General features: G+C 51.3%; 1 protein-coding gene across 1 annotated transcript; it reads right to left on the minus strand.

Moving 5' to 3' along the window:
* Positions 1-12,830: 12,830 nt before the first annotated feature.
* Positions 12,831-34,691, minus strand: DHODH (dihydroorotate dehydrogenase (quinone)). Its single transcript, XM_075325162.1, is given in 10 exon segments — positions 12,831-13,170; positions 14,977-15,136; positions 15,217-15,370; positions 15,453-15,566; positions 16,626-16,813; positions 17,058-17,140; positions 17,919-18,118; positions 19,232-19,288; positions 19,290-19,445; positions 34,670-34,691. Coding segments are annotated over 10 exon segments (1,218 nt in total). The 5' UTR covers position 34,691; the 3' UTR covers positions 12,831-13,085.
* Between the last annotated feature and the right edge of the window lie 37,182 nt (positions 34,692-71,873).

The raw sequence follows: 71,873 nt of genomic DNA on the forward strand, positions 1-71,873 counted from the left end.
TATATTAAATTATTATAGCGCCATCAATTCCATGGCACTTTACATGTGAAAGGGGTTTTAATTGATTAGCTATTTAATGTAATATATAACATGCATTAAATAAATATTTTATATATATTTTATATCAATTTAATATGTTTAGATATTTAAATATATATTAAGGAATTAAAAATCTATTAAAAATTGTAAATATAATATAAATATATAATATATAAAATTATTATAGCGCCATCAATTCCATGGCACTTTACATGTGAAAGGGGTTTTAATTTATTAGCTATTTAATGTAATATATAACATGCATTAAATAAATATTTTATATATATTTTATATCAATTTAATATGTTTAGATATTTAAATATATATTAAGGAATTAAAAATCTATTAAAAATTGTAAATATAATATAAATATATAATATATTAAATTATTATAACGTCATCAATTCCATGGCACTTTACATGTGAAAGGGGTTTTAATTTATTAGCTATTTAATGTAATATATAACATGCATTAAATAAATATTTTATATATATTTTATATCAATTTAATATGTTTAGATATTTAAATATATATTAAGGAATTAAAAATCTATTAAAAATTGTAAATATAATATAAATATATAATATATTAAATTATGTAGAATATATATTAAGTGTATATTTAGTATCTTATTATTTATTTCATATATATTTAATTTAGAGTTTGAGATCCTCTTTATACTCTAAAGCACAAATCTAATATTAATATTTAAAAAAAAAAAAATCAAGCACTTTTACATCCACACATTTTTTTTTTCCTAAGGACAAATTGTAGAATTTTTATAAAATATTTGCATATTTAATTTATTAGCTATTTAATGTAATATATAACGCGTTAAATATGTTATATATATTTTATATCAATTTAATATGTTTAGATATTTAAATATATATTAAGGAATTAAAAATCTATTAAAAATTGCAAATATAATATAAATATATAATATATTAAATTATGTATAATATATATTAAGTGTATATTTAGTATCTTATTATTTATTTCATATATATTTAATTTAGAGTTTGAGATCCTCTTTATACTCTAAAGCACAAATCTAATATTAATATTTAAAAAAAAAAAATCAAGCACTTTTACATCCACACATTTTTTTTTCCTAAGGACAAATTGTAGAATTTATATAAAATATTTGCATATTTAATTTATTAGCTATTTAATGTAATATATAACATGCATTAAATAAATATTTTAGATCAATTTAATATGTTTAGATATTTAAATATATATTAAGGAATTAAAAATCTATTAAAAATTGTAAATATAATATAAATATATAATATATTAAATTATGTATAATATATATTAAGTGTATATTTAGTATCTTATTATTTATTTCCTATATATTTAATTTAGAGTTTGAGATCCTCTTTATACTCTAAAGCACAAATCTAATATTAATATTTTAAAAAAAAAAATCAAGCACTTTTACATCCACACATTTTTTTTTCCTAAGGACAAATTGTAGAATTTTTATAAAATATTTGCATGAAGTTTTTGATTATGAACGATATAAAAATTTTTTTATTGTGTTCTTTGTTTTATCTTTTTTTTATGTAGCGGCTCTGCATGTAAAATGTATATATATCTATTAGAGGTGTAGTCCACTTTTGGGGACGTTTTTAGTTTAAACTAGCTGTAGTACCCGGCGTTGCCCAGAATACTAACTGTCTCTCTGTCTCTCTCCCAGTCTCTGTCCATCTGTCTCTTTCCCTGTCTGTCTTTGTCTGTCTCTGTATCAGTCTCTGTCTATCTCTGTGTCTCTGTCTGTCTCCCTCTATTTCTGCGTCTGTCTCTCTATATCTGTGTCTGTCTCTCTCTCTCTCTGTGTCTGCCTGTCTCTTTCCCCGTCTGTCTCTTTCCTCGTTTTACTCTTTCCCTATCTGACTTTCCAGGTCTGTCTCTTTCCCCGTCTGTCTCTATCTCGTTCCCCATCTCTTTCCCTGTCTGTCTCTTTCCCCGTTTGTCTCTTTCCAGGTCTGTCTCTTTCCAGGTCTGTCTCTTTCCCTGTCTGTCATTGTCCATCTCTCTGTCTCTTTTGCTGTCTGTCTCTTTTCCTGTTTGTATGTCTCTATCTGTCTCTTTGCTTGTCTGTCTCCATGTCTCTGTCTCTTTCCCCGTCTGTTTCTTTCCCTGTCTGTCTGTTTCCCCATCTCTTTCCCTGTCTGTATTTCTGTCTGTCTCTTTTGCTGTCTCTTTCCCTGTCTGCCTATGTCTGTCTGTCTCTTTCCCTGTCTTTCTCTTTTCCCGTCTGGCTCTTTCTCCATCTGTCTCTTTCCCCATCTGTCTTTTTCCAGGTCTGTCTCTTTCCTTGTTTGTCTCCATCTCTCTGTCTCTTTCCCTGTCTGTGTCTGTCTCTTTTGCTGTCTGTCTCTTTCCCTGTTTGCCTGTGTCTGTCTGTCTCTTTCCCTGTCTGTCTCTTTCCCCGTCTCTCTCTTTCTCCATCTGTCTTTGTCTCTTTCCTTGTCTGTCTCTTTCCCCGTCTCTTTTCCTGTTTGTCATTGTCTGTCTCTCTGTCTGTCTCTTTTCCTCTCTGCCTGTCTCTTTCACCCTTTGGCTCTTTCCCTATCTTCCTCTGTCTGTCTCTTTCGCCATGTGTCTTTCTGTCTGTCTCTTTCCCTGTCTGTCTGGCTTTTTTTTCCTATCTGTCTCTGTCTGTCTGTTTCTTTCCCTGTGTGCCTCTTTCTCTGTCTGTCTCTCAGTCTGTTTTTGTCTCTATTAGTCTCTCCACCGATATCATATTACCTCACACATAAGCTTTTATACTATAAATGTCCTTTGTTCCTATGGCAACCAATCACAGCTGCGATTAATAACCTGTAGTTCCCAGCTCCATTCACTTTAATGGAGGCAGGGTTTTTAGAGAGTAACTGTAAAGCACGGGGTTACATTTTTTTCTCAAAACATAGTCTATGACATTCCCTGAGTCACATGAGGTGTCTTTACAAAATTTTGTGATTGTAAATGCGACGGTATGGATTCCTTTAGCGGACACACACACACACACACACACACACACACACACACACACACACACTCAGCTTGATATATTAGATTATTTTTTTAATATATTATATTTTTTTTAATTTATATTATATTATTTTTTTCCTGTCGCCACGATAGCGCCACCAGAGAGATAGGTCCGCCCCTCATTTGGACAGGAAACCCAGTAAAATAAAAGGGCGGCACCTCTCCACCTCTTGTTTCCTGTCCAAGAATGGGAGACCCAGAAGTGCTGACACAGTGAAGGACGGCTTAGGGTTGGGGTCCTTGGATTTTTTAATACCAGGGGCCTCAGCCCCCCTTTTTTCCATTTATTTCTTTTTTGGAGCCTCAGGGTGTGTCTTGCTCTACTGTCTTCTGTACTTTCCGGGGCAATTGATACGCCGGTCTCTCCTGCTGGGTCTGTGTCCTGCTAGGGTGAAAGCTCCTGCAGTTGATACGCAAGCCTAGCATGGTACCGGGCCTGTGTTCTGCGGGGGTGAGAGCCCCGGCAGCGGAATACGCCGGACAAAACATGCTACCGGGTTGTGTCTTGCTAGGGACCTCAGGACCTTATGGGTTTTCCAGCAGTTGAATACACCGAACAAAACATGCTACCGGATCTGTGTCCTGCTCAGGACCTTATGGGTCTTCCGGCAGTTGTATACGCCGGTTTACAGCCGAAAACAGAGGTCCCGGGTCTGTATCCTACAGGTCACTCCCGGTAGTAGATACGCTGGTTCTCTGAGCCAGGTCTGTGTCCCGTAGAGAGCCGGTGCGGTTGTGGTTGACACGCCGGTCTCTTACCAGAAGATCCTGGCTGTGATGCCTGGGGTGGAAGACGCGGGGTGTCCTCGGCAGCGCTGCTGAGTTCCGGGTTCCTGACAGGATGTGTCGTCAGACCGGAAGCTATCTCTGCACATGCGCAGGGACTGGCAAGATGGCGCTACACACTGCTACTGCACTCATGGTGACAGCATTTTGTTAAGTCCATTCCTTGCATTTTAGGAGGACTCTTTTTCAGTATCTAAAGTTTAAGGAACCCTGGAGGGAAAGTAAAGCTTTGTTTGTTTCTACGGTTCAAGAAGGGACTTTCAGCATCAAAGGGGTCTATTGCTAGATGGGTCAAGGAGGCTATTAGAGATGCGTATGCAGCTCAAGGCCAGTACCACAGGGTGTTTCGGCGTACTCTGACTCGACCTCCTGGGCTGAACGTGCGTATATGCTTCTGGATTAATTTGAGGGGCAGCACTTTGTCTTCTCCGACCACCTTTTTTAAGCACTACCAGTTAGATCTGTCTGCCATGTCTGATATGACTTTCGGTAGAAGGGTTCAACAGGCTGTGGTCCCTCCCTAATGGGGTTATCTTTCAAATCTCTCTGGTGGCGCTGGGAAAAATCAGGATTACTTACCGGCAATTGTTTTTTCCAGAGCCACGACAGCGCCACTGCTTCCCACCCCCTTTTTTCCTTTTCACTCACGTTTTTTGACTTCCACGATTAGTGGGTGTGATCCTTGGTGTTGGATTAACTTTGTTTGTTTTCTAGTACTACTCCTCTCCTGTGCTCTGTAACCTAACTGATGCGGTGGAGAGGTGCTGCCCTTTTATTTTAGTGGGTTTCCTGTCCAAATGAGGGGCAAACCGATCTCTCTGGTGGCGCTGTTGTGGCTCTGTAAAAAACCATTACAGGTATGAAATCCTGACTTTTTATATATTATATATATATATATATATATATATATATATATATATATATATATATATATATTTCCCTGACGCCTCATTGGGGGACACAGGACCATGGGTGTTATGCTGCCTATCCATAGGAGGACACTAAGTAGATGCAAAAGCATAGCTCCTCCTCTGCAGTATACACCCCCTGGCCGGGCCAGGCAACCTCAGTTTTAGCTTAGTGTCTGTAGGAGGCACATCCTTTCAAGGTTTTGTTATTTTTTGAGGGCGAGTTTCCTTTTGGGACCGATCTCCCAATACCATCAACAGGCGGGAACGCGGAGCGCTGCCTCCACGTACCCCCTCCTGCGACGCTGGATCCTGGGCTGCCTTTTACTGGACGACGGGTCCCACAAACACCGATTTTCCAGAGCCCAGGGCAGAGGCACAATTCCTCAGCCCCTCTTTGCAGGCTCTGAGTTGAACATGGCACCTGTGTGGCCGGACACAGCAAGCTGACTCTGCTATTTCCACTGCCTGGACTGAAGCAGTGTTAAGGTGAGATCCCCCCTGACTGGTTTCCCAGACAAAGGGAGAAAATACAGTGCATGGAAGGCTCCCAGGACTACTGAATTCACAGTATTTATATGAGAAAGTCCTTGCTGATTGCAAGGAGGAGAGCCCCAGGGATCCTGAACACACAGTGTAAATTTTTCTCTAGCTGCGTGCTGGCTGGAGGAGGGGGAAGTCCCTCGCTGTTTGCAGAAAATCCTGCACAGAAAATTTACCAGTGGCGGGGGGAGGGCCCAGAGCTCAGAAACTCACACTGTTTATTTGTTCTGTTTATTTGCTCTAGCTGCGTGCTCTGATTGCAGAAAATGCGGCAGAGATAACCACCGGTGACAAGCTGTGTGCTGACTGGAGGGAGGGGGAGAAAAACTGTCACAGAAGCTCCCTTCCCACCGTTTTTTGCTACTGACAGCAGGGGGGCACACTGACTTCTTCTTGGCGCTCTTTTAGCGCTAAGCCCTGCCCCCCCCGTAGGCCGTGATAAGCCCCGCCCCCCCCAGGAAAGCGTGCAAAGTTCTCCACAGAGCTTACTCCTTCCTGAGGACACAGGGCCATCGGCTGATTCTGGTGAGGTACCTGCTTCACTTGTAGCTCTGCTGAGCATTGCTTCCCCTCCTGGCATACTCCTATTAGGAACATGCAGAATTCTAAGGGTCCTAAGAGATTATTCAGCCTGCACTGCCTGCTACGCTAAGCTACCTCTTCTCTCTGTGAGTCCTGTGCCCCTATAGCCCCCTAAAACCCGCCCGCCACCACCGCCGAAACCGTCAGCCCAGAGTGTAGGGCTCCCAGCACCGGAATGGGCACAGTTTCTGTCCCAATCCATGGAAAAACTGTCACAGAACCTAGTTCTGGCTATACAATGTCGTCTTCCACATCCTTCTGGGTCCCTGGACGGAACACAGCCTGAGGATACCCCTATGGAGGATCCTTCTGAGGTAATCCGAGCACATGCTTCACCGGTTGCAGGGATGAGGAAAAGAGCACACGGCCGGGTGTCTCCAGCACTCTCTCATGGCCCCCATGACTCTCCCTCGGAAGCACACAGGGCAGGCTCTCCCACACGCTCCACGGCTTCTGAAGAGCTGGAGGAGGGAGAATGCTGTTTGTACCAGGAGGATTCCTTGGTTTCATCCTCCCCAGATGATCAAACTGCAATAGACTCCCTTATAGCAGCAGTTAACCAAACTCTGCATGTGGAGGATCCCCCATCCACTACCACTGACCATGCAGTCCCCTTTAAGAGGGCAAGGAAACCCCAAAAAGTTTTTCGCTGATAACCCAGAGTTTCAGGATATCCTCACAAAGCAAAGGGAGAAGCCTGACAGGCGCTTCGGTAACCGAAAACTCATGGAGACCCGGTACCCTTTTGCCTCACCTGCCCCTAAGGGCTGGGCCGATCCGCCCTCGGTCGACCCCCCGGTCTCCCGCCTTGCCACAAAGACGCTCCTGTCTTTACCCGATGGTTCCTCCATCAAGGACCCGACAGACAGACAGTAGGAGCACCTTGCCCGCTCTGCTTTTGAGGCTGCGGGTTCCTCTCTCTCGCCCTCCTTTGCCTCTGTGTGGGTCGCAAAGGCGATCTCGGTCTGGGCAGAATCCCTTAACACTTCGCTTGAGGAATCCCAGTTCACTCATACCTTCACAGAGGTAACAGCTCAAATTGCCGCTGCGGCGGAGTACCTCATGCAGGCCTCCATGGACGCTGCTACCTGCGCAGCGTTTGCCGCCTCAAATACCATAGCCATCCGTAGAGCTCTCTGACTCAGACAATGGCGAGCGGACTCTGCCTCCAAGAAGTCTCTCACGGGCCTTCCCTTTTTTTCCAGACCGATGGTTTGGCGAACATCTGGACAAGCTCATTTCTGACGCCACGGGAGGAAAGAGTACCTCCCTCCCTCAGCTGAAGTCCAGGACGACCTTCACCAGACGTCCACAGTCCTCGTTCCACTCCTTCGGAACTCATTGGTTGTTCGATATCCCGTGCTGTGCCAGCCACCAGCCGCGGACTACGCAGGGACCGACCTTCTCAGCTCTCCCCGAAACCCTCTTCGTCATGGCAGCCTAGACCGAAACAGTCCAGGACTAGGAAGACTCGTCCACGACGTTTTCCCCCCTCATGACTCCTTCGGCGCCCCGGAAGACACACCCATTGTAGGAGGTCGACTGCGGCTCTTTCAACACATCTGGGCTGCCGCCTCAGATGACAAATGGGTGCGAGACCTTGTGTCTTTTGGTTACCAGGACCCGACCCCCGAGTCGGTTCTTTCTCTCAAACCCCCCAAAGACTCGAAAACGACGCAAAGCTTTTTTCTCAGCAATTCACTCGCTCCAAACAGCAGGAGTGATAATACCTGTCCCGGACGACGAGACGTTTTTATTCCAACCTCGTTGTGGTCCCCAAAAAGGATGGGTCAGTTCGACCCATCCTGGACCTCAAACACCTGAACAAACATGTGCACGTACGGAGATTCAGAATGGAGTCCCTAAGGTCCATTATTGCATCCATGGTTGAAGGGGAATTCCTCGCCTCCATAGACATCAAGGACGCGTATCTGCACATACCCATCGCCCAGATCACCAAAAGTTCCTCCGCTTCGCAGTTCAGGACTCCCACTTTCAATTCGTAGCTCTACCCTTCGGCCTTGCCACCGCACCAAGGGTCTTCACCAAAGTCATGGCGGCCGCCATGAGCATCCTTCACGCCAGGGGAGTAATCGTTCTCCCTTACTTGGACGACCTCCTCATCAAGGCCCCCTCCTTCCGCGACTGCTCAACCAGCATACAGATCACCTGTGGACACCCTATCCCGCTTAGGGTGGCTAGTGAATCTAGACAAATCATCCCTGATCCCATCACGATACATCACCTTCCTGGGCATGTCCCTGGACACCCGTCGGGGCTTGATCTATCTCCCCCTGGACAAGGCGATCGCACTTCAACGAGCGGTACGCTGCCTTCTACGTCCTCCGTCTCGCTCCATTCGATTCAGCATGAAGGTGCTCGGCAGGATGGTTGCGGCTATGGAAGCAGTACCCTTTGCTCAACTGCACCTCCACCCACTGCAGCTAGCCCTTCTAGCGGCCTGGGACAAGAGCCCCTTCTCCCCGGACAGACATCTTCACCTGATGCCTTCAGTCAGGTACGCACTCCGCTGGTGGCTTCGGTCCTCATCCCTATCGAAGGGGAGATCTTTTCTCCCAGTGAGCTGGCTGGTCCTGACCACAGACGCCAGCCTCCTAGGCTGGGGAGCAGTGTACCGGCACCACACTGCTCAAGGACGTTGGACGCTCCAGGAGTCTTCCCTACCCATAAACATCTTGGAAATCTGCGCGATCTTCCTCGCACTCAGGGCGTTTTGCCCTTTGCTAGCAGGTCATCAGATTCGAGTCCAATCGGACAATGCGACAGCTGTAGCCTACATCAATCGGCAGGGGGACAACTGAAACAAGGCAGCTTATCTCGAGGCCCACAGGATCCTCAGCTGGGCCAAATCGACAGGGTCAGTGATATCAGCGGTACACATACCGGGAGTAAGGAACTGCGCAGCAGACTTCTAAGTCGCCAAGGCCTGGCCGCCGGAGAGTGGTCTCTCCACCCAGAAGTGTTCCTACACATCTGCACTCGCTGGGGTACACCAGACGTGGAGCTAATGGCCTCAAGGTTGGACGCAAAGGTACCCGCGTTCATAGCCAGGTCACGCGATCCGCAGTCAATCGGCGCGGATGCTCTAGTCTGCTCCTGGCACCACTTCCGCCTGCCTTACATATTTCCACCTCTACCCCTGCTGCCGCGGGTAATCAGGAAAATCAAGGCAGAGGGAGTCCCGGTGATACTGATAGCACCGGACTGGCCCAGGCGCGCCTGGTACGCCGAATTAGTACAATTGCTCACAGATGTGCCGTGGCGCCTTCCAGACATTCCAGACTTACTGACCCAAGGGCCCATTTCCCATCAGAACTCCAGAGCCCTGAAGCTGACGGCATGGCCATTGAGACCTGGGTATTAACAAGAGCAGGATTTTCCCCCGCGGTTATCTCCACCATGATCAGCGCCCGAAAGCCTGCTTCATCCCGCATTTACCACCGTACGTGGAAAATCTTCCTTTCATGGTGCAGGGAAACTAACGTCCAGGCTATGCCTTTGGCTATCCCCAGAATTCTCGATTTTCTGCGGGTTGGCTCTCAGTTCCCTTAAAGGGCAGGTCTCAGCGCTCTCAATCTTCTACCAATGCCTCCTGGCTCAAAAAACGCAGGTCAAGACCTTCCTCCAGGGCGTTTCCCATCTAGTTCCCCCATACAAACGGCCGCTCGACCCATGGGACCTCAATCTCGTTCTGGACGGTTTCCAGAGGTCCCCCTTTCAACCTCTCAAGGAATCCTCCCTTGCCCTTCTGTCCTGGAAGGTAACGTTCCTGGTGGCAATTACGTCCATCAGACGGTTTTTGGAGCTAGCGGTACTCTCTTGCCGTGAGCCTTTTCCGATTTTTCACCAGGACAAGGTGGTTCTGCGCCCCCTTCCGTTTTTTCTTCCAAAGGTTCCTACCCAGTTTCATTTGAACGAGGACATTGTTCTGCCTTCCTTTTGTCCACACCCAGTTCATAGGGTGGAAAGGTCTCTGCATTCGTTAGACCTCATCAGAGCTCTCAGATATTACATATCCAGGACAGCCCCCTTTAGGAAAACGGACTCTTTGTTCGTCATTCCTGAGGGGCCTAAGAAGGAACAGGCAGCTTCAAAGGCGACTGACTCGCTGGATTCGCTCTGCGATCCAGGAAGTCTACCGCTTGCAACTCAAGCCTATTCCTAGTGGGCTACGGGCTGATTCCACGCGAGCAGTTGGCGCTTCGTGGCCCATTCGGCATCAGGCTTCAGAGGAACAGGAGTGTAAGGCTGCGACCTGGTCTAGCCTACATACGTTTTCAAAGCATTACAGAGTCCATACCCAGGTTTCAGCTGAGGCAAATCTGGGTAGGACAATTCTGCAAACGGCAGTAGAGCACCTTCTCTTAGTAGGTGCTCCAGGCTGTCTGGGACTAGTTCCTACTCCTTGGGTTGTGTTGTCTTGTTTTTAATTTTCCCACCCATGGACTGCTTTAAGACGTCCCATGGTCCTGTGTCCCCCAATGAGGCGTCAGAGAAAAACGGATTTTTGTGTACTCACCGTAAAATCGTTTTCTCTTAGCCATCATTGGGGGACACAGCACCCGCCCTGTTACCCTGTTGGGCCTTGGTTCTCTCAGTACCTTATTTGGTTATGAATCTTCTTTTCTCATGTTCCTCTGTTGAGAAGTTTTTACTGGCTTTTTCTCCTACTGCTTGTGTACTAAAACTGAGGTTGCCTGGCCCGGTCAGGGGTCTATACTGCAGAGGAGGAGCTATGCTTTTGCATCTACTTAGTGTCCTCCTATGGATAGGCAGCATAACACCCATGGTCCCCCAATGATGGCTAAGAGAAAACGATTTTACGGTGAGTACACAAAAATCCGTATATAGAAATAAAACGTATGTTTCGGAGAAAAAAAAGACGCACTTTTCCTCCCAAAAATTTGGGAGGAAAATGGGGGGTGCGTCTTAAAATCCGAATATAGCTTTAGCTGGGGGTCCTGTCTGTGCGGCGATTGGGCGGCCGGGTGCCTGTGGCTGCATGCAAGCTGCCGGGTACCTGTGCTTGCGTGCGTGCGGGTGGCAGCCGGGTACCTGTGGCTGCGTGCGGGTGGCAGCCGGGTGCCTGTGCCTGCGTGCGTGCAGGCGGCAGCCGGGTACCTGTGCGGGCGACATCCGGGTGCGGGAGGCAGCCAGCACCGACAGGCACCCGGCAACCGCCCGCACACAGCCACAGGTACCCGGCTGCCAGCCGCACGCACAGGTACCCGGGCCCGCTTGCACGCAGGGTGGGCAGGCACCCTGCTGGCTGCCACTCTGTGCGTGCGAGGTGGGCGGCTTTGCAGCAGGTTACCAGTTTGTCCGCGGTCCCAGTTTCAAATGATGGCGCCGGAAGGGCAGATGGAGCTCTTGTATGAGAGCTTTATCTGCGCATGCGCCGCTCCAGGCACCATCATTTGAACCGGGATCGCGGACACTGGGACACTCAATGCACCGGCCTGCTGCACGACTCGCCCGCCGACGCTGCTGCTGCTGCCGCCACCACGGACCCAGCGGCTCCTGCCCCCACGGATGCCACCGCGCCTGCCACCACGGATCCCATTTTTCTTTTTTTACCTTTTTTATGTCTAAATTTGTGGTGCGTCTTATAATCCGGTGCGTCTTATATACCGTATTTTCCGCTTTATAAGTTTTGCTTATTTTTATTTTCTTAATATAAAATTTATACCCCAGCACTGGTCAGCCCCTTTAATGCTTAGCTAAGGTATATACTATCCAGGACTTATACTGGTCAATTTTGACTCATACCTCCATCTTGGCAAGCTGTTGTCACTCTTTGACATGCCTATTTTTCAGGCCTCCAACACACATCCGTTAAAAACATGCACGTGCCGCGAGACACGTATTTTCCCTGCGTGTTGCGTGTGGTAAGTACGTGTCTCGGGTACGTGCGGGCCACGTGTATTCTCCGTGTGATAGCCGCGATAGCACACGGAGAACCGGTAATTTGCATACTCATGTGGTCCTTGCTGCTGTCCAGGGTTCTGATCTTCGGCTCCAGCCCTGCCCACTCCCTGAGCGGAGGGGCGGAGCTTAGCGCCCGTGACAGCACGCCCACCTCCTTTACACGCTCATGACGAGCAGCGGCCGGCAGGAACATTTTGCAGCGGAAGAATCTGCGGGGCTGGTGGAGGAGAGTATGTTTTGTTTTTTTTTTAAATTAATGACACGTGTTCTCCGGCGCGTGTCACACGGAACCGCATCCACACTACCTCCGTGTGGTACGGGCGCGGGCCGTGTGACACCCGTGATGCCGGAGAATACGTGGACATGTCAGCGTGAGAAAATCACGGACGAACGTAAGTACGGAACGGACAAACGTTACGTTCCAAAATGTGTCCAAACAATAATGAAAACATAAGTCCACGTGTCTCCGTGCCGCCGGTAGGTGAAAAAAAGTGCCAAACACGTACCGGCGGCACGGATGTGTGTCTTTGAGGCTTAAGACTGTCATCCCCACAAACTGAAAATTGAGCCTCTATTCTCCCCCCGCCTCCAAAACTCTGCATTAGGCCATTCCTCTGTTACTCTTCTTGACAATAATTTTGGAAGTACTAGTCAAAGGACAACTCAAAAAGGGTAAAATAAAAAAAAAAAAATTAAATAAATAAAACGCTGACGTGGTGCATTTATGTAAGGCCGGCATTATATGGGGCAGCTGGGCGTCTCAGACCGGATATGCACATTCATCTTTCCAGATTTAGGACGTCCTCTTCTCCCCCAAGCACATATGTAGACGTCGTCTCAACGTCACCTTGTGAGATCAAACTGCAGCGCCCGGAGGGAAGAGGAGAGCCGAAAAGCAGAAACGGGAAGACATAGCATCTTATTCTGTTACACCTCCTGATTTTAAAAAGGAGGATAGAAAGTAAAACAGGCCAATGATCTGTTAAGTGATTTTATTGAATTGATCAAATCCAGATTATATAATCTAGTCCATGATGTTGTCATCGTGAGGCATCTTGTATCCCACTTCCCGGGTCAAGAATCCGTTTGCAGATAAGGCTCAGCCCTTGTGATGTGGATTAATAAATACTTCCAGTTTCGATAGTGTCAATGTAAAATGCTATTTTATAATCACGTGACCTCCAAACCCCGTGCTCCACCAACTTAGGAAATATTTGTAATACTGAGGGTTTTTAGGATTTGGTAGCCACCGTCTTCGAACTTTTGGTTCTATGATCCGCACCCACCGCTTCCGAGACACTGGAAAATCCTTGTTCACTGTAAAGAGGATAGAACACAGATTATTCCTCTGATCTCCAGAATCCGAACGTTTTGGCACAAAGGCAACAAAACAGTTTAACAAAATTTTAAACCTTCCCGATTTTTACTATTTTCGCACAGAACATCGCCAGTGTTTAATCACAGGCCACCGGTCTCTGGATCCAGTCCCGTCTTTGGCATTTCCAGCACCCACTAGGCCTTGTGACGTCATGATGTTGCAGACCAGCACAGGTTATGATATCATGTCTTCATAGATTAGTGGGTGACAAAGACCAGAAGGGATCCAGTGGGTGTGAAGAAGACAGGACCGGAAAAACCAAGCGGAGACTATGCACTTTCAGCTCATCAACCTCCCGCTGTAGTCCCCCCCAATTGTGCTTCCAGGCAGTCGCTCCCCTCCATTGCGCTTCCATACCGTCGTTCCCCTCCATTGCGCTTCCAGACCGTCGTTCCCCTCCATTGCGCTTCCAGACCGTCGTTCCCCTCCATTGCGCTTCCAGACCGTCGTTCCCCTCCATTGCGCTTCCAGACCGTCGTTCCCCTCCATTGCGCTTCCAGACCGTCGCTCCCCCCCATTGCGCTTCCAGACCGTCGCTGCCCCCCATTGCGCTTCCAGACCGTCGCTCCCCCCCATTGCGCTTCCAGACCGTCGCTCCCCCCCCATTGCGCTTCCAGACCGTCGCTCCCCCCCATTGCGCTTCCAGACCGTCGCTCCCCTCCATTGCGCTTCCAGACCGTCGCTCCCCTCCATTGCGCTTCCAGACCGTCGCTCCCCTCCATTGCGCTTCCAGACCGTCGCTCCCCCCCATTGCGCTTCCAGACCGTCGCTCCCCTCCATTGCGCTTCCAGACCGTCGCTCCCCTCCATTGCGCTTCCAGACCGTCGCTCCCCTCCATTGCGCTTCCAGACCGTCGCTCCCCTCCATTGCGCTTCCAGACCGTCGCTCCCCTCCATTGCGCTTCCAGACCGTCGCTCCCCTCCATTGCGCTTCCAGACCGTCGCTCCCCTCCATTGCGCTTCCAGACCGTCGCTCCCCTCCATTGCGCTTCCAGACCGTCGCTCCCCTCCATTGCGCTTCCAGACCGTCGCTCCCCTCCATTGCGCTTCCAGACCGTCGCTCCCCTCCATTGCGCTTCCAGACCGTCACTCCCCTCCATTGCGCTTCCAGGCCGTCGCTCCCCCCCACTGCGCTTCCAGGCCGTCGCTCCCCCCCATTGCACTTCCAGACACATACTTCAAATTGCGATTTCTCGCTTCAGGGGCATCAATTTTGGTCCATAAAGAGATTAAATTGCTGATAATTTTATAGGGCAATACAGTCATATGAAGGTTTCCTTCAAGACCCAGAAAATAAACACAAATGTTTTCATTTTCCAACAGGATGAAAATGGTATTGTATAAAAACCAGGTATATGGAAAATGTTCCAAAACTTTTCATTATAGAACGATTGGTTGATGGAATCGTTTTGAAGGACCCCGATCAGTAATCTGTGGCCGCTGGAAGGGAGCCCTTATGATCCCGTCTAAACATATGGCATCTGAGCTCCTTTTGATTAACCGGTCTTGGGTAACGTAACCTTTTAGGCGTTACGCACCAGGTCAGGTAATCAGAAGAGGAACCGTGGATGCCGGCAGGTAGGAGGAGGTGTTCAGGGCTCCTGTGCAGTGGCCACAGAATACGGACTCCATTGATCTGCGAGTTTTTACGCTCTTCTCTCATGATTGTGCTTTATAGGAAATGACCACACAGATGGATCTTGCAGGAAAGCAAAGCACGGAGCACAAGGAGCCTCCGCTACGTACATAAGTAACTGCTCCAGTTCCCGAGTCACTTTTCCAATAACAGGGGGTCCTTCATAAGCAAGTGCTGTGTATAGCTGAACCAGCGAGGCTCCGGCACGGATCTTCTGGAGAGCGTCCAATCCACTGCTGATTCCCCCGACGCCGATGATAGGAATTCGGCCTGAGCAAAAAAAAGACAATGTCAACTTCTTGTATGTGACGGTACTGACCCGTACAACCCAATTCACACCACTGTCTCACCTGAGGTCAATGCATACATGTCTCTAATAGTCTCTGTGGACAAATCTCGCAGAGGAGCTCCACTTAGTCCTCCCGCCTCTATGCTACAAGGGTTCTTCAGCGTTGGGGGGCGTCTAACTGTTGTGTTGGTGACTATGAGACCTTCAATTTCGAGCTGCAGATAGAAGCGTGGTTAGGAACACAAACACATACTATTATGTCTCTTGTCATATACTGTAAGGGCATTATCACCGCACCTCGGTCACTACACAGGCAATGTCCTCTTTGTCACTCCGGGACAGGTCAGGCGCGATCTTCACAAGTATTGCAGGATGCTCTGCATACGGCAGCGTATTCCGAGCGTTTACTACCTGCAATGAAGACATTGTAGACCTATATCTCTGAACCGCTACTTTAAGTGTCATAACAAAAAAAAAAATAAAAAAAAATGATGTATTGAAAGCCACAACTAAACAATAAAGCGTCTCCATATATATTATATATAGTATCACTAATGCAAACAGTTATAATTAGATGTATCTGTATATGGTGAACATAGGTGATCGGAGGTAATCAGGATTGTTAAAGCAGAATATGTCATCCACTTTAGGTTTCCTGAACCATGGGGCTAAAGGGACAGGAGGCGGCCAGTGGGTGCGCCCAGGTGGGGGAGGCGAGAGGCAGCCATAAGGTGAGCCCAGGTGGGGGGGGGGTGAAAGGAGGCAAGAGAGGGAGCCCAGGGGGAGGGAGAGAGGAGGCCAGAGCACGAGTGAGAGGAGGCCAGAGGTCAGGCCCAGGGGAAGGGAGAAAAGAGGCCAGAGAGCAGGCACTGCAATGGGGAAGGCAAGAGGCAGCCAGAGGTTGAGTTCAGGGGAAGAAAGGGTTGGTTTGCTGAGGCGAGAAGCAGCCAGAAGGCAAAACCAGGGTGGGGGGCATGAGGCAGTCAGAGGGCAAGCCCGGGATGGGGCCGGGGGGGGGGGGGGGGTAGCACGTGGGGTGAGAGGTAGCCAGGGGGAGGGCGAGAGGCGGCCAGAGGGTGAGCCCAGGAGGCAGCCGGAGGAAGGGTTAAGAGGAGGCCAGAGTGGGGGGGGGGGGGGGGGGCGCGAAAAGAGGCCAGAGGGCAGGCCCAATGGTGAGAGACAAGGCATAGGGTTGGGCTACTGTGTGTCTCCTTCAGGTTTCTTCCTTACTGATGCAGCTATGTTTACAGGTCTCTCCCCATATGAAGACTAAAGTCCTGTCAATCAAATTAAGCTTTGCAGGATAAATTGAAACATCTCCTGAGCCCAGCTTGTTTTTCAAGCCACGATTCCTCCTAAATGCTGCAGCGCCGAAGAGTAAACAAAGCCTTATGTAACAAGAGTCCTATATGGAGCCGGAGAGCATAAAGCGGCTGTCAGGTTCCCTATACATACAATGTACTTCACACGCTTGGCCAGCAGATGGCGCAGCTGCTCTCTGCCCTGCAGAGCTCTCAGTCCGGGGGTGTTTGGACTCGACACGTTGATGACCAGGTAGTCGGCCAGCGGTCCGAGTTCACGAACCCCCTTAGTGTAATCAGCAGCTGCGTTCTGTGACGTCATGTTCTTTCCCAGATTAACACCCAGCGGCATTCCCTCTGAAAAACAAAAAAAAAAAAAAAAATTCTTTGCTTATTCACTCCCCTTCCAGAATAAAATCAGAATGTCAAATCTGCCAATGAACAAAAGTTAGCTGAAATCTTGAGTAACCTCCGGGGACCGCAAACTAAAATTCTGAAATTTTACTTTAGATACGATTGGAGAATTTTAAAAAAAAAAAAAAAAAAAAAAAAAAAGAAGAAGAATTGTAAATTGTGTTTAATCAGATAGGAATCTACTGACCAGCAGTAAGGGTCTTCTGCTTCTGCGCCCTCCGCAGCAGCCGGCGGCGAACAACTGCTATACCGTGACTGTTAAATCCATATCTGGAGAAAAGTATAAAATTAAACAAAAAAATTTAATTAAAATCGCTAACTATTTTTTGTATTACTATATGTGAGACATAGATACAGAAGACCTTCTATAATCTGGAAGAGTTGAGCAGGGAGAAACTGAAGGGAGATACCCAGGGGACTCCTCCCACACGGCCGGCGGCGCCCCCCCCCCCACCGGAATCGTCTCACGCGGCCCACAGCGCAGCGCAGCGCCCCCCCCCCACCGGAATAGTCTCATGTGGCCCGCAGCGCCCCCCACCGGAATCGTCTCACGCGACCCGCGGTGCCTTCCCCCCACCGGTATTGTCTCACGCGGCCGGTGGCGGCGCCCCCCTCCCACTGGACTCGTCTCACGCGGCCGGTGGCGCCCCCCCCCCCCCCTCCCACTGGACTCGTCTCACGCGGCCGGTGGCGCCCCCCCCTCCCACTGGACTCGTCTCACGCGGCCGGCAGCGCCCCCCCCCATTGGGCTCATCTCACGCGGCCGGTGGCGCCCCCCCCCCTCCCATTGGGCTCGTCTCACGCGGCCGGCGGCGCCCCCAAACAATTCTCCCATCGAGCAAATCTGGGATGTCTTTGTTAGATTACACAGGGGCTGCCAGAAGCGGATCTTGATGATTTGCCCAAGAGCATTCAGCACAACAGAACCTTCCTTAAAAATCTGATTGCTAACAGCCAAAGCTGTAAATGCGGGGAATTCTGTGTCGCTTTTACTCCTCGATACCAGAGTAGACTGGGACACAAATGAATGAAGTGAATCATCCAGCACCTGTTGATAATGGCCTTGTCTTCAGCAAGGCGAAACACTCTGGGCTTCTGATTTCCTTCCTGAGGGTTTGGGGTAACACTTCCAATTTCTACAAAACCAAAGCCCATTTTGAAGAGTCCATCTACAGCCTCGGCGTGCTTATCAAACCCCGCGGCCAGACCCACTGGGTTTCGGAACTTGTGACCTAGCACTGTTGTCTCCTAGGAGGAAGAAAACAATATGCTTTGGTTAGAAGATAGAAGTCGACAAAAATGGCTCCTTCAAATAAAGTTTACTGCAGCGACCATGCTGGAGGTCTGCACCTTCTGAGGGTGACACTCCCGTCATGATAGGAGTTGTAGTTCTGCAAAAGCTAGAGCAACGTCCTGCCTAAGGGTAGGGCATATGTAAGGCTCCATAGAATAACATTGGTCCGAATACGATCTCGGAGCAAAACTATGGCCATCTACAGGAGCCCTTAGTCGGCTGGGTCATCCATGGGTTGTCCATTACTTATCAATTCCTTTTGATTGGCGTGATCATTGTGGGAGGAAAAAAAAAATGCATCCAGATTGGCTTTGAAAACTTTGAACTCAGCACTGTGGATCAAAACACCAACATTAAGTGAACGCTGCAGCCAATCTGCTGATTGGCTGCAGCCATCACATTGCATCCAAGAGGAAGGGATGATGACAAGTGACATCCCAAAAGGTGCTTGATGGGAGACTTGTGATTTTACATCATCCTGGCGTCTTTCAGTATGGGCTCTTAAAGGGAATCTGTCACCGGGTTTTAACCACCTAATCTGAGAGCAGCATAATGTAGGGGCAGAGATCCTGATTCCTGCGATGTGTCATTTATTGGGCTGCTTAGTGACGTTTTGATAAAATCACCATTGTAAAAGGAAATCTGTCACCAGGTTTTTGCCACCTAATCTGAAAGCAGCATAATGTAGGGGCAGAGATCCTGATTCTAGTGATGTGTCACTTAATGGGCTGCTTAGTGAAGTTTTGATAAAATCACTGTTTTATCAGCAGGAGATTATCATTACAGGACTACTTGACATGCTGAGGGTAGTCCAGCATATTTATAAACTCTGTATAATTGCAGAGAAAACATTGATTGTATCAAAATGACAGCAGACAGCTTAGTAAGTGACATCGCTGGAATCAGGGTCTCTGTCTCTACATTATGCTGTTCTCAGATGGGGAAGCAAAAACCTATTGAGATGTGGATACTTTACAAAGAAGACCCGACAGACTAAGGAATCTACTTTTTGCAAACCTACAACTCCTAGGGTGCGCAGCAACACGTGTACTGAGTTGTGCTCGTACCAAATGTGGAGAATTATGCGGCGCACATCGCGGGACAAGTCCAAGAGCCGCAAACCGTAATGGACAAGTTGTGCGCTCGCTCCGGCGAGACCGCCTTCTGCAATGTCGGCATCAACCATTCCGCATAGAAATGTTCATCCCCTTTAACAGTAAGAAGGGAAGCAAAGAGGAACCCTCCGCCGCCGAGGATTACCACTGCATCCTTCAAGAGGCGCTGAAAAAGAAGAAAGAAGAGGATTAGATTAGTGGAGGCATTGGGCACGGCGTCCAAGATGTTCCGGGCTTTTTCCTAGGTCCTCACGTCTCTTGTTTCGGCTCTCTCATTGTCAGCAGATGGAAATCTTCTTGGTAAAATCCAGATACTAAAATCCATTTCTGAGGACCACCCCTTTAAAACTGGAAGTCGGACTCTGCTTCAAACCTCAGGTTAAAAGTCAGCGACTGAAATGCACGGACAGATTGCGTCCATAGGAGCGGAAGATTCTACAACGTCTACATATCTTAAAGGGACTGTCCAGGGCGGCCACCCCAACACCACCAATAATGTCACATCTGCACAGACCTGCAACTGGAGGCTGCAAAGGGTTATCTTCAAAAGGGCAGATGCATCCTATTTTCTCTTAAAAAGAGTTGTGACATTTATTAATTTTTTTTTTACTTAATTAGGAATAAAAATTATTTTTACAATTGGGTTTCATCAAAGAAAAAAAAAATATATGAGTTAACTGAGAAACGGTCAGTGAGCTCATTCAGATGAAACGACAGGCAGTTTTGTTTGTCTTGTTTCGAGCTCACTCAGCTGATTTGTGACCACAGTCCACTACAAGGCCTGAAAGAAGAGGAAAAAAAAAAAGGAGGGAGGGAGGGAGGGAGAAGGAGAAAAAAAAGGGAGGGAGGGAGGGAGTGAGGGAGAAGGAGAAAAAAGAGGGAGGGAGGGAGGGAGCGAGAAGGAGAAAAAAAAGGGAGGGAGGGAGTGAGGAAGAAGGAGAAAAAAAAGGGAGGGAGGGAGAAGGAGAAAAAAAGGGAAGGAGGGAGGGAGGGAGGGAGAGAGAGAAGGAGAGAAAAGAGAATTTTGTTACTTACCGTAAATTCTTTTTCTTATAGTTCCGTATTGGGAGACCCAGACCATGGGTGTATAGTTTCTGCCTCCGGAGGACACACAAAGTACTACACTAAAAAGTGTAGCTCCTCCCTCTGAGCTTATACACCCCCTGGTGAGCAGACCCAGCCAGTTTAGTGCAAAAGCTGAAGGAGAATAGCCACCCACAAGTAGAACCGAGCAAAGGCCGGAACAACCGGAGACTCTGTCCACGACAACAGCCGGTGATAACACGCGGAACAAGAACTTGCCAACAGGCAACAGGGAGGGAGCTGGGTCTCCCAATACGGAACTATAAGAAAAAGAATTTACGGTAAGTAAACAAAATTCTCTTTTTCTTTATCGTTCCTATGGGAGACCCAGACCATGGGACGTTCCAAAGCAGTCCATGGGTGGGAATAAACAGGAAAACTAAGAAGTAGGCAAAACCTAACTTCACAAATGGGCGACAGCCGCCTGAAGGATGCGTCTGCCCAAGCTCGCACCTGCCGAAGCATGAGCATGCACTTGGTAGTGCTTCGAAAAGGTGTGCAGGCTAGTCCAAGTGGCAGCCTGACAGACTTGTTGAGCCGTAGCCTGGTGCCTGAAAGCCCAAGAGGCACCGACAGCTCTGGTCGAATGTGCCTTGATCCCCGGTGGGGGAGGCACCTGAGTACTCTGGTAGGCGTCCGAAATGGTCGACCTAATCCAACGGGCTAAGGTCGGCTTAGAAGCAGGGAGGCCTTTGCGCCGACCTGTGGTTAGCACAAAAAGAGAGGTGCACCGCCTAATCGCAGCGGTGCGAGACACATAAATCCGGAGAGCACGCACCAGATCTAGAGTATGCAGCGCTCTTTCAAAGCAATGAACAGGAGCCGGACAGAAGGACGGTAAGGTAATGTCCTGGTTAAGGTGGAAGGGAGAGACCACCTTAGGAAGAAAGTCCGGAGTCGGCCGGAGAACCACCTTGTCTTGATGAGAAACTAAAAAAGGTGACTCCAAGGAGAGCGCAGCCAAATCAGAGACTCTCCTGAGGGAAGTTATGGCTACCAGAAAGGCCACCTTCTGTGAAAGCCGAGACAAAGAAACATCCCCAAGAGGCTCAAAGGGGGGGTTTCTGCAAAACCGTGAGAACCAAGTTAAGGTCCCAGGGATGCAAGGGCCGCCGGTAAGGCGGAATGATGTGGGACGCGCCTTGCATGAAGGTGCGGACCTGAGCCAGCCGAGCGAGACGCCGCTGGAACAGAACTGACAGAGCTGAGACTTGTCCCTTGAGAGAGTTGAGGGACAGTCCTAGTTGCAGACCGGACTGAAGAAAAGACAGAAGGGTCGGCAAGGAGAATGGCCAAGGGAGATGGTCAGTAGAGCGACACCAGGACAGGAAAATCTTCCAAGTCCTGTGATAGATCTTAGCAGAAGAAGACTTACGGGCCCGAGTCATAGTGGAGATGACTTCAGGAGGAATACCAGAAGCCGTCAAAATCCAGGACTCAAGAGCCACGCCGTCAATTTGAGGGCCGCAGAATTCGGGCGGAAAAACGGACCTTGCGAGAGCAGGTCTGGACGGTCCGGAAGATGCCACGGCATCTCCACGGACAGTTGGAGCAGGTCCGGATACCAAGCTCGCCTGGGCCAGTCCGGTGCAATGAGGATGACTCGACGGCCCTCCATTCTGATCTTGCGCAGGACTCTGGGCAAGAGAGCTAGAGGGGGGGGGGGGGGGGGAAAACACGTAGGACAGACGAAACTGGGACCAGTCTTGAACCAGAGCGTCCGCGGCGAAGGCCTGAGGATCGTGGGAGCGAGCCACGTAAACCGGAACCTTGTTGTTGTGACGGGATGCCATTAGGTCCACGTCCGGACTGCCCCATTTGCGGCAGATTGACTGAAACACTGCCGGGTGCAGGGACCACTCGCCGCCGTCCACAGTTTGACGGCTGAGATAATCTGCCTCCCAGTTTTCCACGCCTGGGATGTGGACTGCGGATATGGTGGACTCGGAGTCCTCCGCCCATTGAAGGATACGTTGTACCTCCAACATTGCCAGGCGGCTGCGTGTCCCGCCTTGGTGATTGATGTAGGCAACCGCTGTCGCGTTGTCTGACTGGACTCGGATGTGCCTGCCCGCCAACAGGTGGTGAAAAGCTAGGAGAGCTAGAAGCACAGCTCTGGTTTCCAGCACATTGATTGAAAGGGCTGACTCGGACGGAATCCAAGTGCCCTGTGCTCTGTGGTGGAGATATACAGCTCCCCAGACGGATAGACTGGCATCCGTGGTGAGAATCACCCATGACGGGGCCAGGAAGGAGCGCCCCTGGGACAGGGAGAGGGGCCGAAGCCACCACTGAAGAGAGCTCCTGGTCTGTGGCGATAGAGCCACTAACCTGTGTAAGGAGGAAGGCCGCTTGTCCCAACAGCGGAGAATGTCCAGCTGCAGGGGGCGCAGATGGAACTGGGCAAAGGGAACAGCCTCCATGGACGCCACCATTTGACCCAGCACCTGCATCAGACGCCTGAGGGTATAACGGCGGGGCCTCAGCAGAGAGCGCACCGCTAGCTGGAGGGACAGCTGTTTGTCTAAGGGCAACTTTACAAGTGCCGGCAAAGTCTCGAACTGCATCCCTAGGTACGTGAGGCTCTGGGTGGGAGTTAGAGTGGATTTGGACAGATTGACCAACCATCCGAATTGGGCTAGGGTGGCGAGAGTGAGCGAGACACTCCGCTGACAGTCTGCGCTGGATGGAGCCTTGACTAGAAGGTCGTCCAGGTAAGGAATCACTGCCACCCCCTGGAGGTGCAGAACCGCAATCATTGCTGCCATGACCTTGGTGAATACCCGAGGGGCCGTGGCTAACCCGAAGGGGAGAGCCTCGAATTGGAAATGATCTTCTCCTATTGCAAAACGTAGCCAACGCTAGTGGGAAACTGAAATTGGCACATGCAGATAAGCATCTCTGATGTCGATGGATGCCAGGAAATCCCCTTGGGTCATTGAGGCAACGACTGATCGCAGGGACTCCATGCGAAAGTGCCGCACCTGAACATGCTTGTTGAGAAGCTTGAGATCCAGGATGGGCCGAAAGGTACCGTCCTTTTTGGGGACTAGAAAGAGATTTGAGTAAAAACCTCTGAACCATTCCCGAGCGGGAACTGGTACAATTACTCCGTTGGCCTGCAAGGATGCCACGGCCTGAGAGAAGGCGGCGGCCTTGGAGCAAGGGGGAGTTGAGAGAAAAAAATCTGTTTGGCGGTCTGGAGAGAATTCTATCCTGTAGCCGTGGGAGATGATATCTCTCACCCACTGATCGGAGACGTGTTGAAACGAAGCGTCACCAAAGTGGGAGAGCCTGCCACCGACTAAGGACGTCGCCGGAGCGGGCAGAGAGTCATGAGGAGGCTGCCTTAGTGGCAGCACCTCCTGCGGTCTTCTGTGGACGCGCTTTTGGGCGCCAGTTGGATTTCTGGTCCTTGGCTGACTTAGCGGACGAGGCGGAGGGCTTAGAGGACGACCAGTTGGAGGAACGAAAGGAACGAAACCTCGACTGATTCCTACCCTGGGCGGGTTTCCTGGTCTTGGTTTGTGGCATGGAAGTACTCTTCCCGCCAGTAGCTTCCTTAATAATTTCATCCAGCTGTTCACCGAACAGCCAGGACCCAGCAAAAGGGAGCCCAGCAAGGTACTTCTTAGAAGAAGCATCTGCCTTCCACTCTCGAAGCCACAAGACCCTGCGGATAACAAGGGAATTAGCCGAAGCCACCGCAGTGCGGTGAGAAGCCTCCAGCATGGCAGACATGGCATAAGATGAAAAAGCTGAAGCCTGGGAAGTTAAGGCAACCATTCCGGGCATAGAGTCCCTGGTGAGGGAATGCATCTCCTCTAGAGAAGCAGAGATGGCCTTGAGAGCCCACACTGCTGCAAAAGTCGGGGAAAACGCGGCCCCGCCGCTTCATACACGGATTTGGCCAGAAGGTCAATCTGCCGGTCAGTGGAATCATTAACGGTCCGGGCTGAGAGCCTAGACACCGGAGGGTCTACCTTTGGGGACTGAGCCCACTCCTTGACCACCTCAGGTGGGAAAGGAAAACGGTCATCAGAACCACGCTTTGGGAAGCGTTTGTCAGGGCAGGCCCTGGGTTTGGTGACAGCGGCCTGAAAACTGGAGTGGTTAAAGAACACACTCCTTGTTCTCTTAGGCGATGTAAACTGGTGCTTTTCTGCCAGAGAAGGTTGCTCCTCCGATACTGGCGGATTGAGATCCAGTACAGAATTAATAGAAGCAATCAAGTCACTAAAATCTGAGTCACCCTTGGACAGATCAATGGGGTACATGGAGTTAGCCTCCGAGCCCCCTGTAAAGGCATCCTCCTCATCCTGCGAGTCAGCTCTTGAATCAGAGCCACGGGAGGAGGAGGGAGAGGAAACCCTGCGTCTCTTCTCAGGAGGACGGGGTCTGGGCCCTGATGATGAATCCTCTGTGAGCTCCGAACCTAAGGGACCCATAGCAGTAGGGGCCCCCTGCAAAGGGGGCTGATGCATATTTAACAAGGTCCTGGACAGAAGTCTCATGGACTAAGCAAAAGACTGGGAGATAGACCTAGAAAAGGATTCTACCCAAGCCGGGGGTTCAGCCACAGGAGCCGGAGCAGCCGGAGAGACCACTGGGGGTGAGACTCCAGGCTGTGGCGCCGCCAGGTTAGAGCAGACATCACAATGTGGATAGGTGCTCGGCTCAGGCAGCAGGAGCTTACATGCAGTGCATACAGAATAAAGCTTTGGAGCCTTGCTCCTCATGTGAGACATGCTGCTGGAGTGGTGGTTCTGCAAGAGAATGCACCCCAGAGAGTATATACAGAGATCCACAACCAGAGACCGGTTGTGGCTTACCAGACCGCTGGAGCGGTGTTGTGTGCCCTCCAGATCCCGAAGCCCGGACCCCCAAGCACAGCACTTCAGCAGGGATGCAGAGTGCAGACCAGCGCCGAGTGAACTCTGTGAGAAGATGGCCACCGGAGTGAAGAGAGGGGGCGGGACTTGGCTTGAGAGCGGGAACTGGAGGGCCATAGAGACCTACAGGGGAGGAGACACGCACAGCAGTGGGGAGTGACCCTCCCCTGTGCAGAACGGCCGCCGGGAGGAGCCGAGCCTGTCCCTCTGCATGAATGACATGCGAGGGCAGAGAACAGAAACTAGGCCTCCGGCAAAGCCGGGGCCTAAATTTGAGCGGCGAGGCCGGCGCGCAGGCACCATCGGCGCGGTTCTCGGGCGACAGCTAGAGAACCCGCCGGAAATGCCTATAAATACAGTAAGCACACTCTCCCCAACAATAAAGTACAGGAACCCCCAAAATAGAAACTTCTCAGGTACTTAGCTGCTGAGACGCAGGGCCAGGTCTCTGGGGATGAGTGCTCCGGTCCAGCAGGGTCCTGAAGGGCTGCGGATGGAGACCGGTCTCCTGCCAGGCATGGAGACCGTGCTGGCTCCCACTTCAAGCCAGAGCCCAGGAGGGATGGTGAAGGAGCACGGCATGTAAGGCTCCAGCCTTTAAAATCAACCTTACAACACCGCCGACACAGTGGGGTGAGAAGGGACATGCCGGGGGTCCAGACGTGGACCCGCAGTTCTTCAAACTCATTCCAAAAGGAAAAAAATCAGATGAGAATGCATGTGTGGATGTATGCCTCCTGAACACAAAGCAATGAACAGGCTGGGTCTGCTCACCAGGGGGTGTATAAGCTCAGAGGGAGGAGCTACACTTTTAAGTGTAGTACTTTGTGTGTCCTCCGGAGGCAGAAGCTAAACACCCATTGTCTGGGTCTCCCAAAGGAACGATGAAGAAAAAAAAGGGAGGGAGGGAGGGAGGGAGGGAGAAGAAGAAAAAAAAAGGGAGGGAGGGAGGGAGAAGGAGAAAAAAAAGGAAGGGAGGGAGGGAGGGAGAAGGAGAAAAAAAAGGGAGGGAGGGAAAGAGGAGAAAAAAAAGGGAGGGAGGGAGGGAGGGAGGAGAAAGAAGGGAATTTTGTTTACTTACTGTAAATTCCTTTTCTTCTAGCTCCTATTGGGAGACCCAGACAATTGGGTGTATAGCTACTGCCTCCGGAGGCCACACGAAGTATTACACTTTAAAAAGTGTAACCCCTCCCCTCTGCCTATACACCCTCCCGTGCATCACGGGCCCATCAGTTTTGGTGCCAAAGCAGGAAGGAGGAAACTTATAAATTGGTCTAAGGTAAATTCAATCCGAAGGATGTTCGGAGAACTGAAACCATGAACCAAAAGAACAATTCAACATGAACAACATGTGTACACAAAAGAACAAACAGCCCGAAGGGAACAGGGGCGGGTGCTGGGTCTCCCAATAGGAGCTAGAAGAAAAGGAATTTACGGTAAGTAAACAAAATTCCCTTCTTTGTCGCTCCATTGGGAGACCCAGACAATTGGGACGTCCAAAAGCAGTCCCTGGGTGGGTATAAGAATACCTCGATAAAAAGAGCCGAAACAACGGCCCCCTCTTACAGGTGGGCAACCGCCGCCTGAAGGACTCGTCTACCTAGGCTGGCATCTGCCGAAGCATAGGTATGCACCTGATAGTGTTTCGTGAAAGTGTGCAGACTAGACCAGGTAGCCGCCTGACACACCTGCTGAGCCGTAGCCTGGTGCCGCAATGCCCAGGACGCACCCACGGCTCTGGTAGAATGGGCTTTCAGCCCTGAAGGAATCGGAAGCCCAGAAGAACGGCAGGCTTCAAAAATCGGTTCCTTGATCCACCGAGCCAAGGTTGACTTGGAAGCCTGCGACCCCTTACGCTGGCCAGCGACAAGGACAAAGAGCGCATCAGAGCGGCGCAATGGCGCCGTGCGAGACACGTAGATCCGGAGTGCTCTCACTAGATCTAACAAATGCAAATCCTTTTCATATTGGTGAATTGGAGGAGAGCAAAATGAAGGTAAGGAGATATCCTGATTGAGATGAAAAGTGGACACCACCTTAGGGAGAAAGTCCGGGACCGGACGCAGAACCACCTTATCCTGGTGGAATACCAGGAAAAGGCCTTTACATGACAGCGCTGCAAGCTCTGACACTCTACGGAGTGAAGTAACCGCCACTAGAAATGCCACCTTCTGCGAAAGACGTGATAGAGAGACATCCCACAGCGGCTCAAAAGGTGGTTTTTGAAGAGCCTGTAGAACCATGTTGAGATCCCAGGGTTCCAGCGGACGCTTGTAAGGTGGGACTATGTGGCAAACTCCCTGCAGGAACGTGCGGACCTGCGGAAGCCTGGCTAGACGCTTTTGAAAAACACGGAAAGCGCCGAGACTTGACCTTAGAGAGAGCCGAGAGACAACCCTTGTCCAATCCTGATTGAAGGAAGGAAAGAAAACTGGGTAAGGCAAACGGCCAGGGGGTAAACCCCCTCTCAGAGCACCAGGCTAAGAAGATCCTCCAAGTTCTGTGACAGATCTTGGCTGACGTTGGTTTCCTGGTCTGTCTCATAGTGGCCACACAGTCAGGTTGAGGGCCGCAGAATTCAGATGGAAAAATGGCCCTTGAGATAGCAAGTCTGGTCGGTCTGGGAGCGCCAACAGGTTGCCCCACCGTGAGATGCCACAGATCGGGGTACCACGACCGCCTCGACCAATCTGGAGCGACGAGAATGGCGCGGCGGCAGTCGGACCTGATTTTGCGCAACACTCTGGGCAGCATTGCCCGAGGAGGGAATACATAAGGCAGTTGAAACTGCGACCAATCCTGAACTAAGGCGTCCGCCGCCAGAGCACTGTGGTCCTGAGACCGTGCCATGAATGCCGGGACCTTGTTGTTGTGCCGAGACGCCATGAGATCGACGTCCGGCGTTCCCCAGCGGCAACCGATCTCTTGAAACACGTCCGGGTGGAGAGACCATTCCCCCGCGTCCATGCCCTGGCGACTGAGGAAGTCTGCTTCCCAGTTTTCTACGACCGGAATGTGAACCGCGGAGATGGTGGAGGCTGTGGCCTCCGCCCACAGCAGAATCCGCCGGACTTCTTGGAAGGCTGGACGACTGCGAGTGCCGCCCTGGTGGTTGATGTATGCAACCGCCGTGGCGTTGTCCGACTGTATGCGGATCTGCCTGCCCTCGAGCCACCGATGGAACGCCTTGAGGGCTAGATACACTGCCCTTATCTCCAGAACATTGATCTGAAGGGAGGACTCTGTCGGAGTCCAGGTTCCCTGAGCCTTGTGGTGGAGAAAAACCGCTCCCCATCCTGACAGGCTCGCGTCCATCGTGACCACAGCCCAGGATGGGGGCAGAAAGGATTTTCCTTTCGACAGAGAAGTGGGGAGAAGCCACCACTGAAGTGAGGTCTTGGCTTCCAGAGACAGAGAGACGTTCCTGTCTAAGGACGTCGGCCTCTTGTCCCATTTGCTGAGAATGTCCTATTGGAGAGGACGCAGATGAAATTGCGCAAATGGAACTGCCTCCATTGCTGCCACCATCTTCCCCAGGAAGTGCATGAGGCGCCTCAAGGGGTGCGACTGGGCCCGAAGAAGGGATTGCACCCCTGTCTGCAGCGACCGCTGTTTGTCCAGCGGCAGCTTGGCCATCGCTGAGAGAGTATGAAACTCCATCCCGAGGTACGTCAGTGACTGGGTCGGAGACAATTTTGACTTTGGAAAATTGATGATCCACCCGAAACCTCTGAAGAGTCTCCAGAGCTGTTAACCCAAGAGGGTGCCTTGACTAGGAGAACGTCTGGGTAAGGGATCACCGAGTGGCCCTGAGAGTGTAGGATCGCTACGACGGATGCCATGACCTTGGTGAAGACCCGTGGGTCTGTCGCCAGGCCGAAAGACAGTGCCACAAACTGAAGGTGTTCGTCCCCGATGGCGAAACGCAGGAAGCGTTGATGCCCTTGAGCGATCTGCCATGGAGATAGGCATCTGTGATGTCGATTGATGCTAGGAAGTCTCCTTGGGACATCGAAGCGATGACAGATCGGAGGGATTCCATGCGAAACCGCCTGGTTGTCACATGTTTGTTGAGCAATTTGAGGTCCAAAACGGAACGGAATGAGCCGTCCTTTTTTGGCACCACAAACAGATTGGAGTAAAAACCGCGACCGCGTTCCTGAGGGGAACGGGGATCACCACTCCTTCTGTTGTCAGAGTGTCCACCGCCTGAAAAGCGCAACGGTCCATTCGGGGGGCGGAGATGTTCTGAAAAAAACGAGTCGGAGGACGAGAGCTGAACTCTTATCCTGAAACCGTGAGACAGAATGTCTCTCACCCATCGGTCTTGGACATGTGGCCACCAGGCGTCGCAAAAGCGGGAGAGCCTGCCACCGACCGAGGATGCGGTTTGGGGCGGCCGAAAGTCATGATGAGGCCGCCTTGGAGACGGTGCCTCCGGTGGTCTTTGGAGGACGTGACTTAGACCGCCGTGGAGAAGAGTTCCTCTGGCTCTTCTGTGGCCTGTTGGACGAGGAGGGCTGGGACGCTTGAGAAGCCAAGGACACAACCTGCGGGGCAGAGATACGTGCGACCGCATTAATCTCAGCCAGAGAAGCTGAGATAGCTTGGAGAGCCCTCACGGCTGCGAAGGCCGGAGCAAAAGATGCGCCTATGGCTTCAAAGATGGATTTCATCATAAGCTTTATTTGCCTGTTAGTGGCATCCATGAGAGATGAACCATCTGCCACTAATACTACGGATCTAGCTGCCAGTCTGGAGACTGGAGGATCCACCCTGTGACACTGAGCCCAACCCTTAACTACGTCAGGGGGGAAAAGGGTAACGTGTGTCATTAAGGCGCTTAGTAAAGAGCTTGTCCGGAAAGTTCTGTGCTTCTGGACAGCCTCTCTGAAGTTAGAGTGATCGAAAAAAACGCACTCCGTGTACATTTGGGAAACCTAAACTGGTGTTTCTCCCGCTGTGCAGCCGACTCCTCCATAGGAGAAGATGGGGAAGAGAGGTCTAGCACCTGGTTGACGGACGCTATAAGGTCGTTTACTATGGCGTCCCCTTCAGGTGTATCCAGATTGAGAGCAACGTCAGGTTCAGAGCCCTGAGCTGCGACCTCCGCTTCATCCTTAACTACGACAGTGAAGTCGTGGAAGGTTCCCAGCGAGCCCGGTTAGCCTGTCTGAGGCCGCGGTCCGTGTTGGAGTTCTCACCGTGGGATCTGGGTGTTACCCCAGGAGCCCCTTGTTATACCGACCCAGAGGGGCCTGGGGGCGATGAACACTCAGCTCCCTGGCCCTGTGTTACCGATCTGGACTGCAAAGCTTCCAGAATCTTAGCAGCCCCTCTGTTCATAGACTGGGCCATGGAATGACTCAGACAGTTGCTCAGTCAAACGTGCAAACTCTGTCCCTGCCATCTGTGCAGTGGAAACCGGTGGTAGCACCTGAGCCGAGGGTCCCACCCGTGCCAGAGGCTCCGGCTGAGTGAGTGCCCCAGGGGCCAAGCATTTGCAATGATAGGTGGAACCTGCCGGCAATATAGCCGCACAAGAGGTACAGGTTGCAAAGAAAGCCTGTGCCTTGGCACCCTTACTGTTTGCGGACGACCTGCTGATGTCACCTCTTAGTAATCAGCGAGGGTATATAGCCAAAAGCAAATAGTGCTGCCGAACAGTGAAATCATATACTATATATATATATATATATATATATATATATATATATATATATATATATATATATATATATATATATATATATATATATATATATATATATATATATATATATATATATATACACACTTCGGCACCTAAGGGGGGCCAGCACCCGATTGGGAAACTGGTGCCCCACAGTGCACAGTGAGGGGGTAGGAGGATACCAAGTATGCTCCAGCCCTCACTGCCGACGTCCCGTCGTTACCCCTGACTGGCAGGCCCGGGAACGGGAGTATATGGTACTAGGCCGCAAGAGCCGGGGACTAAAGTTAAAGACGCGGCCGGCAAACCGGCGCGGTCGGCGTGGTAGTCCCGGTCTCACAAACCACACAGCAACCGCTGCGGCGTTTGTAACCCAGGTGCTGTATGCAGCGTCTCCCAAAGGGGACACAGAGTACCTTATGGATGCAGGGCTCTGTCCCTGATGATGTCCTGTCTCCTGTCCGTCAGAATCCCCCAGGGGCTGCGGATGGAGCCCGGTCCCAGTGCATGGCGACCGGTTAGGAACCCCCTCTCCTAGAGCTGCAGTGCTGCCGAACAGTGAGCACATTCTGAGATCTCCACCGGCAGAATCATGCCATATAACAATGGCTGCCGGCGTTCCGAGGGGAGGAGGGAGCCGAGGGCGGAACCACAAAAGTGCGGGAATCTGCGCCCCATAGTGAACAGTGAGGGGGGAGGAGGACAGCGAAGTGTGCTCCAGCCCTCACCGTCGGCGTCATACCGACCGTCCCGCCCTTCCCCCTGATTGGCAGGCCCAGGGGCGGGAGTTTAATACACTAGGCCGCAAAAGCCGGGGACTAAAGTAAAAAACCGCGGCCGGCAAACAGGCACGGTCGGCGCGGTAGTCCCGGTCAAAAAAAAAAAAAAATCACACCGCAGTCGCTGCAGCGTCTGAGGCCAAGGTGCTTCATGCACCGTCCCAAAGGGGACACAGAGTACCTGTAGATGCAGGGCCATGTCCCTGACGATACTCCATCTCCTGTCCGGCAGATACCACCAGGGGCTGCGGAGGGAGCCCGGTCCCAGTGCCTGGAGACCGGTTAGGATCCCACTTCACCCAGAGCCCCTAAGGGATGGGGAAGGAAAACAGCATGTGGCTCCAGCCTTTGTACCCGCAATGGGTACCTCAACCTTAACAGCACCGCCGACTCAGTGGGGTGAGAAGGGAGCATGCCGGGGGCCCTGTTAGGGGCCCTCTTTTCTTCCATCCGATATAATCAGCAGCTGCTGCTGACTAAAATGTGGAGCATTGTGTGAGTGTCAGCCTCCTTCAACACAAAGCAAAAAACTGATGGGCCCGTGATGCAAGAGAGGGTGTATAGGCAGAGGGGAGGGGTTACACTTTTTAAAGTGTAATACTTTGTGTGGCCTCTGGAGGCAGTAGCTATACACCCAATTGTCTGGGTCTCCCAATGGAGCGACAAAGAAAAAAAGGGAGGGAGGGAGGGAGGGAGGAGAAAAAAAAAGGGAGGGAGAGAGGGAGAAAAAAAAAAAAAGAAGAGGGAGGGAGAGAGGGAGAAAAAAAAAAAAAGAAGGAGGGGGGGAGAAAAAAAGAAGAGGGAGGGAGAAAAAAAGAAGAAGGAGGGAGGGAGAAAAAAAGGAGGGGGGGGAGAAAAAAAGAAGGAGGGGGGGAGAAAAAAAGAAGAAGGAGGGAGGGAGAAAAAAAGAAGGAGGGAGGGAGAAAAAAAGAAGAAGGAGGGAGGGAGAAAAAAAGAAGAAGGAAGGAGGGAGAAAAAAAGAAGAAGGAAGGAGGGAGAAAAAAAGAAGAAGGAAGGAGGGAGAAAAAAAGAAGAAGGAGGGAGGGAGAAAAAAAGAAGAAGGAGGGAGGGAGAAAAAAAGAAGAAGGAGGGAGGGAGAAAAAAAGAAGAAGGAGGGAGGGAGAAAAAAAGAAGAAGGAGGGAGGGAGAAAAAAAGAAGAAGGAGGGAGGGAGAAAAAAAGAAGAAGGAGGGAGGGAGAAAAAAAGAAGAAGGAGGGAGGGAGAAAAAAAGAAGAAGGAGGGAGGGAGAAAAAAAAAGAAGAAGGAGGGAGGGAGAAAAAAAAGAAGAAGGAGGGAGGGAGAAAAAAAAGAAGAAGGAGGGAGGGAGAAAAAAAAGAAGGAGGGAGAAAAAAAAAGAAGAAGGAGGGAGGGAGAAAAAAGAAGAAGGAGGGAGGGAGAAAAAAAAGAAGAAGGAGGGAGGGAGAAAAAAAGGAAGAAGGAGGGAGGGAGAAAAAAAGGAAGAAGAAGGAGGGAGAAAAAAAGAAGAAGAAGGAGGGAGGGAGAAAAAAAGAAGAAGGAGGGAGGGAGAAAAAAAGAAGAAGGAGGGAGGGAGAAAAAAAGAAGAAGGAGGGAGGGAGAAAAAAAGAAGAAGGAGGGAGGGAGAAAAAAAGAAGAAGGAGGGAGGGAGAAAAAAAGAAGAAGGAGGGAGGGAGAAAAAAAGAAGAAGGAGGGAGGGAGAAAAAAAGAAGAAGGAGGGAGGGAGAAAAAAAGAAGAAGGAGGGAGGGAGAAAAAAAGAAGAAGGAGGGAGGGAGAAAAAAAGAAGAAGAAGGAGGGAGGGAGAAAAAAAGAAGAAGGAGGGAGGGAGAAAAAAAGAAGAAGGAGGGAGGGAGAAAAAAAGAAGAAGGAGGGAGGGAGAAAAAAAAAGAAGAAGGAGGGAGGGAGAAAAAAAAGAAGAGGGAGGGAGAAAAAAAAGAAGAAGGAGGGAGGGAGAAAAAAAAGAAGAAGGAGGGAGGGAGAAAAAAAAGAAGGAGGGAGAAAAAAAAAGAAGAAGGAGGGAGGGAGAAAAAAGAAGAAGGAGGGAGGGAGAAAAAAAAGAAGAAGGAGGGAGGGAGAAAAAAAGGAAGAAGGAGGGAGGGAGAAAAAAAGGAAGAAGAAGGAGGGAGAAAAAAAGGAAGAAGAAGGAGGGAGAAAAAAAAAGAAGAAGGAGGGAGGGAGAAAAAAAGAAGAAGGAGGGAGGGAGAAAAAAAGAAGAAGGAGGGAGGGAGAAAAAAAGAAGAAGGAGGGAGGGAGAAAAAAAGAAGAAGGAGGGAGGGAGAAAAAAAGAAGAAGGAGGGAGGGAGAAAAAAAGAAGAAGGAGGGAGGGAGAAAAAAAGAAGAAGGAGGGAGGGAGAAAAAAAGAAGAAGGAGGGAGGGAGAAAAAAAGAAGAAGGAGGGAGGGAGAAAAAAAGAAGAAGAAGGAGGGAGGGAGAAAAAAAGAAGAAGGAGGGAGGGAGAAAAAAAGAAGAAGGAGGGAGGGAGAAAAAAAAAAAAAAAGGAGGGTGAGGAAAGGAGAGAAAAAGAGGAAGCAGAAAAGAAAAAAGAGGGAAAGAGAAGAGAGGAAAGAAAGAGAAAAGAAAGAAAAATAATTTAGACCTGAGATTTAACCCTTGTCTGGTACCATGAAAACAATCTGCATGGTGTCACAGACCCCATGGTACCAGACAAAGGAAGGGGGGGGGGGGAAGCTTCTTTACATCTTGAACATATGTCAAAAAATGTTGAACTTTTCTTTAGACAATCATTTTATTTGCATCTGTCCAGTATAATCCCCTCTAAAAGACAGAGGTGAAGAGACTACATATCCCAGCATGCCCCATAATCCAGCACTCTGTGCTTTATTGCTGGCACTTGTTGTTCTCCCACTAGTACAAATACTTCCAACCCCAGCAATGTGCTTTCTATAGACACCTATCACTTCTCAGGGGAGCACTGACTCTGCAGAGAGCGGACACTGCGCACAGTTACCTTCACGTGGGCTCCCAGCATCTTCACATCCGGGGAATGAGCAGGATGCGTCAGGTGACCGGAAGTTATTTCACTCCGCGCCGCCATGATGGATGAGGGCAAGGAGTACTGGCAGGGCAGGTGGGCGCTTAGTGAGTAGCTTTCATTTTTGTTTTTTTGCTGTTTTGAGTGAAATTTTCACACTTTTCCTTCCTCTGGGCAAAAATATAATTTGTTACTTTTTAACTATTGAGAAACTACAACTCTGAACATTGGGATTTGTAACTGGATAAAAAAAAAATCTTGTGGTGTATGTTTTGTTGCAGAAAACCTTTTTTTTCCCAGTTTTTCGAGGTGTTAAAAAAACAGCATTTTTTAGGCTGAAAAATCAGCGTTTTTCTTTTTTATATCCCGAATTTTGTTATTGTTTATTGTAACTATTTTTTAGGGGGTTTTTTCTTATTTTTAGGACTTTTAAAGATATTTTCTAATCCTATTAATTAATTTAATTTCTCAATAGAAAAATTCTATAAAGAGCTTTGTGAGTGTTTTTTCAGGCATTTTTCGAAGAACACCAGATAAAAAACCTGAACACCTGAAAAAAGGTCATGTGAACACAGGCAGTCTTTTTTGCTGAGTTTTTAGGAGCAGAAACGCAAAGGGTTTTTTTGGAAATGAGATTTGGAGGAGGATTTGTGCAGTGGCATAGTGTGGTGAGGGCGATGGGTGACGATACAGAAGGTGAGGATAGAGCTAGTCTGCGGCGATGCAGTGGACTGAGGGGGATGGGTGAGGATACAGAAGGTGAGGATAGAGCTAGTCTGCGGCGGTGCAGTGGACTGAGGGGGATGGGTGAGGATACAGTAGGTGAGGATAGAGCTTGTCATACAGCAGTATAGTGGACTGAGGGGGATGGGTGAGGTTACGGTAGGTGATTGTAGAGCTGGTCGTGCGTTGGTATAGTGGACTGAGGGGGATGGGTGAGGATACAGTAGGTGAGGGTAGAGCTGGTCGAACGATGGTGCAGTGGACTGACGGGGATGGTTGACGATACAGTAGGTGAGGGTAGAGCTGGTCGTGCAGTGGACTGAGGGGGATGGAGGAGGATACGGTAGGTGAGGGTAGAGCTTGTCATATAGTATAGTGGACTGAGGGGGATGGGTGAGGATACGGTAGGTGAGGGTAGAGCTAGTCGTGTAGTGGTGCAGTGGACTGAGGGTGATGATGAGGAAGGATACAGTAAGTGAGGTTAGAGCTGGTCGTGCAGTGGACTGAGGGGGGTGGGTGAGGATACAGTAGGTGAGGTTAGATCTGGTTGTGTGGCGGTGCAGAGGACTGAGGGGGATGGATGAGGATACGGTAGGTGAGGGTAGAGCTTGTCGTACAGCGGTATAGTGGACCGAGGGGGATGGGTGAGGATATAGTAGGTAAGGGTAGAGCTGGTTGTGCGGCGGTGCAGTGGACTGAGGGGGATGGATGAGGATACAGTAGGTGAGGGTAGAGATGGTCATGCAGTGGACTGAGGGGGATGGATGAGGATGCAGTAGGTGAGGATAGAGCTTGTCATACTGCGGTGTAGTGGACTGAGGAAGATGGGTGAGGATACAGTAGGTGAGGGTAGAGCTGGTTGTGCGGCGGTGCAGTGGACTGAGGGTGATAATGAGGATACAGTAGGTGAGGATAGAGCTGGTGGTGCAGTGGTGCTGTGGACTGAGGGGGATGGGTGAGGATACAGTAGGTGAGGATAGAGCTGGTGGTGCAGTGGTGCTGTGGACTGAGGGGGATGGGTGAGGATACAGTAGGTGAGGGTAGAGCTAGTTGTGCGGCGGTGCAGTGGACTGAGGGTGATAATGAGGATACAGTAGGTGAGGATAGAGCTGGTGGTGCAGTGGACTGAGGGGGATGGGTGAGAATACGGTAGATGAGGGCGGAGATGGTCGTGCGGTGCTATAGTGGACTGAGGGGGATGGGTGAGGATACAGTAGGTGAGGGTAGAGCTAGTTGTGCGGTGGTGCAGTGGACTGAGGGAGATGGGTGAGGATATGTTAGGTGAGGGTAGAGATGGTCGTGTGACGCTATAGTGAGCTGAGGGTGATAATGAGGATACAGTAGGTGAGGGTAGAGCTAGTTGTGCGGCGGTGCAGTGGAATGAGGGGGATGGATGAGGATACGGTAGGAGAGGGTAGAGATGGTCATGTATAGTGGGCTGAGAGTTACTGCAGGTTGAAGGCTTCTAGGACGAGATAGGTCTTCAGTTTTCTTCTGAAGGTTTCCATGTTAGGTAAGAGTCTGATATATTGTAGCAGAGAGTTCCAGAGTATGTGGGAGGCACGGGAGAAATCTTGTATGCGATTGTGGAAAGAGGAAAGAAGAGGGGAGTAGAGAAGGAGATCTTGTGAGGATCTGAGGTTACATGTGGGTAAGTACCGGGAGACTAGGTCACAGATGTAAGGAGACAGGTTGTGGATGGCTTTGTAGGTCATGGTGTTAGTGTTTTGGACTGCAGTCTTTGGGCAATAGGAAGCCAGTGAAGGGATCGGCAGAGAGGAGAGGTTGGGGAATAGCGAGGGGAGAGGTGGATTAGTTGGGCAGCAGAGCTTAGGATAGATTATAGGGGTGTAAGGGTGTTAGAAGGGAGGCCACAGAGCAGGAGGTTGCACTAGTCCAGGAGGGAGATGATGAGGGCATGCACTAGTGTTTTTGCAGATTGCAGAATGTACAAATCTGGGCAATTGAACAGCACTCATATGCCTCTATGTTCTGTTCGCTTTTCATGGACTCTGATAGGAGAAACTTTAGAAAACTCCATCAAATTTTTTAATTGTTATATTAGAAAATGTTAAAAACTGAATCCGATGAAAATCTGATCCAAAACACTGATGAAAACGGTATTAATTTTTTTGCATACGAGAAAATCATTGATGTCTGACTGAAGCCTAATACAGGGGAAAACATCTGTCCAGAATTTTTGTACCTGTAATAGTTTGCACCTTAATGTCCGTTTTCTTCGTATTTAAAAAAAAATGACAAATTTCCCCCAATTTTCATCCAGTTTTTACGTAAATGCTCCGTCTTTGCAGAGTTTTTTTTCCCACTTTCTGAAGCAATTGGCGTCTTTGAACTCAACAAGTTTTGCAAGGAAAAAAAAAACGATTTAAGAAATTCCGGCACTTTTTTTTTTTTTTTTTTTTTTTTTTTTTTTTTTTTTTTAGCCTCTTTTATGTTATTATTTTGCTTTTTTGGAAGGTTTAACTTTTTTTTTTGTGAAGTCTTTTTTACTGTTTTATTTTTTTATTTGTTTTCACTACATTAAATACTGAAGAAACCACTACAGGTACATTACACAAGAATGATGGCAAAACGCTCCAAAAGATGTTTCGTCATCTTTTCAACTTTCCCTTCACTTGTACTGTAAAAGCACAGAGTGTCTTATTTTAGGAAATCGCTCATCACTAGTTACGAGTACTGAGCACCCGAGCATGGTAGTGCCCGCTCATCACTAGTTACGAGTACAGAGCACCCGAGCATGGTAGTGCCCGCTCATCACTAGTTACCAGTACTGAGCACCTGAGCATGGTAGTGCCCGCTCATCACTAGTTACCAGTATTGAGCACCCGAGCATGGTAGTGCTCGCTCATCACTAGTTACGAGTACTGAGCACCCGAGCATGGTAGTGCCCACTCATCACTAGTTACAAGTACTGAGCACCTGAGCATGGTAGTGCCCGCTCATCACTAGTTACAAGTACTGAGCACCTGAGCATGGTAGTGCCTGCTCATCACTAGTTACCAGTACTGAGCACCTGAGCATGGTAGTGCCCGCTCATCACTAGTTACAAGTACTGAGCACCTGAGCATGGTAGTGCCCGCTCATCACTAGTTACAAGTACTGAGCACCTGAGCATGGTAGTGCCTGCTCATCACTAGTTACCAGTACTGAGCACCTGAGCATGGTAGTGCCCGCTCATCACTAGTTACAAGTACTGAGCACCCGAGCATGGTAGTGCCCACTCATCACTAGTTACAAGTACTGAGCACCTGAGCATGGTAGTGCCTGCTCATCACTAGGTACGAGTACTGAGCACCTGAGCATGGTAGTGCCCGCTCATCACTAGGTACGAGTACTGAGCACCTGAGCATGGTAGTGCCCGCTCATCACTAGTTACAAGTACTGAGCACCCAAGCATGGTAGCGCCTGCTCATCACTAGTTACAAGTACTGAGCACCTGAGCATGGTAGTGCCCGCTCATCACTAGTTACAAGTACTGAGCACCCGAGCATGGTAGTGCCCGCTCATCACTAGTTACGAGTACTGAGCACCTGAGCATGGTAGTGCCCGCTCATCACTAGTTACGAGTACTGAGCACCCGAGCATGGTAGTGCCCACTCATCACTAGTTACAAGTACTGAGCACCCGAGCATGGTAGTGCCCGCTCATCACTAGTTACCAGTACTGAGCACCTGAGCATGGTAGTGCCCGCTCATCACTAGTTACAAGTACTGAGCACCTGAGCATGGTAGTGCCCGCTCATCACTAGTTACGAGTACTGAGCACCTGAGCATGGTAGTGCCCGCTCATCACTAATTACGAGTACTGAGCACCCGAGCATGGTAGTGCCCACTCATCACTAGTTACGAGTACAGAGCACCCGAGCATGGTAGTGCCCGCTCATCACTAGTTACGAGTACAGAGCACCCGAGCATGGTAGTGCCCGCTCATCACTAGTTACCAGTACTGAGCACCTGAGCATGGTAGTGCTCGCTCATCACTAGTTACCAGTATTGAGCACCCGAGCATGGTAGTGCTCGCTCATCACTAGTTACGAGTACTGAGCACCCGAGCATGGTAGTGCCCACTCATCACTAGTTACAAGTACTGAGCACCTGAGCATGGTAGTGCCCGCTCATCACTAGTTACAAGTACTGAGCACCTGAGCATGGTAGTGCCTGCTCATCACTAGTTACCAGTACTGAGCACCTGAGCATGGTAGTGCCCGCTCATCACTAGTTACAAGTACTGAGCACCTGAGCATGGTAGTGCCCGCTCATCACTAGTTACAAGTACTGAGCACCTGAGCATGGTAGTGCCTGCTCATCACTAGTTACCAGTACTGAGCACCTGAGCATGGTAGTGCCCGCTCATCACTAGTTACAAGTACTGAGCACCCGAGCATGGTAGTGCCCACTCATCACTAGTTACAAGTACTGAGCACCTGAGCATGGTAGTGCCCGCTCATCACTAGTTACCAGTACTGAGCACCTGAGCATGGTAGTGCCTGCTCATCACTAGGTACGAGTACTGAGCACCTGAGCATGGTAGTGCCCGCTCATCACTAGGTACGAGTACTGAGCACCTGAGCATGGTAGTGCCCGCTCATCACTAGTTACAAGTACTGAGCACCCAAGCATGGTAGTGCCTGCTCATCACTAGTTACAAGTACTGAGCACCTGAGCATGGTAGTGCCCGCTCATCACTAGTTACAAGTACTGAGCACCCGAGCATGGTAGTGCCCGCTCATCACTAGTTACGAGTACTGAGCACCTGAGCATGGTAGTGCCCGCTCATCACTAGTTACGAGTACTGAGCACCCGAGCATGGTAGTGCCCACTCATCACTAGTTACAAGTACTGAGCACCCGAGCATGGTAGTGCCCGCTCATCACTAGTTACCAGTACTGAGCACCTGAGCATGGTAGTGCCCGCTCATCACTAGTTACAAGTACTGAGCACCTGAGCATGGTAGTGCCCGCTCATCACTAGTTACGAGTACTGAGCACCTGAGCATGGTAGTGCCCGCTCATCACTAATTACGAGTACTGAGCACCCGAGCATGGTAGTGCCCACTCATCACTAGTTACGAGTACAGAGCACCCGAGCATGGTAGTGCCCGCTCATCACTAGTTACGAGTACAGAGCACCCGAGCATGGTAGTGCCCGCTCATCACTAGTTACCAGTACTGAGCACCTGAGCATGGTAGTGCTCGCTCATCACTAGTTACCAGTATTGAGCACCCGAGCATGGTAGTGCCCGCTCATCACTAGTTACCAGTACTGAGCACCTGAGCATGGTAGTGCTCGCTCATCACTAGTTACCAGTATTGAGCACCCGAGCATGGTAGTGCCCGCTCATCACTAGTTACGAGTACTGAGCACCCGAGCATGGTAGTGCCCACTCATCACTAGTTACAAGTACTGAGCACCTGAGCATGGTAGTGCCCGCTCATCACTAGTTACAAGTACTGAGCACCTGAGCATGGTAGTGCCTGCTCATCACTAGTTACCAGTACTGAGCACCTGAGCATGGTAGTGCCCGCTCATCACTAGTTACAAGTACTGAGCACCTGAGCATGGTAGTGCCCGCTCATCACTAGTTACAAGTACTGAGCACCTGAGCATGGTAGTGCCTGCTCATCACTAGTTACCAGTACTGAGCACCTGAGCATGGTAGTGCCCGCTCATCACTAGTTACAAGTACTGAGCACCCGAGCATGGTAGTGCCCACTCATCACTAGTTACAAGTACTGAGCACCTGAGCATGGTAGTGCCCGCTCATCACTAGTTACCAGTACTGAGCACCTGAGCATGGTAGTGCCTGCTCATCACTAGGTACGAGTACTGAGCACCTGAGCATGGTAGTGCCCGCTCATCACTAGGTACGAGTACTGAGCACCTGAGCATGGTAGTGCCCGCTCATCACTAGTTACAAGTACTGAGCACCCAAGCATGGTAGTGCCTGCTCATCACTAGTTACAAGTACTGAGCACCTGAGCATGGTAGTGCCCGCTCATCACTAGTTACAAGTACTGAGCACCCGAGCATGGTAGTGCCCGCTCATCACTAGTTACGAGTACTGAGCACCTGAGCATGGTAGTGCCCGCTCATCACTAGTTACGAGTACTGAGCACCCGAGCATGGTAGTGCCCACTCATCACTAGTTACAAGTACTGAGCACCCGAGCATGGTAGTGCCCGCTCATCACTAGTTACCAGTACTGAGCACCTGAGCATGGTAGTGCCCGCTCATCACTAGTTACAAGTACTGAGCACCTGAGCATGGTAGTGCCCGCTCATCACTAGTTACGAGTACTGAGCACCTGAGCATGGTAGTGCCCGCTCATCACTAATTACGAGTACTGAGCACCCGAGCATGGTAGTGCCCACTCATCACTAGTTACAAGTACTGAGCACCCGAGCATGGTAGTGCCCGCTCATCACTAGTTACGAGTACTGAGCACCCGAGCATGGTAGTGCCCACTCATCACTAGTTACAAGTACTGAGCACCTGAGCATGGTAGTGCCCGCTCATCACTAGTTACGAGTACTGAGCACCTGAGCATGGTAGTGACCGCTCATCACTAGTTACAAGTACTGAGCACCCAAGCATGGTAGTGCCTGCTCATCACTAGTTACAAGTACTGAGCACCTGAGCATGGTAGTGCCCGCTCATCACTAGTTACAAGTACTGAGCACCCGAGCATGGTAGTGCCCGCTCATCACTAGTTACGAGTACTGAGCACCTGAGCATGGTAGTGCCCGCTCATCACTAGTTACGAGTACTGAGCACCCGAGCATGGTAGTGCCCACTCATCACTAGTTACAAGTACTGAGCACCCGAGCATGGTAGTGCCCGCTCATCACTAGTTACCAGTACTGAGCACCTGAGCATGGTAGTGCCCGCTCATCACTAGTTACAAGTACTGAGCACCTGAGCATGGTAGTGCCCGCTCATCACTAGTTACGAGTACTGAGCACCTGAGCATGGTAGTGCCCGCTCATCACTAATTACGAGTACTGAGCACCCGAGCATGGTAGTGCCCACTCATCACTAGTTACAAGTTCTGAGCACCCGAGCATGGTAGTGCCCGCTCATCACTAGTTACGAGTACTGAGCACCCGAGCATGGTAGTGCCCACTCATCACTAGTTACAAGTACTGAGCACCTGAGCATGGTAGTGCCCGCTCATCACTAGTTACGAGTACTGAGCACCTGAGCATGGTAGTGACCGCTCATCACTAGTTACAAGTACTGAGCACCCGAGCATGGTAGTGCCCGCTCATCACAAGTTACAAGTACTGAGCACCCAAGCATGGTAGTGCCCGCTTATCACTAGGTACGAGTACTGAGCACCTGAGCATGGTAGTGCCCGCTCATCACTAGTTACGAGTACAGAACACCTGAGCATGGTAGTGCTCGCTCATCACTAGTTACCAGTACTGAGCACCTGAGCATGGTAGTGCCCGCTTATCACTAGTTACCAGTACTGAGCACCCGAGCATGGTAGTGCCCGCTCATCACTAGTTACCAGTACTGAGCACCCGAGCATGGTAGTGCCCGCTCATCACTAGTTACGAGTACTGAGCACCCGAGCATGGTAGTGCCTGCTCATCACTAGTTACGAGTACTGAGCACCCGAGCATGGTAGTGCCCGCTCATCACTAGTTACGAGTACTGAGCACCCGAGCATGGTAGTGCCCGCTCATCACTAGTTACGAGTACAGAGCACCCGAGCATGGTAGTGCCCGCTCATCACTAGTTACGAGTACTGAGCACCCGAGCATGGTAGTGCCCACTCATCACTAGTTACAAGTACTGAGCACCTGAGCATGGTAGTGCCCGCTCATCACTAGTTACAAGTACTGAGCACCTGAGCATGGTAGTGCCTGCTCATCACTAGTTACCAGTACTGAGCACCTGAGCATGGTAGTGCCCGCTCATCACTAGTTACAAGTACTGAGCACCTGAGCATGGTAGTGCCCGCTCATCACTAGTTACAAGTACTGAGCACCTGAGCATGGTAGTGCCTGCTCATCACTAGTTACCAGTACTGAGCACCTGAGCATGGTAGTGCCCGCTCATCACTAGTTACAAGTACTGAGCACCCGAGCATGGTAGTGCCCACTCATCACTAGTTACAAGTACTGAGCACCTGAGCATGGTAGTGCCCGCTCATCACTAGTTACCAGTACTGAGCACCTGAGCATGGTAGTGCCTGCTCATCACTAGGTACGAGTACTGAGCACCTGAGCATGGTAGTGCCCGCTCATCACTAGGTACGAGTACTGAGCACCTGAGCATGGTAGTGCCCGCTCATCACTAGTTACAAGTACTGAGCACCCAAGCATGGTAGTGCCTGCTCATCACTAGTTACAAGTACTGAGCACCTGAGCATGGTAGTGCCCGCTCATCACTAGTTACAAGTACTGAGCACCCGAGCATGGTAGTGCCCGCTCATCACTAGTTACGAGTACTGAGCACCTGAGCATGGTAGTGCCCGCTCATCACTAGTTACGAGTACTGAGCACCCGAGCATGGTAGTGCCCACTCATCACTAGTTACAAGTACTGAGCACCCGAGCATGGTAGTGCCCGCTCATCACTAGTTACCAGTACTGAGCACCTGAGCATGGTAGTGCCCGCTCATCACTAGTTACAAGTACTGAGCACCTGAGCATGGTAGTGCCCGCTCATCACTAGTTACGAGTACTGAGCACCTGAGCATGGTAGTGCCCGCTCATCACTAATTACGAGTACTGAGCACCCGAGCATGGTAGTGCCCACTCATCACTAGTTACAAGTACTGAGCACCCGAGCATGGTAGTGCCCGCTCATCACTAGTTACGAGTACTGAGCACCCGAGCATGGTAGTGCCCACTCATCACTAGTTACAAGTACTGAGCACCTGAGCATGGTAGTGCCCGCTCATCACTAGTTACGAGTACTGAGCACCTGAGCATGGTAGTGACCGCTCATCACTAGTTACAAGTACTGAGCACCCGAGCATGGTAGTGCCCGCTCATCACAAGTTACAAGTACTGAGCACCCAAGCATGGTAGTGCCCGCTCATCACTAGGTACGAGTACTGAGCACCTGAGCATGGTAGTGCCCGCTCATCACTAGTTACGAGTACAGAACACCTGAGCATGGTAGTGCTCGCTCATCACTAGTTACCAGTACTGAGCACCTGAGCATGGTAGTGCCCGCTTATCACTAGTTACCAGTACTGAGCACCCGAGCATGGTAGTGCCCGCTCATCACTAGTTACCAGTACTGAGCACCCGAGCATGGTAGTGCCCGCTCATCACTAGTTACGAGTACTGAGCACCCGAGCATGGTAGTGCCTGCTCATCACTAGTTACGAGTACTGAGCACCCGAGCATGGTAGTGCCCGCTCATCACTAGTTACGAGTACTGAGCACCCGAGCATGGTAGTGCCCGCTCATCACTAGTTACGAGTACTGAGCACCCGAGCATGGTAGTGCCCACTCATCACTAGTTACGAGTACTGAGCACCCGAGCATGGTAGTGCCCGCTCATCACTAGTTACTAGTACAGAGCAACCGAGCATGGTAGTGCCCGCTCATCACAAGTAGTAGTCACCTGTCAACTAACTTTGTACATAGCTTTCAACATTTCCGCTGTCAATTAAGAGAAGTGTTGCCCTCGACCCTGGTTCTACAAGATCCAACCTGCTGTCCGACCCAGGACTGCCCATTTTCTAGTGGATTTGTATAACCTTCACCCCTTTTGGATTTCCCTTAGTTTGCCAAGTCAGTTTGCAAAAACACCCAATATACAACAAAAGAAGGATTGGTGCATAACATGATCTAAACACGAGTGATTATTTTATTTCAAGCCATAGAATGACACAAATAATATTCACAAACTTTTACAAATTAAAATAAATTTTCCCCTGAAGAAGCTTTAGCGGCGAAACACATGTGTCTCGGCTCACGGCGTACTTTTAACTTCACCATACCATCTACCTTTTACCTCTGTGGGTATAGTTGCTTATTATATTGGATTTTATATTATATTTGTATCTCACCCAGATGATGTACCCCTGCCTGCTCCATCCTTTTTTGTACTTCCTTCTCTTTGTAAAAGTGTTGACGAAATCGTGACTTGTAGCACTCTATGGTGTGTTCACACATTGCACTTAATTTCAGGTTTTGCAAAAAAATTTGATTTTTAGCCCAAATTTTTTACCAGAAAGGACGAGTCCCTTAATAAACAATTGTTTGCAATGCAATCAACGATAGAGCATCCATACCACAATATAACTATTACAGGGTATCCCCATCAGTCACATATGATGCACCGTCCACATAATCCTCTTGCAAATCAGAGGCCGGGTATTCAAATATCAGCAAACAGACACCGCAAACACAAGACGCCATAATGAGAGCGGCGAGTGTGCAGAGAGCTGAGCAAACACACAGCACAAACACCACGCGCTAATGAGAACACGCAGCAAGCACGCGAGGCAAATGCACCGACACTGCAGATCATCAATGTGACACATCCAATCTGTCTTCATTATCTGTCATTATCTCTATGTCACTCTATGGAGAAACTATTGAGCCCAACTTCTTAATCATCAAATTTAGGTTTTTGATTCAGTCCTATTGCCCCCGGTATATAGCCTCCGGCCCCTCTTGCTCTGTTCCCCATCAGTGTATACCATTCGGCCTCTGGTGTGTAACATCCAGCCACCCCACCCCCCCCCCACCCCCTCCGCTACGCCAAATGCCTTTACTACCATTGACAGAATGGCCGGTGGTGCAGACCTCACTGATACCAGTGCTACAGTGTCCACTTTAGGACATGATTATATATCAATGTCAAACATCACAAATACCCTGTTTGACAGCTGACTCTGACAACTGATCATTGACTCTGACAACTGACTCCTGAGAACTGACAACTGATAACTGACACTGACCGCTGACATTTGACAAGTGACAACTGATATTTGACATCAGACCAGTGACAACTGTCAAGTGACAATTGACATCTGACCAATGACATCTGACAACTGATATTTGACATCAGACCAGTGACAACTGACAAGTGACAATTGACATCTGACCAGTGACATCTGACAACTGATATTTGACATCAGACCAGTGAGAACTGACAAGTGACAATTGACATCTGACCAATGACATCTGACAACTGATATTTGACATCAGACCAGTGACAACTGACAAGTGACAATTGACATCTGACCAGTGACAATTGACATCTGACCAGTGACAACTGACCAGTGATAACTGATATCTGACAATTGATAATATTGACATATGACCAGCAACAATTGTCACTTGTCAGTTGTCACTGGTCAGATGTCAGTTGTCAGATATGAGTTATCATTGGTCAGTTGTCAATTGTCACTTGTCATTTGTCACTGGTCTGATGTCAGTTGTCAGATATCAGTGATCACAGGTCAGATGTCAATTGTCAGTTGACACTGGTCAGATGTCAATTGTCACTGGTCAGTTGTCACTGGTTAGATGTCAAATATCAGTTGTCACTTGTGAAATGTCAACTGTTTTACATTGATGGCTGGTGTGGTGAGCTGTTTTAGATGGATGGCAGATGTGGTGAGCTGTTTTAGATTAATGGCTGGTGTGGTGATCTGTTTTAGATTGATGGCTGGTGAGTTTTGCTGTTTTAGATGGATGGCAGATGTGGTGAGCTGTTTTAGATTAATGGCTGTTGTGGTAATCTGTTTTAGATTGATGGCTGGTGTGGTGAGCTGTTTTACACTGAAGGCTGGTGTGGTGAGCTGTTTTAGATGGATGGCTGATGTGGTGAGCTGTTTTAGATTGATAGCTGGTGTGGTGAGCTGTTTGAGATGGATGGCTGGTGTGGTGAGCTGTTTTAGATGGATGGCTGGTGAGGTATGCTGTTTTAGATGTATGGCAGATCTGGTGAGCTGTTTTAGATTAATGGCTGTTGTGGTGATCTGTTTTAGATTGATGGCTGGTGTGGTGAGCTGTTTTACACTGATGGCTGGTGTAGTGAGTTGTTTTAGATTGATGACTGGTGTGGTGAGCTGTTTGATATTGATGGCTGGTATGGTGAGCTGCTTTAGATGGATGGCTGGTGTGATGAGCTGTTTTAGATTAATGGCAGGTGTGGTGAGCTGTTTTAGATAGATGACTGGTGTGGTGAGCTGTTTTAGATGGATGGCTGGTGTGGTGAGCTGTTTTAGATGGATGGCTGGTGTGGTGAGCTGTTTTAGATGGATGTGTGGTGTAGTGAACTGTTTTAGATTGATGGTTGGTGTGGTGAGCTGTTTTAGATTTATGGCTGACGTAGTGAGCTGTTTTAGAGACTTTTGTTTCCACCAACATGTCCACATATTGGAGTTAATCTTAGGTAGGATGCCATTAATTGCAGTTCGGGGGCTGGAGGTGTTCCTTAGTAGGAGTAAATGTTGCGTTGTGTCCTAAATTGCTGGTGACACTGCGGACTTCCAATCATTACTGATCATGCATGGTTAAAGGTCATTAGAGGACACTTAGAAGTCAGTTGCACAGGCACTGGTGATGCAAGGCATTGCTTAGTAGGATTGTGGATTGTCACATCAGTTGGGGAGGAGTGGGACCCCAAACATCCAAGCCACAACTTGAGGCATGTGGGCTAAATCTTGAACAGGGACCCAACTATCTCAAGTCTTTATTAGTATTGGAACTCTCATATGGATTAAAAAGGACCTTTTGGACCCCACAAATTTTCAACGACTCTCCTGCCCTGAACCCATTAGTTATCATCATCAGCCATTAGGATTTGGGTGAAGACATGTAGGACTTTAGCCTTCCCTCTACTTTGTCTTCTTTGTGTGCCCTGATTGCCTCATTTTCATAGATACATGACATTTTTTTGCTCCCTGACTTCCTGTTCGTCCTCTCTCGGTGGGAATCCTGTAGTCTGGATTAGGATGACTATACTCCAAGGTCTTTCCTTCTTTTGTCTACTTCCATTATTCTGCCAATTGGGTAGCGTTGGTGCATTATTATGCCCAGGGAGGGGATTTTCATTTTCAGACTCATGTTTTCGGTTTGTGGCGCATAGGACGGATTTTTGGGGAGCGAGAAGGTCCTGTGCAGCATGCGGAGGGCACCTGGCCAATGTGTATGAGGACGTCTTGGCACAGCAAATAAATGAGACTTCTCGCTGGTGGGTCAACCATAATGATCTAGGTGAGTTTTATATATTTGTGGATATGGCTGCATTGCAAAGGATAAAATCAGCAATAAAAGTCCAAAACGCCGGTCAGTTTCTGGTGCAGTTTATTTCTGCAGCATGTCAATTGTTGGGGCGTTTTTTTCCCTACTTTTTTTTTTAGCCGTTCCAGCCATTGACTTCACAAAAAAAAAGTATGGAAAAAATAACGACACATGTTTCACTTTTTTCTTGCGTTTTTCTGCCAGAAGGTGCAGATTTGATGCAGAAAATTTCTGCACCAAAACTGCATTGTGTGCGCATATCCTTTACAGTCCTGATTTCTAAAAAGTCAGAGTATATGCAGAACGAATTACGAATTAAAGGGTTTCCATAGGATAGGGAATATCTTGTTGACCACTGGGAGTATCTGCCACCCCCATCGATCCCAAGATCAGGCTCTGTAGCCCTGTCCGAAATGGAGCATTGGTGCATATGCTCAACTTCTGCTCTATTCACTATCTATGGGGGTGCACCTCTGCTCTAGTTAGGATAGGACTGGAGAGCTCTGCTCATGGGGTCCCATAGGTCCATTCTTGGGATCCCAAGATCAAGCTCTGTAGCCCCGTCCTTATTGGTGCACATACTCAATTCCTGTTCCATTCATTATCTATGGGGTTGCAGAGCACTGTACATGACTATTTACGGAAGGACCATGAGTGGAATGAGGATCCAACATGTGCTCCTCTGTTCCATTTAGAATGAGACTGGAGAACCCTGCTCATGGGGTCCCATAGGTCCGATCTTGGGATCGCTGGGGGTCCCAGTGGTTGGACACCAGCAATGACTAAGTTATCTCCTATCCCCATTTTTGGGGGGTTGGGGGGATAACCCATTTAATTATTAGAGTGAATTCAATCCTGTTCACATATATGGGAGAGAGGTTGTATTACCAGTCATAGCCACTGTATTACCAGCCAGGACCCTGCTCATGGGGTCCCATAGGTCCAATCATGAGATCGCTGGGGGTCCCAGTGGTTTGACCACAGCAATGAGCAAGTTATCCCCTATCCCCCCTTTTTGGAAGGTTGGGGGTAACGCATTTAACTATTAGGGTGAATTCAATTCTGTTCACATTTATGGGAGATCGGTTGTGTTACCTGTCATAGCTACTGTATTACCAGTCAGAACCCTGCTCATGGGATCCCATAGGTCTGATCATGAGATCGCTGGTGGTCCAGTCATAGCCACTGTAAAGTGTATAGTCAGAACCCTGCTCATGGAGTCCCATGGGTCCGATCTTGGGATCGCTGGTGGTCTAGTCGTAGCCACTGTAAAGTGTATAGTCAGAACCCTGCTCATAGGGTCCAATAGATCCAATCTTGAGACCGCTGGTGGTCCAGTCGTAGCCACGGAAAGGTGTATAGTCAGAACCCTGCTCATGGGGTCCCATAGATCCAATCTTGGGATCGCTGGGGGTCCAGCCATAGCCACTGTAAAGTGTATAATCAGAACCCTACTCATTAGATCCCATAGATCCGATTTTGGGATCGCTGGGGATCCAGCCATAGCCACTGTAAAGTGTATAGTCAGAACCCTATTCATTGAGTCCCATAGATCTGATCTTGGGATCGTTGGGGGTCTAGTCGTAGTCACTGTAAAGCGTATAGTCAGAACCCTGCTCATGGTGTCCCATAGATCTGATCTTGGGATCGCTGGGGGTCCAGTCGGAGCCACTGTAAAATGTATAGTGAAAACCCTGCTGATGGGGTCCCATAGATCCAATCTTGTCATCGCTGGGGGTCTAGACGTAGCCACTGTAAACTGCATAGTCAGAACGCTGCTCATGGGGTCCCATAAATCCGATCTTGGGATCGCTGGTGGTCCAGTCGTAGCCACTGTAGAGTATATAGAGCTGTACCATGTTTGTTGTGCTGCGTCTCCTTCACTTTCGTCCAGTCGTAGCCACTATAAACTGTATAGTCAGAATCCTGCTCGTGGGGTCCCATAGGTTTGATCTTGGGATCACTGGGGATCTAGTCATAGCCACTGTAAAGTGTATACTCAGAATCCTGCTCATGGGGTCCCATAGCTTTGATCTTGGGATCACTGGGGATCTAGTCGTAGCCACTGTAAAGAGAGGACGGAGCATTGCCCCCCCCCCGGGGCATTTGCGGAGGCCGGCATGACCCCTGATTGGTGGGGAGGTCAGGGAGTCATGGGTGGGGGAGGGGGAGTGAGCCCGTTTTTGAAGGGATTGTGTGTCGCCCTGGGCAAGCCAGGGGACACGGGTCACAACACCACCACACCCCACACTCCAGGTAGGCACATCAATGCTAACCAGAAATCCTTGTTGCCTTCCTCCAGGAGTTTGATGATGCACACCAGGGGGTGGGCCAGGCGGTTGGCTCCGCCCACCGAGGAGCTCACAACTCTGGAGGCGGGAAGAACCAGGCAGTCTAGTCAGGGAGGAGGAAGTGGAAGGAGTGGAGAAGTAGTCTAGACAGGGCGAAAGTCAACAGCAAAGTGAGAGTGAAAGTAGAAAAGTGAAAAAGGAGGAAAGCAAGTGAAGTGACAAGTAGAAAGAAAGCCTGAAGGGTCCAGCTTTGTGGAGGGCCAGATCAGCAAGGTCAGCGACGGCGGTGACTGTCTGGAGGGGGACCGTTTGGAAGTTCCTGGAAGGACCCCGTTGGCTGTGTGCCCGGTGGTTTGGAGCAGTGTTCCGAAGGACAGTCAGCACCAGGGCAGGGGCCTCTCGGACCCCGGCAAGGCTAGGAGTCGCCAGATTTGCCAAATCCGTCAGTGAAGGGGACGTAGATTCCCCAACAACCAAGTCCCGAGTGAAGGCAACAGCCCAACCTGAACCGGAGAGACACCGCCACCGCCACGGCACCAGTTTCTCAGGGCCAGCGCCTGCGGGCAAAGTGTAGAGCTCCTCCGGCCCAGATTGCAGCCGGGGAGCGGGTAACCGGAGGGAATCCACCGCTACCACAAGTCAACCATAGGTGCAAGGAAGAGGGACATCACCGTCACCTACCGGGAGTGCAGGTGCAGCCGTCTGTGGGACCGTCCTACCAGCCGTTTGGTTTACCGTACAAACTGTGTCCACGTCTCAGGCTGAGTGAGTACCACAGTGCCGCAAGGCACAGCGCTGCCCCCGCGTCCCTGCGCCCACCAGGCCCTACACTTTACATCTCATCACTGGGCCCCGGGATCACCAACCCCTACCCACGGAGGGGCAACACAACACCTGGCTGCTCCGCATCACCATCCCCGGGACCCCCATACTGAGCAGCGGTGGTGCAATCACCACAACCGTGGGTGGCGTCACGAACTATAACAATCCCCACACCCAACCACAACCACCCCCTTTCACTCACGGGCGAGGAGTGTCGCTCGAGGAACCCCGGGATCCGGCCCACAGCTCGAGCCACCAGGAGCAGCTCCCGGACCCGAGCAGAAGGGGTGAGCGCGGTGTGCTGACACCCTCCTCCCCGCCCGCGACAACTTGGCGTCACGAACAGGATCTTACCGCTCTGCCGTCAGGTAGAGGTGCGCCTTGTTACCGCCGGAGGTATCCGGCAGGAAAATTTCAGAAGCCGCCATCTTTGGCGCGAAAAGTTCCCGCTCGAGCGTCTTCTCGAGCAGTAGAGGCGCGAAGGCCAAAACTCCGCCCCGAGAGAGGAGGGGCCGGAAAGAGCTAAGGGGGACGGAAACAAGATGTCTGCGCCCGACGGAGCCGCTGGAGGAGCGGTGGTCACAGCCGCAGCGGCACCCGCGGATGGGAATGGGCCTGCCCAGGTCCCGGCCGTACCGGCGGGAGGTGCCGCGGCCCCTGCGCTTGCTCAGGTCATGCCGTTTTCCTTGCCCTATGCGCCTGGAGCTGCCTGGCTACCGCGGTATGACGGGAAACCGGATGCCCTACAGGCCTTCCGGAAAAAGCTTAACCCGTTGCTAGAGCTGTACCCCCTGACTGATAAGCAACGTGCAGCGATAGTGCTAGGCCAGTTAACCGGTGCGGCGGAGCAGGAAGCGGAGACCTGGGCCGAGGGGGACCGGCTCTCTGTAGCCGCCATCTTCGAGAAGCTACAGACTGCCTTCGAGACCCGGACTGAAGCTGAGCTGAGGATGCAGTTTTACCAGTGCCGGCAACGAGCTGGGGATAGCATTCGGGACTATGCTCTACGTCTGCAGACCGCCCTCCGCACGCTGAAGCGGGTGAACTCTATTAATGAGGCGGATAGTAACAAGATGTTAGTGGAGCAATTTGCGCAGGGGATGAGGTCCCCTGAGGATCGTAAACAACTCTGGCTGTGGGCCCTGGAACACCCTGATGTGGGCTTTGCTGTGTTAAAGGAGCGGGCTATCAAGGCACTACAGCCCCCAGCTGCTGAAGTTCTGGAATCCGTCCCGTGGCCCGTCGAGACAGCTCCCGTTGTGGCGGCCCCAGCCAAACCAACCTCCTTAATACCTGCAGCCCCGAGCAGCACAGTGGAAGAACTGGCGGCCCAGGTCCGTCGCATGGATGGAGACCTTGCCAAGATCCTTGCTGCGCTACAACCTCTGACCAGATCTCAGCCTCCAGCACAGATACAGCTTGCTGACAGTCCTGAAGATGTTCCCTGGATGCAGCGGAGAAGCGCTAACAACCCGCGGAGCAGACCCCCAATCTGCTACAAGTGCCGTAAGCCGGGCCATTATTACCGACAGTGCCCGTTAAACGAGCAACCCCTGGGGCCCCGGGCCAATCCTCAGGAGTAGAACACCGTGGCCCCCCGGACTGGCGAGACCGATATATCGGGGCCCGCCCTATCATCCCCGTGGCTGTGGACGGCATACCAGTGATGGCTCTCTTGGACACTGGATCACAGGTAACTACCATACCGTACACGTTGTATCAGCAGTATTGGGCCACAGACGAGCTGGCGCCCCCAGACAATAGTATAAATTTGATTGCCGCTAATGGACTTCCATTGACCCAGGTGGGGTATAAACAAGTGGCTATGAAAGTGGGGCAAGCTGAACTGCAGCACCAGGGTATGATTGTGATCCTGAATGAACCCAGCGATCATAACCCGAAAATAGTGCTGGGAACCAATGTGATGGAACACTGCATGGCTGATGTGTTGAACCTATTGCAACAGTTAGCCGCCACAGCGGCAGGGAGCCGGCAGAGGGCTGTGCAGCGTGAGATCCGCGTCCTGATGTACCGCCAGCATGTAAGCTCAACCGGAGGGGAGATTGGTGGAGTGAGAGTGATGGATGTTGCTCCATTGACTGTGCCCCCTAGGAGTGAGATGATGATTTGGTGTAGAGCAGCAGTAGGGCCTCAGGGGCGTGACTACCCTGCGATGATGGAGCCCATGCCTTCCGAGCACTGGCCCACGGTGGTGGCCGCCTGAGGGGTGGTCGATGTGAAGAAAGGGAGAGTGCCTGTGAGAGTGTTGAACTGTGGGGAGGAAGAAGTCAGGCTCCCCCGGTATGCCACCATTGCCAAGCTGCTCACCCTGGACCCTCACACTATCCATGAAGCCAGTCCATCCACACTCTCACCTACCACCAGCACTTCCCCACCCCAGGGGGACACAAAGGAGTGGCACCAACAGCTACATGTAGGCACTGATGATACCCCTACACATCACAGGGCCGGGGTACACAGGGTGGTGCAGGAGTACGAACAGGTTTTCAGTAAGCACCCCCTAGACTTTGGGCAGATCAAGGGGGTCCAACACCACATTCCCACGGGTGAACATCCCCCTATCAAAGAGAGGTATAGACCTATTCCCCCTGCACATTACCAGTGTGCCAAGGATATGTTGAGGAATATGAAGGAGGCAGGGGTTATTCGGGACAGCTGTAGTCCCTGGGCCGCTCCGTTGGTACTGGTCAAGAAGAAGGATGGTACCATGCGGATGTGTGTGGACTACCGGAAGATCAACCAGATAACCCATAAAGATGCCTATCCCTTACCTCGTATTGAAGAGTCTTTGGCTGCACTGAGAACTGCAAACTACTTCTCGACCCTTGACCTCACCAGCGGATACTGGCAAGTGGCCGTGGCCCCAGAGGACCGGGAGAAGACCGCCTTCACCACCCCGATGGGGCTCTGCGAATTCAATAGCATGCCGTTTGGGCTGTGCAATGCCCCCGGGACCTTCCAACGGTTGATGGAGTGCTGTCTGGGACATTTAAACTTCGAGACCGTCCTGCTGTATTTGGATGATGTGATTGTTTATTCCCAGACGTATGAAGCCCATCTGGAGCACCTGGCCGAGGTGTTCGCGTCCCTTGCCAAGTACGGGATGAAGTTGAAGCCCTCAAAATGCCACCTGCTGAAACCCAGAGTGCAGTATCTAGGGCATGTGGTGAGTGCGGATGGTGTCGCCCCCGACCCTGAGAAGATTACTGCCATCCAGAGCTGGCCGAGACCAACTACAGTGAGGGAAGTAAGGCAGTTTCTGGGTCTGGTGGGGTACTATCGGCGCTTTATAAAGGGGTACACGAAGATGGCTGCCCCCATGCAAGATCTCCTCGTGGGACAGACCAAAGGTGGTAGACCCATTGGAACCCCACTGTCGTGGGAGGACAAGCATGAGGAGTCCTTTTGCCAGTTGAAGGCGGCCTTGACCGGAGAAGAGGTCCTGGCGTACCCTGACTATGGGCGCCCGTTCATCCTCCACACGGACGCCAGTAACGTGGGGCTAGGAGCGGTCCTATCCCAGGTCCAGGATGGAAAGGAGAAGGTGATTGCCTACGCTAGCCGAAAACTCCGGCCGACCGAAAGGAATCCCGAGAATTATAGCTCCTTCAAGCTCGAGCTATTGGCGTTGGTATGGGTTATCACGGAGCGGTTCCGCCACTACTTGGCGGCAGCAACCTTCACCGCGTTTACGGACAACAATCCGCTGACCCATCTAAACACGGCCAAGTTGGGCGCGCTGGAGCAGCGGTGGGTAGCCCGGCTAGCCAACTATGATTTCACCATAAAGTACCGAGCTGGTCGTGTCAACATAAATGCTGATGCACTCTCCCGGATGCCCCATTTGTCAGAAGAGGGGTGCGAGGATGACGACCTCGAGGAGATCGAGTTGCCTGCGTTTCACCAGCCGCCTACTGAGAGGGTACAAGTATGCCAGCAGAGGGTAGATCTGGACCAGCGGCCCAGTCAAGAGTGGCAGGACGCCCAGGACCAAGCGCCGGCTGTCCGCCTTGTCAAGACTCTGGTGGAACAAGGTGCTATGGGAATAGACCCTGCCGCTCCAGCCGAAGCCCAACGCTTGTGGAAAGAACGAAAACGGCTTTACCTACACCAAGGGAGGCTGTACCGTGAGCTGATCAACCCGAAGACCCATGAGAAAATATGCCAGTTGATCGTTCCTCAAGCTGAGGTCGCTACTGTCCTGCGGGCATACCATGATGGTGCTGGCCACTTCGGGTGGAAGAAGCTGGAGATGCTGTTGAGGGAGCGGTTCTATTGGAGTGGGATGCGTGAATCGGTGGAAGCCTGGTGTCGAGAGTGTGGTCCTTGTACACTGAGGAGAAAGGACGAGACTAGCCAGAGGGCACCGTTACATCCCATAGTCACCCATCAGCCGCTGGAGCTGGTTGCCCTGGACCATGTCAAGCTCACCCCTAGCCGAAGTGGGTACACCTACGCATTGACCATGGTAGACCACTACTCAAGATTTATGGTGGTAGTCCCCGTTAAGGACCTAACTGGTCGAACCGCTGCTCGAGCGTTCCAGGCTTATTTCTGCCGACCCCATGGGTACCCCGAGAAGGTGCTGACTGACCAAGGCCCGGCTTTTGAAGCAGAGGTGTTTCACGAATTCTGCCAGTTGTACGGCTGCAAGAAGATCTGGACCACTCCGTACCACGCCCAAACCAACGGCATGTGCGAGAAAATGAACCACTTGGTCCTGGGGCTCCTCAAGACGCTACCACTGGAAGAACGGAACATGTGGCCGGAAAAGCTACCTGACTTGGTCGACATGTACAATAATATCCCGTCTAGCTCGACGAAGTGCACCCCAGCGTATCTGATGAGGGCCCGGCCTGGCCGCCTGCCGGTGGATCTGGAGATGGGGTTGGAAGCCCCGGAAGCACTTCCTTCAACGGCGGAGTGGGAAAGTCGGAGGAGGGCACAGTACCGGCAAATCCAGGAGTATGTGGAGAAAAACCTCAGTCGAAGTCGAGAGCAGCAGGAGCACCGGTTCAATCAGAAGGCGCCCGCAGGTCCTTTCCAGCCAGGAGATGTGGTGCTGAAACGGAAGAGAAAAGCCCACAAGCTGGATGATCAGTGGGAGCAAGTCCCTTACGTCATACAACCCACAGAATGGGGAGATGGGAAGACCTACCAGATCAGCCGTGACCAAGGGGGCACCCTAGCCACAGTTTCTCGGGACCATCTAAAAAAATGCCCCCCAGCGTTAAAGACAGAGGCTGAAGTACCGGTTCCTCCACCAGTGGAGAAGGCAGCAGAGGTAATCCACACTGTAATGGGTGACTTCCCAGCAAACTGGCCTACACAGAACGGCACGGTGATTCTTCCAGTGATACTGTTCCCACAACCCGTGGATGAAGAAGTAGTGGAAGCGGTTAACCGTGAGCCAGAACCAGTGCCAGTGCCCAGGGATGAACCTGTACCCAGCCCCCCTACACCTCCGCCTGCCCCACACTGTAGCAGGGAGGAGGAACCGATTGTTCCCTCTCCCCCACTGTCTAGCACCACTGACACCGGGCCCCGAAGGTCCACCCGTTCCAACCTAGGTAGACCCCCACTTAGGTACAGGGAGACCGTTCTATGAGTAAAAGGGGTCCGCAAATGTGAAAGAGTGTTGTTGTTTGTTTGAAAAGTTGAAAATGATAAGAAAAATGATACCGAAGTTTAACCTGATTTGCCTTGTGATTGAACCGGCAGGAGCCGGCACCGTTGTCCCCGTGGGGACCGTTTAAGTTTTGCATGGGAACTATCCATGGACAAGCCCGTGAACTTGCAGGGCACCACAAACGTTAAGTGGCTTGTAAATATGTTGTTTACCGTTACCGTTTCCGCAATACCGTCTCCGGAGAGGCAGGTTGGAGGGAGGGCCCTGAGCAGAGCAGGCTAGGGCCCAGCCACCAAAGGAACCGGTGGCCACCCTCTGGAGGGGAAGGACAGATCCCGCTCGGGTAACTTGCGCTGGACTGTGGGTCAAGGGGTGCTGCCTGGGTTTTAGGGGCAGCATCAGGGCCAGGTTGCTTGGGTGGGAGAGAGCGGAAACCGTGACCGTAAACCGTTGCAACGTTTAAGTAAATGTGCCTCCCGTCTTGGGAAGAGTTTTGATTAAAAATGTTATTTATGTTTTCTTAACCCTGTTACCCCTTTTTACAGAAAAATAAAATCGGTGTAGGACGGCAGCCCGCGGACGGTCTGCATTTTGCTAAGGGGGAATGTGTCGCCCTGGGCAAGCCAGGGGACACGGGTCACAACACCACCACACCCCACACTCCAGGTAGGCACATCAATGCTAACCAAAAATCCTTGTTGCCTTCCTCCAGGAGTTTGATGATGCACACCAGGGGGTGGGCCAGGCGATTGGCTCCGCCCACCGAGGAGCTCACAACTCTGGAGGCGGGAAGAACCAGGCAGTCTAGTCAGGGAGGAGGAAGTGGAAGGAGTGGAGGAGTAGTCTAGACAGGGCGAAAGTTAACAGCAAAGTGAGAGTGAAAGTAGAAAAGTGAAAAAGGAGGAAAGCAAGTGAAGTGACAAGTAGAAAGAAAGCCTGAAGGGTCCAGCTTTGTGGAGGGCCAGATCAGCAAGGTCAGCGACGGCGGTGACTGTCTGGAGGGGGACCGTTTGGAAGTTCCTGGAAGGACCCCGTTGGCTGTGTGCCCGGTGGTCTGGAGCAGTGTTCCGAAGGACAGTCAGCACCAGGGCAGGGGCCTCTCGGACCCCGGCAAGGCTAGGAGTCGCCAGATTTGCCAAATCCGTCAGTGAAGGGGACGTAGATCCCCCAACAACCAAGTCCCGAGTGAAGGCAACAGCCCAACCTGAACCGGAGAGACACCGCCACCGCCACGGCACCAGTTTCTCAGGGCCAGCGCCTGCGGGCAAAGTGTAGAGCTCCTCCGGCCCAGATTGCAGCCGGGGAGCGGGTAACCGGAGGGAATCCACCGCTACCACAAGTCAACCATAGGTGCAAGGAAGAGGGACATCACCGTCACCTACCGGGAGTGCAGGTGCAGCCGTCTGTGGGACCGTCCTACCAGCCGTTTGGTTTACCGTACAAACTGTGTCCACGTCTCAGGCTGAGTGAGTACCACAGTGCCGCAAGGCACAGCGCTGCCCCCGCGTCCCTGCGCCCACCAGGCCCTACACTTTACATCTCATCACTGGGCCCCGGGATCACCAAACCCTACCCATGGAGGGGCAACACAACACCTGGCTGCTCCGCATCACCATCCCCGGGACCCCCATACTGAGCAGCGGTGGTGCAATCACCACAACCGTGGGTGGCGTCACGAACTATAACAATCCCCACACCCAACCACAACCACCCCCTTTCACTCACGGGCGAGCAGTGTCGCTCGAGGAACCCCGGGATCCGGCCCACAGCTCGAGCCACCAGGAGCAGCTGCCGGACCCGAGCAGAAGGGGTGAGCGCGGTGTGCTGACACCCTCCTCCCCGCCCGCGACAATTGGATAGCCAAAGGGGTGGAGCGATACTTTCCCGCTCCCCTGGCTGAAGGAAGAGTCGCATCCATCTTACCTGCGGCTATGGAGACTGTCGAGGAAATCCTGGAGCGGCTGAGAGCGGCGGCAGGCGACCGTCCTCCAGGCTGGCTGCAGGCGACAGTGCAGGGAATCATCGGAGGGAGTTTGGAGGCGGAGGGGACTTCCCCCCCACGTGAGCGGCGCTTCCGTAAGTCCAGACCGCCGGAGCGGCTATCCCCTGAGCTGACTCCCCGGGCCCAGCGTCGCCCCAGAAGCCCCTCCGGGGACCCTCCAGGCCGGGCGCCAGGTGCAAAAAAGTCCAGCAGGCCCCGGTCTGGGAGGAATTCCAATGTGCGGCTGGGTCCAGCGGCGGTGAGCAGGCCTCTGCTGGATTTGGGGGCGGGGCCTGCTCCCACTGTGTCAGCGATGGATGTTAGAGCTGCGGCGGGGCGCTCTGGTGATGTGCCTGCCGAGCGCCCTGAGCCCTGTCTGCAGCAAAGGACAGATGAGGGGGCGGGCCCCAGCGGAGGGGGCGGAGCAAGACGGCTGGGATCGGTAGTGCACCGGGCCTGGCGTGCAGGGCCCTCATCAGCAGAGGCCCAGAACGGAGGGGGGGCCCCGTGGAGTGGCATGGGGGAGCTGCGACGGCAGGATTTGGATGAACGCAGACAGCCCCCTGTTGCAGCCGGCTGGGGGGGCGGACATCAACTACAGGATCAGCGACTGGAGGGATCTTCCGGCCCTGCAGCAGCAGGGGCCAACGGCGGTGAAGCGGATGAGGGGAGCCGGGAGTCTACAGAGCAGCTGGAGGGACGTCTGGAGTCCAGTGGTCCGGCTGGCGGGGCCTCTACCCTCGTGCAGCCCGGTGAGTATGCCTCTATGTCTTGTTTGTCTGCCCAGTATTGTCAGGACTAGAATGCAAGGGGGGATGTAGGTCACCCAGGGTTTAGTCAGGGGGTACCCACGGGGGGTGGAGGGTATGCGTCGGGAAGGGGGGAGCTGGGAGAGCTTATAGGTTGTGTGCGTATGTGGCGCCCCTGACCTGGTCAGGCACCACAGAGTATTGCACCCATGCGGGAGCAATGCTTCCAGGTAATCTCCAAAGGCCAGGATGAGGTGCACACACAAACATATAGTGACCAGGCCTCCCACATTACCAGAGGGGACCCTTGGGTAGCCAGAAGGGGTTAACTTTCAATTCCCAGCTGGGGGTGTGTTCAGGGGCTGGTTGCTAGGAAGCAGGGCAGAGAGAGGAAGAAGGAGTCTAGAGGAAGAAGTTGAAGTGTGTGGAAGGGAGCAGAGGAGCTCTCGTGTCAGACAGGTCCTGAGGAGTGCAGTAGCTGAAAGCGGGGGAGAAAGGAGTACCGTGGGTCGGCCTGAAAACCATCCAGAGAGAAGGGTGGCTGAGTACGGAGATCCCGGTATCCGAGCACACAAGGGGAACTAGGTCCCCAGTACAGGCAGCAGATCATCCAGAGCTGCTTAACCTACAGGTGGGGGGGTACTTCATGCCCTCACCACGACTACACAGAGCTTGAGCCAAGCAGCAATCACCAGGCCCATAAGGGGACAGGGCCAGAAGCCATCCCACCAAGGCCACGCTGCCGGCAGACGAGCCAGAGAGAGGGGAGCAGGGTGGTAACAGCTTCCCTGGAGGGGTCCTACCACGCTTCAAGCAAAGGATCCTCCTAAAACAGAAAGAGTGCAAGGAAGGCGAGTGGACAGCTACCCTCAGAACGGCCTCCTGGAATTCCTGGTTCAACCTGGTTATCACAGTGTCGCCCGGGCATCTCACCGTGACCTCCAAACAGTGAGTAAACACGTTGAAAGACTTCTTGGACTGTGTTTGAGTCATTCTGCGACCTGTGGTCCCACACACATACACCGGGGCCTGGGGCTTGCCTCACTCTCAGGGGGCTAATATACTGACTGCACCCACCATCAGCCCCAGGCATCCCTTAATCTGCAGTGGCGGTCCCCGCTGACCGCAATACTGAGAGTGGCGTCACGACAAATAGAAGATCTCCTACCTGTGACCAGATCCAGCTGCGTGGAGTCCCTGAAGGTAATGCACCGACACATACTAGCGGGGCTCCACATCTGGCGTCACGAACAGGATAAGGACTAGACCTGTTCAGACAGGTGACCGTGTGCCTCAGAGGTCCGACCGCAAAAAAATTGAACCGCCGCCATATTGCCATCTTCAAAAGCGCGCGCTGCAGCCCGCGCGAGGGAGAAGAGCACCGCCCACGAAGAGGTGTGGCCGCCCCAGAATCCCCACAATTCAGAGAGCGTTCTGACCCAGGAAGTGGAAAGGGGGCGCGCAGATTTTTGAAGAAAAATGGACGCTGCAGGAGGTAATGCCCCTGGTCAGGGCGACGCAGCCCAAGCGATGCCAGCCCCCGTCGCGCTGGACGCAGCAGCGCCTGGTGCCGGTGCCGCGGTCGCAGCCGCGCCGGCTGAAATCTCCCCCATAATGCCAGTTTCCTTGCTGTATGTCCCAGGAGCGCAATGGCTGCCCCAATACGCCGGTAAAATAGACACGCTGACCGGGTTTAAGAAGAAGATCAACACCCTGCTAGACATGCACGCGATGACTGGTAAGCAGAGGGCCGCTGTGGTGCTGGGACAATTGACTGAAGCAGCAGAATTGGAAGCTGAGTCCTGGACCAATGATGACCGGAGCTCTGTTGAGACCATCTTTGCCAAACTAGCAGCTGCTTTTGAACACCGCACCGAGGGAGAGCTGAGGACGGACTTCTATAACTGCCGGCAGAAGCCCCAAGATAGCATAAGAGCCTATGCCCTCAGGCTGCAGGCTGCACTACGGGCTCTCAAGCTGGTGGACCCTGTCAGTGATCAGGAAGGAAACCGGATGATGAAGGAACAATTCTTGCGGGGCCTGCGCTCTCCTGAGGATGGGAAGCAGATGAAGCTGTGGTCCCTGGAACACCCTGACGTGGACTTTGCCATTCTGAAAGACAGGGCAGTGAAAGCACTCCAACCTCCTGTGGACACAGACCCCGTCGCACCAGCATGGCCTGCCAGTTCCACGGCTGCAGGAGCGGAATCCTCCTCGCAGACCCTAATAACTGCAAAAGGACTCAACGCGCCAGCAGAGACCATAAGTACGCTATCCTCCCAGGTGCAACAGCTCACTAAGGACGTCGCACAAATCCTGAAAGCAATGCAGTTGCCCTCAGAGACCAAAGTCCCTCATCGGATCCTGCTAGCTGACAACCCAGAGGACGTCCCTTGGATGCGGAGGAGAAGAGGTCCCCCAACCCGAGGCAGGAGCAGTGATCGCTATGACTCATCTGGACAACCCATCTGTCGTCGTTGCCAGGAGGCGGGACACTATGCAAGGGCCTGTCCTTTAAACGAGCCAAACCTGGGGCCGGGGGCCAGTCCTCAGGATTAAGAAGATCAGGCCCAGGTCGCTGCTGTGATCAGTACGTGGGTGGACGTCCTGTCCTGTCCATCGTCCTGGACGGGATCCCTACCCCGGCATTATTGGACACCGGCTCTCAGGTCACCACGATCCCGTATGTCCTTTATCGGAGGTTTTGGTCGGACGACGATCTCCGACCACCGGACCCCTCCCTCACCATCTATGCTGCCAACGGACAGCCTATAGACCAGATCGGGGTCAAAGAGGTAACCATAAAGGTGGGAAGGCAGGAAATGAAGGGACAAGGACTGATTGTTGTGGACACTGATATTAGAGAAAGGAACCCGCAAATGATTTTAGGCACTAATGTCATAGAAAATTGCTTAGGGGAAGTGTTGTTGTTGCTTCACCAGATTGTTGAGGGTGCTGAGGGCAGGTCGCAAAGAGCCTTGCAAAAGGAGATCCGAATCATTCTGAGGAAGCAACAGGTAAAACAGACTGGCGGTGAGATTGGTAGTGTACGGGTGATGGATGCTAACCCCATTGTGATACCCCCACGGAGTGAAATGATGATGTGGTGTAGAGCAGCGGTAGGTCTCAGAGGACAAGATTACCAGGCTGTACTAGAGCCCACTCATTCAGACCACTGGCCCACGATTCTGACAGCCAGGGGGGTAGTTGATGTACACAAGGGACGAGTGCCTGTACGAGTGTTGAACTGTGGGGAGGAGGAAGCCAGACTACCAAGGTACGCTACCATAGCCAAACTGTTTACATGCTCAGATGACGCCATAACACCTGTAGGTCCCCTGACACAAGCTGACTCAAAAGAGGGTGAGACCTCCCAAAAGCAGTTAGAAGATTGGTGCCAGAAACTACACGTGGGGACTGACTCTACACCCGACTACCAGAAACATGGGGTTTACAGGGTCGTGCAGGAATACGAGCAGGTCTTTAGTAAGAACCCACTAGACTTTGGTAGGATCAAAGGGGTGCAACATCACATACCCACAGGCAGTCATCCTCCCATTAAGGAAAGACATAGGCCTATTCCACCAGCCCATTACCAGCGCACAAAGGACATGCTGAAGGACATGAAGGAGGCAGGCGTCATAAGGGACAGTTGTAGCCCCTGGGCGGCTCCCCTGGTCCTGGTAAGAAAGAAGGATGGCACGATGAGGATGTGTGTGGATTACAGACGGATAAATCAGATAACACACAAGGATGCCTACCCTTTGCCAAGGATAGAGGAATCCCTCGCTGCCTTGAAAGCCTCTAACTACTTTTCTACCCTAGATCTTACTAGTGGCTACTGGCAAGTATCTGTAGCAGAAGAAGATCGGGAGAAGACGGCCTTCACCACCCCAATGGGCCTCTGTGAGTTCAACAGCATGCCATTTGGACTCTGCAATGCCCCCGGGACCTTCCAGAGGCTTATGGAATGCTGCCTAGGGCACCTCAACTTTGAAACCGTCCTGCTCTACCTGGATGATGTCATCGTGTACTCCAAGACCTACGAGGACCACCTGAAACACCTGGCTGAAGTCTTTGAAGCACTATCCCGATATGGAATGAAGCTGAAACCATCCAAGTGCCATCTACTGAAGCCAAAGGTCCAGTACCTAGGTCACGTGGTCAGTGCAGAAGGAGTAGCACCGGACCCAGAGAAGGTCACAGTCATCCAGGAATGGCCCACACCTACTACCGTCCGGGAGGTACGTCAGTTCCTTGGCTTGGTAGGCTACTACAGAAGGTTCATCAAGGGCTACACGAAAATGGCAGCGCCTTTGCAAGAGCTCCTGGTAGGCCACCCAAAGAAGAAAGGAAAGATCTCCGGCCCGCCATTTCACTGGGGAGAAGCAGAAGAACACTCCTTCAGACAAATGAAAGGGGCCTTGACGGGTGAAGAGATCCTAGCCTACCCTGACTACGGTCTGCCATTCGTACTGTACACCGATGCCAGTAATGTGGGACTGGGAGCAGTGCTTTCACAGGTGCAGGGAGGCAAAGAGCGTGTGATTGCTTACGCCAGCAGGAAGCTCAGGCCTACTGAAAGAAACCCAGAGAATTATAGCTCATTCAAGCTAGAGTTCCTGGCCATGGTATGGGCTATCACAGAGCGGTTCAAGCACTACCTGGCAGCCACCAAATTCACTGTCTTCACGGACAACAACCCCCTGACCCACTTGGATACTGCTAAATTGGGTGCCATGGAGCAGCGTTGGGTAGCCCGACTGGCGAATTATGACTTTACTGTCAAGTATCGAGCTGGCCGCAAGAACGGCAACGCAGATGCTCTGTCCAGGATGCCTCACCTAGCAGACGAGGGTGAAGATGAAGATGATCTTGAAGAGATTGAGCTGCCAGCGTTCCATCGCCATGGAGCAAAACAGTGTCGGCAGTCGCGTGCCAACCGCCAAGAGGTGACCCTGAACCCACTACCTCACTACAACTGGAAGGAGACCCAGGAAAATGATCCAGCGGTAGGCTTGGTAAAGAAACTGATCAGCCAGCCTGGCGCCAGCCTTGACAAAGGAGCCCCACCTGAGGCACAGTACCTATGGAAGGAGAGGGGTCGATTATTCATCTATCAAGACAAACTTTACAGGAGCATCATTGACCCGAGGACGCATGAGAAGGTGTGGCAAGTGATTGTACCACAGAAGGATACGAGGATGGTGCTAGAAGCCTATCACAATGGTGCAGGCCACTTTGGTTGGAAGAAACTGGAGGCCCTACTTAAAGTAAGATTCTACTGGGTGGGTATGAGATCCGCCCTAGAGAAGTGGTGTCGAAACTGCGGGCCCTGCAATCTTAGAAGAAGAGACCAGCACAGCCAGAGAGCACCACTCCAGCCAATCCAAACTAAACGGCCTCTGGAGATCGTGGCCCTGGACCATGTAAAGTTGGCACCCAGCAGACAAGGCTACAACTACGCTCTCACTATGGTTGACCACTACTCCAGATTCCTGGTGGTAGTACCAGTCAAGGACTTGACAGGTCAAACTGCAGCCAAAGCTTTCCAAACACACTTCTGTCGACCACATGGCTATCCAGATCAAGTGCTCACTGACCAAGGACCAGCCTTTGAAGCTGAGGTGTTTAAGGAGTTTTGTAACCTATACGGCTGCCAGAAGATCCGTACTACGCCTTACCACCCCCAGACCAATGGCATGTGTGAGAAGATGAACCACATCATTCTCGACCTTCTGAAGACGCTCCCACTAGAAGAACGAAGTCAGTGGCCGGAAAAGCTGCCCGATCTAGTGGACATGTATAACAACATCCCTGTGAGTTCCACGAACTGCACACCGGCATACCTGATGAGGGCCAGACCAGGGAGATTGCCAGTAGATCTGGAAATGGGAGTTGAGACCCCTGAAGACCATCTACAAGGTGCTGATTGGGATTCCAACCGCCAAGCCCAATACAAGAAAGTACAAGAGTGTGTGGAGCGAAGCCTGACTCAGCAGCGTGAGAAACAAGAAAAGGCCTACAATCGAAAAGCACCTGCTGTTCCTTTGATGCCAGGGGATATAGTTCTCAAAAGAAAGAGAAGACGTCATAAACTTGACAATCACTGGGAAGAAGAACCCTATACTGTGTTACCATCGACGCTTAGCAATGAAAAGACATGCCTTATCAGCAAAGATGGAGGAAAAACAACAGCTGTCGTTTCTAGAGATCGCCTAAAGAAATGTCCTGAACAACTAAGAATCCCTGAAGAAATTCCCAACCCTTTGCCAGTTCAAGAACCAAAAGAAAAGATGATCCATACTGTACTTGGAGATTTTCCAGCAAGTTGGCCTCAATACAATGGAGCAGTAGTTATTCCAGTCATTACATTCCCTCAATCTGGAGAAGTAAGAGACCCAGAAGAACCTGTTCAGAACCTGGAAGAGCCAAATGTAGCTGAAGCAGAAGACCATGCACTGGTATCAATACCTAGTACACCCATTAGTCACATTGAGACACATACATCGGGTGGGAGGACACAACCTCAGACAGATGACAGTATAGTACTGCGTAGATCAACCCGCAGCAACTTTGGTCAGCTCCCATTACGCTATAGGGAAAGTACAGTTTAGTTCAAAGTGACGGTATGAAATGTAATGTTTAACCTGTTATAGTTAAGTAACGTTTAAGCGAAATGTGCCCACAAGGACTATTGTGAGACCTCCTTAAAATGTTAGACCACTGGTTATGAACTGGCTTTAACCACAAACTTTTGCATTGTAAAAAGTTACCTCCTTGGTATCAACCACAGAGTCTGCCTGTTGAGGGGCATGGCTCTGCACCAACAAGGGGGCACGCCTGTTTATGGGGCCTGCCCTCCAACACTCGGAAGCGGGTACGCCTGTTTATGGGGCCTACCTTACACCACTCTCCTCAGGAGAGGAAGATTGGAGGAAAGGTCTGGGGAATGTGATGGCCCAGCCCTGGTCACCAAAAGGACCGGCGACCTACCTCCTGGAGGTTTTTGGGTGGGGTTCGGACATGTGGGTGGTTGGTGGTGGAATGGTACCTGGTATGTTTAAATGTAAATAATTGCCCCTGTGTGGGAAAAGTTTGTATTTACCTTTTTCTCTTGTCTTTGCAGCCCGAGGACGTGCTGATGATAACTAAGGGGGAATGTGGCGCCCCTGACCTGGTCAGGCACCACAGAGTATTGCACCCATGCGGGAGCAATGCTTCCAGGTAATCTCCAAAGGCCAGGATGAGGTGCACACACAAACATATAGTGACCAGGCCTCCCACATTACCAGAGGGGACCCTTGGGTAGCCAGAAGGGGTTAACTTTCAATTCCCAGCTGGGGGTGTGTTCAGGGGCTGGTTGCTAGGAAGCAGGGCAGAGAGAGGAAGAAGGAGTCTAGAGGAAGAAGTTGAAGTGTGTGGAAGGGAGCAGAGGAGCTCTCGTGTCAGACAGGTCCTGAGGAGTGCAGTAGCTGAAAGCGGGGGAGAAAGGAGTACCGTGGGTCGGCCTGAAAACCATCCAGAGAGAAGGGTGGCTGAGTACGGAGATCCCGGTATCCGAGCACACAAGGGGAACTAGATCCCCAGTACAGGCAGCAGATCATCCAGAGCTGCTTAACCTACAGGTGGGGGGGTACTTCATGCCCTCACCACGACTACACAGAGCTTGAGCCAAGCAGCAATCACCAGGCCCATAAGGGGACAGGGCCAGAAGCCATCCCACCAAGGCCACGCTGCCGGCAGACGAGCCAGAGAGAGGGGAGCAGGGTGGTAACAGCTTCCCTGGAGGGGTCCTACCACGCTTCAAGCAAAGGATCCTCCTAAAACAGAAAGAGTGCAAGGAAGGCGAGTGGACAGCTACCCTCAGAACGGCCTCCTGGAATTCCTGGTTCAACCTGGTTATCACAGTGTCGCCCGGGCATCTCACCGTGACCTCCAAACAGTGAGTAAACACGTTGAAAGACTTCTTGGACTGTGTTTGAGTCATTCTGCGACCTGTGGTCCCACACACATACACCGGGGCCTGGGGCTTGCCTCACTCTCAGGGGGCTAATATACTGACTGCACCCACCATCAGCCCCAGGCATCCCTTAATCTGCAGTGGCGGTCCCCGCTGACCGCAATACTGAGAGTGGCGTCACGACAAATAGAAGATCTCCTACCTGTGACCAGATCCAGCTGCGTGGAGTCCCTGAAGGTACTGCACCGACACATACTAGCGGGGCTCCACACGTACGTTGCTGGAGCGGATTGGGGGGGCACGGGAACACTCAGGGCCAGTGGGGGCTTGGATTAATCCACCTGTCCTGGGCATTAGTGAAACGCCGGTTGCAGGTATTTCTTCCCCGCTGTCGGTTCAGACGGAAAAGAATAAGGAGGACAGGATTAATTTAGATGATCGGGCGCGTGGCGAGGTTTACGTCTGTTTTGAGGGCCCCTTGGGTTCCCATCTTAAGAAAGAGGTGAGGGAAAAGATCTGGAAAGATGAATACGTCAAGATCTTCTCCCTCCTTCCGTTGGCCAAATTTAATTTGGACAAAGGAAAAAAGGAGGATAGCAAGAAAGAAGATGAGGAGAATCCCTCAGACGTTTAATAATTGGTTACAAGCCTTTGCAATTTTGGCGAGCGTGATTGGCGAAAAGGCGCCGGAGAACTGTTCACATTTGTTTTGCTATATGGACTCTATTGGTGAGGCTTACAGGGTGTATGGGGGACAGACTTGGCTTAGGTATGACGAACAGTTTCTTCAGCAGAAGGCCATTCGGCCTTCTATTAGATGGGACCAAAAAGATATCGGGTTGTGGTTGCGGGTTATGGCGCCGTCTAGGTATGGCCAGCCCTTTCAGGGCGGGGCCGGGTCGGCCGGCCAGTCTGGAACACAGGGTGCCGATAGTCAACAGGGTCAGGGGGGATCGCAAAAGCCCGGCGTGTGTTGGCAATTCAATGAGGGGCAATGCAAGTTCGGGGCCACCTGCCGTTTCAAGCACCTCTGTACCCATTGTAATGGGACCTCACATGGAGCGGCAAAGTGCTTTAAGAAAGGCAAATCCAAGCCCGGCACCACTCATACCCAAGGGTCTGACGCCGGTGAGATTAGCCGCGATGCTTCCGTACCTAAATAGGTACCCTAATAAGGATAAAGCTGAAGTTTTGCGGTTGGGATTTGGGGAGGGTTTCAGAATTCTGGCACCCGATTTTGTTGTCCCGGCGGCAACGAGGAACCTTTTGTCAGCTTACCAGCATTCGGCGGTCGTGGCGGAGAAATTAGGCTAGGAAGTGGCTTTGGGGAGGATGGCGGGGCCGTTCCAGGCCCCTCCTTTTCCCGATCTGGTGGTCTCGCCGTTGGGGGTGGTGGCAAAAAAGGAGCCAGGGAAATTACGGCTGATTCACCATCTGTCTTACCCAAGAGGTAGGTCGGTAAATGACGGGATACCGGCTGAACTGTGTTCGGTGGTATATACGTCATTTGATGAGGCCACAAGGTGGGTAAAAAAATGTGGAAAGGGGGCACTTATGGCTAAGACAGATATTGAATCAGCTTTTCGGCTCTTGCCAGTGCATTCAGATTGCGTCCGGTTGTTGGGTTGTTTTTGGGAAGGGGCTTATTTTGTAGATCGCTGTCTGCCCATGGGGTGCTCAATCTCATGCGCATTTTTCGAAACGTTTAGTTCCTTTTTGGAGTGGGTTGTTCGGGACGTTTCGGGCTTGTCAGCATTGGTACATTACCTCGATGACTTCTTGTGTGTAAGTCCTGCCGATTCGGCGCAGTGTGTCGGGATTTTGGCAACTGTGGAGTGGGTTGCGGACCGCTTTGGGGTGCCCTTGGCACCTGAAAAAACTGTGGGGCCAACTACTAGCTTAAGTTTTCTGGGTATTGTGATCGATTCAGTGTCCTGGGAAGTCCGGCTTCCCGAGGACAAGGTTGCTGCAATGAGGGACGAGGTGGCAAGGGCACGGCGGGTAAAGAAGTTGCAATTAAGGGAGGTTCAGTCCCTACTGGGAAAACTTAACTTTGCTTGTCGGGTGATGCCAATGGGCCGGATTTTTTCGCGACAACTTGCCAGGGCCACGGCGGGGGTGCTTGCTCCGCACCATTACGTTCGGTTATCGGCAGAACACAAAGCGGACTTAGCAGTTTGGGGACAGTTTTTGGAGCACTACAACGGTCGTTCCCTGCTAATGGAGGACGTAGTGGACAATTTTGACTTGGAGTTGTTCACGGATGCAGCGGGCAGCTCGGGTATCGGTGCTTTCTTCCAGGGTCAGTGGTGTGTGGGTCGGTGGCCGGACAACTGGACGGCTGAAGGCTTGACAAAGAATGTGGCGCTATTGGAAATTTTTCCAATAATGGTGGCACTTTATCTTGGGAGAGACCAGTTGGCAAACAAGAAGATTCGTTTTAACTGTGACAACATGGGGGTGGTGCTGGCGATTAATCATTTTTCGGCGTCCTCTCCTCCGGTTGTTCGGGCGTTACGGGAGTTGGTATTGGTTTGTTTGCAAATCAACGCGTGTGTTACGGCGGCTCATGTGCCAGGCGTTCAGAACCTAATAGCTGATTCCCTCTCTCGTTTCCAGTGGGATCGGTTCCGGGTTTGCGCACCAGATGCAGAGTCCAGCGGGTTGGAGTGCCCAGCACAGCTTTGGAACGTGGTCTTCGGGCAGCGGGACCACTAATTCGGGCGTCCTTATCGGGTAACACATGGACAGCGTATCAGGCAGCATGGGGGCTTTGGGAGCAGTGGTTGCAGGGTGGGGATTTTTCTGAGGAGGATCAGTTGGGAATATTGTTGGAAAAGTTGGGGGAGGTGGCGGTTTCAGGGTGGTCTGTTGCGAAGGTAAATCGTTTTATGGCAGGGTTAGCATTTGGTTTCCGGTTGCGAGGGTTACGGGATTTAACTAAGAGTTTTTTGGTTGTCCAGGCGTTGAAGGGTTTTCGCAGAGGACGAAAGCTACGGGATGGTAGGCGACCGGTGTCATTCGGCTTATTGGAGCGGCTGGGTGGGGTGTTGGGGGAGGTTTGTACATCTCCGTTTGAGGAACATTTGTTTAGGTTAGCGTTTTCCTTGGCGTTTTTTGGAGCCCTGCGGGTTGGGGAATTGGTATCTCCCAGTAAGGTGTCCCCTTGGGGTTTGAGTCGTGGTGACATTATGGCTGTGGACAGGTGAATCGAATTTTGGATAAGAAAATCTAAAACTGATCAACGAGGGGCAGGCAGGCGAGTTTGTTTGGGAGTGGTTGGGGGATCGGATATGTGCCCGTTGAAGTGTTTCGAGAATTTCGAACAGATCCGTCAAAAGGTGGACGGCCCCCTGTTATGTCATGACGATAGGTCTTTTTTATCGCAATACCAATTTGTGAGTGTTTTCAGGGCGTGTTTGAAGTCGTTGGGGTTAGATCCTAAGTCTTTCGGATCACATTCTTTTCGCATAGGGGCGGCAAGAGAGGCCTCTATGTGCGGTTTGTCTGAAGACACGGTTAAGCAGATTGGTAGGTGGAAGTCGGGGCGTTTTAAGTTGTACGTCCGCCCCCAGGCGGTGGTCGGGAACTAAGTAGGGAGCCTTACAGTAAAAGGGGGGGGTGGCGGCCTGGGTGTTTGTGTTTCGATTTGAGGGTATAAGGCACTAAAATGGTGTTGTTTGTTTGTGCATTTTGTATTGCAGAAACACCCCTTCCCTCCCCCTCGCTGGTCTGGATCCTTGGCCATTCTTACTT

Source organism: Anomaloglossus baeobatrachus, chromosome 10 (genome assembly GCF_048569485.1).
Source record: "Anomaloglossus baeobatrachus isolate aAnoBae1 chromosome 10, aAnoBae1.hap1, whole genome shotgun sequence".
In the NCBI taxonomy this organism is placed as follows: domain Eukaryota; kingdom Metazoa; phylum Chordata; class Amphibia; order Anura; family Aromobatidae; genus Anomaloglossus; species Anomaloglossus baeobatrachus.